Source organism: Dipteris shenzhenensis, chromosome 22, assembly GCF_047967505.1.
Source record: "Dipteris shenzhenensis isolate YYH24624 ecotype China chromosome 22, Dip_SZ_1.0, whole genome shotgun sequence".
In the NCBI taxonomy this organism is placed as follows: domain Eukaryota; kingdom Viridiplantae; phylum Streptophyta; class Polypodiopsida; order Gleicheniales; family Dipteridaceae; genus Dipteris; species Dipteris shenzhenensis.
The window spans coordinates 46,694,679-46,766,767 of record NC_141617.1 but is presented as its reverse complement, the minus strand read 5'-3'; the positions used below and the strand labels follow the sequence as shown (position 1 = coordinate 46,766,767).

General features: G+C 43.0%; 1 protein-coding gene across 2 annotated transcripts; it reads left to right on the top strand.

Moving 5' to 3' along the window:
* The first annotated feature begins 15,489 nt into the window (after positions 1-15,489).
* LOC147888185 (uncharacterized) lies at positions 15,490-62,617 on the top strand. 2 transcript variants are annotated; one of them, XM_087393329.1, is made up of 6 exons: positions 15,490-16,553; positions 16,703-17,694; positions 17,816-17,905; positions 60,726-61,652; positions 61,821-61,899; positions 62,024-62,617. In XM_087393329.1, exons 1-6 carry the CDS (start codon positions 16,463-16,465, stop codon positions 62,038-62,040), a joined length of 2,196 nt encoding a protein of 731 aa, XP_087249455.1. In that variant the 5' UTR covers positions 15,490-16,462; the 3' UTR covers positions 62,041-62,617. The 2 variants fall into 2 exon arrangements, with proteins under 2 accessions (XP_087249455.1, XP_087249454.1); XM_087393328.1 differs by having other exon boundaries at positions 15,492-16,553; positions 61,821-62,617.
* Positions 62,618-72,089: the final 9,472 nt, after the last annotated feature.

Sequence of the window (72,089 nt, the reverse complement as noted above, 5' to 3'; positions counted from 1 at the left end):
GAAGGAGACTTCCACCCCAATCAACTCCACACACTTATGAAGTGGCTAGTAGTATGCCTAATCAACCTTTGCCTCAAGCAGCAATCTGATAACTCCTACCACCAAACCACACATCAACTTCTCTTGCATGAAGCACAGCTGAAAGTACACCTCAGCACCATGGGCGTGCCAAAGGTCCAATCCCTGTGGCCCCATCCACTCGTCCATCATGTGTGAAATCTGATCTCCCATAATAGCATCAAGCACCACTGGGGACCACTTCTCCAACCCTGTGGAGGAGAATTAGAATCTCCAAAGTGGGCATACCAGGGTGGACACTGGCTCAATGCCAATCTTTTGTGCCCACTTCATCCATGAAGGAGACTTCCACCCCAATCAACTCCACACACTTATGAAGTGGCCAGTAGTATGCCTAATCAACCTTTGCCTCAAGCGGCAATCTGATAACTCCTACCACCAAACCACACATCAACTTCTCTCGCATGGAGCACAGCTGAAAGTACACCTTAGCACCATGGGCGTGCCAAAGGTCCAGTCCCTGTGGCCCCATCCACTCGTCCATCATGTGTGAAATCTGATCTCCCATAATAGCATCAAACACCACTGGGGACCACTTCTCCAACCCTGTGGAGGAGAATTAGAATCTCCAAAGTGGGTGTAGCTGGGAGCCCACTACTTTGATTGAACCCCCTTTTCAAAGCTGTAAGATCACAAGCATAACCTCCAGGAGTAAAGGGTAAGAGTGTAGAATCTCTAGATAATTCCAGGGTCCCAATCCCTAGAACTCCCGTGAAAAGAGATGCCTAGGCTAAAAATTGGGAGCTGTTGATCGGGAGGATGAACCCCTACCCTATGGCCCACCCCCGACTGAAGAGAGGGGATAGGATGCTGCATGAGGAAGCAAAAGGGGGCGCTGTCTTACCCTTGCCTGTTGGCAAGGGGGTCGAGGCAGGGGAGGGGGGAAGGCTAAAGAACGTGCTAAGGAGGTGGAGAGGGGGGCGAAGAGGGAAGGATGGGGAGGGGAGGCGGAGGGAGGGGGATGGGTGGTGAGGATGACCATAGTAGGAGGGGGGGGAGGGGGCTAGGGAAACCCAGGAGAAAGGGGGGGGAGTGGAGAGGGAGAGGGAGCTAGGGGGAGAGGGTGGCAAGGGGAGTAGGGGCAACCACAGGCCCCTTTTGCTGATCAAGCTTGTCGAGGCTCTAAATCCGCTCCTCCTCAACTGCTGGTGGACGTCCGCAACTTTTGACATCGCAGCATCAAGAGCTCCTGGGGCTCGCTGTTGCTCATACAAGGGTGAATGTGGATGCTAGACCTCCATCTTGAGAGGATCACATGGCTGAGTAGTGGCCCCTGTTACTAAGGGGGTTGGTCTCCATGTATGGGCTCTTGCTACTGCTGCTCCTCCTCGAGTGCCTCTCAAAAAACTCGGCCTCTCTCTCTCTCTGCATCTAGCCCTCTGCCTGTGGTGCTTTTGAGCCTGTTTGCTTGGTTTTTTTTCCTTTTTAACTTGGGTCTAGTCCCCTTCTAAAGGGGTCACCGAGGTATCCAAGACTTCTACTGCTCCTGTCTAGGGGGGGCTGGGCTCTAGCCTACTGAGTCTGCTTGCTCTGCGGAGGAGGGGGGGGAAGAGCTCGGCCTTGGCTATGGGGGCAATCTTTGGCTAGGTTACCCATCTGTCTACAATGAAGACATTGGCCTGGTAGCCTAGAAATCTCCACTCACTGGCGAAGAGTACCTCCTTCTAGGGTCTCTAGGAGGATCAACTCAGGGAGGGACTATGGGCTCTCAACGACCAATCTGATCCTGGCGACCCTGTCATCTGCTACCACTGATGTGGCCAAATCTAGTAGAGACTCTAGCATAGTGCCAAATGCTCGACCAATGGAGGGTAGGATGGCTTTATACTTCTTTGGGAGCCTTGAAAAGCGGAGCGTAACCAAAAAACGGAGAACATGGTGTGTCGTGACTCATGTCCATGTCCTCCACTGTAAAGCCATGGTACCAAGGGAAGAGGTACACCAAATGTGGGCCAAGGAGGATGGGGCTCTGCTCCACAAGTATCGAGGTAGTATCTTAGGAGCTCAGTTGGATGAGGAAGATGCCTCTTCCATAGATGGTGACCTCCTGAATGTGGTCACCCTCTAGTGCGAAGCTCGCCGGGATCCACTCTTGCACATGTCGCCTTGTGGGTGTGAGGCCCACAATTTTGCCCATGATCGCCTTGTCTTGGAGGGACAATATTGCTTGTTGTACCTATTTCTTGTCAACTGGAGAAAGGATAACCTTAATGGCAGCTATGAGATTCAAGGATGCTACCATAGAGCCCCTCTGCCAAACCAAGGGTCACCACCAGGATCTTCTTTCTCCAAACAAGCACAAAAACTCCCGTTGATAAGAAGGAAAAGGAAAAAAAGGAGGAAGCCACCTGGAAGGTGGCCAAGAGGAGGCAAACAGGGGAGGCAAAGAAATGGATATGAGGTGGGGGGGAGGGCGGGAGAAGGCAGGCTAAAGGAAGGAGGGAGAAGGTAGGAGAGAGGCAGAGATGAGGCAGGGAATGGCAGGGAGGATGAGGTGGAGATGGCAAGGTGGAGGAGGAAAAGGAGGAAGAGAGGGGAGCAGGGAGGAGGTGGAGAAGGCAAAGGGGGGAGGCAAGAGGGGTGGAAGGAGGTGGTGGAGGGGTAACGGGAGGATGCGAGAGGGGCAGCAGGAGGCGGGAGGGGTAGCGAAGAGGGGAGGAGAGGAGGGGAAGTAGAGGAGGCAAAGAGGGGAGGTCGGGGGCATTGGGGGGGAGGCAGGAGGCGAGAGGCAGAGAGGGGAGATGGGAGGGGCAGAGAGGGGAGGCAGGAAGGTGAGGCAGGAGGAGAGGCAGGGAGAGGGGGCAAAGAAGGCAGAGGAGGAGGTGGGGGAAGGAGATGGCAGAGGAGATGAGGGAGAAGGGGAGGTGATGGCAAAGGATGAGATGGGGGGTGGCTACGAGAAGGAGGAGATGGCAGGGAAGTGCAACGAGAGCAGTTGGTCACTCACAGCAGTGTCAACTCGTGATATAACCGTTGGTTTTTTGTGTCAATACTAAGTCATAGAGCCTTAGGCTCTTTTGCACTGATTTTGGCCCTTAGTACCTCTGGTCGACCAAGCTTGAATAAGATCATTAATCGATCCATGTAAAAGCTCTTAGTTGATCTTCAAACACCTCTTGCAAAATACTCTCAACCATTGAGCAAACAAGGCCAAAGGAGCTTCAAGGGAAAGAATCCCGAGAACAAAGATGCATCTTCATCATAATTGCAAAAAGAAAACAAGGATAGTTTTTTGCTAAATGGTAGCTTGAAGGATAAGACCTTAGGAAATGTTGACACATGCCACCCTTTGACTCTTGGACTACCACCTTGGACTCTTGGACTTTTAAGAACTCATGAACTATCACAAGCTCTTGGACTACCACCCTTAAGCACTTAGACTACCATGAGCTCTTGGACATGCACCCTTGGACTCTTAAACTAGCACAGGCTCTTGGACTACCACCCTTGGACTCTTGAACTACCATCAACTCTTGGACTAGAAGACTTGGACTCTTAAATTACTAATAGTGCACATATACATACGAACACACCACACATATACAAATGCATATGCGTACACAAAACACTTATATACACACATGTTTATATGCACACAAAAACACCCAATGTATGCTCATACACGTACATAGGCCTGCCTGGCTCCTCTAGAACCTTGACCATATAAGCATAGTGATGTGCTGTATACCCATCATATCTCAGCCTATCAACTGGATACTTAATACGAGTGGACCTCCGTACAACTGGATCAGTTGCAGGAGTCTTTAAATCATGCCTGCTTTTCCTTGCACCAGGTGTAACCACAGAAGGAATCCCAAGTTCCTCATCAAGGCTCATTTCAGAGCCACTTGACTCTCCATCAACATGAGAGCTACCAGCAGACACATCAAACACTGGAGCATGGTCCACTTTTTCTTTTCCCTTATGTGATACCTGCACAACACTATCAGGACTGCCATGTGACGATTCACTAGATCTCAATCTCCCTGTCCATGCATTAGATCCACTAGTAGAGGACTCTCTGGGTCCACTCAAGGCTTGAGATTGCTGCTGTGCATTTATTGCAGCATTCCCATTTCCTGCATCTGCATCTCCTACCATAACAGTTGGTGCATACCAACTGCTCATTTCATCAAAAACAACATCTCTGCTCACTTGCATTTTGCGGGTGGAAGGGTTATAACAGCGATACCCTTTCTGGTGCAGAGCATATCCAATAAAGATGCATTTTTCTGCCTTTGGATCCAGCTTTGTTCTCTTCTCATCAGGAACATGAACATAAGCTATGCAACCAAATACCTTCAAGTGAGAAATATCTGGTTTTTGGCCTGTATACATTTCTTCAGGCGTCATGCCATGGACAGCTGCAGTGGGGGTTCTGTTCATAATATAAACAGCAGTTGCTACTGCTTCAGCCCAAAAATAATCAGGCATGTTTTTCTCATTTAGGATCGCCCGTCCTACTTCTGCAATATGCCTGTTCTTCCTTTCTGCAACCCCATTCTGTTGAGGGGTAGACCTGCATGAGTACTTCCTTTGAATTCCCTGTTCTTTCAGATATTCACAAAATTCTTCTGAAAAGTACTCTCCTCCTCCATCAGATCTTAGCACTTTAATATGCACACCTTTCTCTTTTTCAACCATGGCCTTAAAAGCCTTGAAATGGCTGAACACTTCACTTTTGTGCTTCATAAAATAAATCCACACCTTCCTAGTGTAGTCATCAATAAACGTCACATAATAATGGCATCCACCAATAGAAGCAGCTTTGGTTGTCCAAACATCTGAATGGATCACTTCCAAAGGTCTTCTGCTCACCTTAGCATTTTTGGGAAATGCATGTCTGGCCTGCTTACCCATTTGGCATGCTTCACATACCTTTTGCATTCCCTCAACTCTGAATTTAGGCAAACCTGCAACAATGTTTTTTGTTTGCATAGATTTCAGCCTTTGTATATTCACGTGCCCAATGCGCTTGTGCCATATCTCAATATCTGTAATGACACCTCTCCCATGCGCAAACATAGCGGCTTTCACCTCAGGCATATCAACATCCAAGGTGAACATTCTGCCATTTTTGTTGCCTTTTGCAACCAAGCGGCACTTATTTTTCAAGTCCTCAACAAAGCATCCATCAGGGTTAAATCTAACCTGCAGACCTTGCTCAACCATCTGGCCAACTGAAACCAGGTTCTTAGTGATTTTTGGAACATGAAGTACATCTGCCAAGTACTTCGTTTTGCCATCCTGCATAGCCAATGGCACTTTACCAACCTGCGTAATTGGGTGCGCAGTATCATCACCTGTTTCAACATAACCTGGCTTATCCAAATTTCTAACATCATGAAACCACTCACCATGACTGGTCATGTGGTTAGAGGCACCTGAATCAACATACCAAACATCATTGCAAGCTGCAGCATCTCCTGACATGGAGTTAACCATATGCTGCATCACAAAAAGGTGCTCATTTCTGTCGTCACCATGCCCACTTGATGATGCATAGTTGCTTTGCTGCAACTTCCCACTTTTGATGTCATTCTGTTTTTTATAGCATGTATTCTCCTTGTGTCCAGGCTTTCCACAATAATAGCATTCTGTGCTGCTATTTACTTGCTGGTTCCTTTGCCATGAACCACGGCCTCTTTGGCTCCCCCTGCCTCTAGAACTACCACGTCCTCCTCCATAGGACTGGTTTTCCTGTTGTTGCTGCTGGTTCTGATTTCCTGCACGGCCACCAAAACGGCCTCTTCCTCTACCCCTGCCTCTACCTGTATTCGAGTAGAAAGCAGTCTCTTGAGAAGTTGAGGTGGCTGAACCACCATTCCTTTGCTCTTCACTCAGCAAGAGAGCAATAAGTTCCTGAAAATCAGGAAATGTTTCACGGACTCCAATGGATGTCCGAAACTGTGCATAATCTTTCCCAAGACCATTCAAGGTCACGGACACTAAGTCCTCATCATCAACAGGTGCTCCAATGGAGGCAAGAGAATCTGCAAGGCCTTTCACCTTCAAGGAATACTCATTTATATTCAGATTTTTCCTTTGCACATTGTGCAACTCCTGCTTTAGCTGCATCTTTCGTGCTTTGGTATTTGTGCTATACAGCTTCACCAATGTATCCCATGCCTCCTTAGGCGTCTCTAGATCCTGTATATGCACAATCATAGAATCTGAAATGCTAACAGATAGCCAATACAAGCATTTTCTGGCTTTTTCATGCCATTCCTTAAAGGCCTTCAATTCAGCAGGAGTGGGAGCAGCACCCAAAACTGGTTCTGCAGTTTCACCACTGATGTACTCCCAAACTCCCTTTCCCATAAGGAAGTTTGTCATCCTGAACTTCCATGCTTGGAAGTTGTTCTTGTCAAGCTTCTCACTGACAATGGTAGACAGATTCTCAGACATTTTACAAATCACGAATTGCAACAGCAACCTGTAAACACAGCAAATGCCTCACAAGGGCAAATAGCAAAACTTCTGCAAAAAGCCTCACAGGGGCAGATCTGCAACACTGACGAAAGTGGTATTTCACCACACAGTCACTTCCTAGTGACGATTTTGCATCAACAGGCAATAGGCATGAAACTGCAACTCCCAATATCTCTGCACATAGGCATACGATGCAATTTCTGTGGCACCTTTCCACCGACTAGCCGCGCAGTGGTCGCACAGCGAAAAACAGGGTCTTTTTCTGAGTGCCTGCGAAGAACTTCCGCCTTCAAAACGGGCCCCGAAACGGCCTCAAATCAAAAAAATAAAGTCACTAAGGGCTTCGCCCTTTCCCGCAGCATATACTATGCTCTTGCCACACCGCGAAGGGCCTCTCAATCTGAAACAATGCACTCCTGCACTTCTGGCTGTGCTACCTGCAGAGATTTGCTCCCAAACTCGAAATAGGAAAGCAACACTGGTCCTCTTACCAGGACACCACAAACTTGGCTTGCTTTCTTGAGCTCCTTACCACGAACAAGGCTCTGATACCATGTAAAGAATAAGGGAGAGAGATAGGAGACTCAAGTTCAGCTTTCTTCACAACACACAAAAGAGAGAGGACACAAGGTTGGAGGGTGAAGCCTTTCTTCACTTTTGCACACAACAACAATACAATAGAATAGGGAAATACCCTATATGTCAAAACCTAGAATACGTGGTTCATATGTGAACCCAAACCAAAAACATACGTGGTAGTCTAACTACACCACGAGTACAACTAACATAGGCGGTGACATAAATGATAGTCATCCAGGAGATATATCGGGGGTAGAGCTTGATATCTCAACAGCTCCATACAACTTGATATGTCTAATGAGTCACACTATGCGTCAATCTAAACTACATCCTCTTCCCTAGGTAGATAAAAGGGCACCTTTGGAACACCAATTGGCATACAAAAACCGGTAGTAAGTTGTAGTTGTCTCTCAAACAAAAGCGTAACACCCGATGGAAGTGGAGCTTGTGTTGTATTATAACATGTCTAGTCGAAATGAATTTGCATCTTTAGAGGCAGATCCTGGTGGAATGCTTGGTACATAGCCGAGGGATCCAAGATTTGATTAATGGTGGAATATTTCCCACAAGATAGATGGGACCAACGCTGCATTCATTAAAACTAAAAGTCATCCTTTTGAAATGTGACAAGTCATCAATGCACATTTCACCATGGGCACGTCATAATGATGCTAGATTCAATTCCAACGTGGCGACCATTTTCATGTGTTTTGCTTTCCCTTGGCATATTTTTGAAAGCAACATTAATATGTAGACCTTGTAATATGCCATTGCTAGCATGTGCACAAATAGAGAGATTGTGCTTGCTTTTTGAAACTATCAAAGAGGAGAGACTATTGACTACTTAGGCAAAAGCCTCTCCAAATTATGAATCTCCACCTAAATAACAAGGGGGGGAAAGAGAGCCTTGACAAAGGGTGCTCAAAGTTAAGAAAGAAGTAACATTCATGTAGGAAATCAATTTTTGAATAGTAAAGAAGCCTCTACTAATAAGGAGAAAATGGAGTCTTAAGAAGACCACTTCCATCGCACAAATGAGGACACATACAAGTCACATACAAGCCACATACAAGTCTTGCTAGAGGACACTATAGTGGGGAGTTAACACAATAAGGAAATTCCTTCAAGCAGGTCTTAATGGAAAACTCTTTTCAAACATGCTTATGATCAATGTGTAGGGTAGAATGTGTGCCAAAGAATGGGAAGACTATTGCCTCAACATCACATGCCTCTACACAAAATATCACCATGGGAGGCATTTCAAAGATGGGGCCTCGACTCCATGGGACCTTTCACATAGAACAACCCAACATACACCATTGTAGCCACTGACTACACAACCAAGCGGGTAGGAGCAAAAGTGTTGCAAGACAATGACTCAAAGCATAGCCAAATTCATCTATGAGAAGGCCATCTATAGAATGATGAAGTTGAGATCTAGAGGTGGTGGTTCTAGACAAACCTGATCCTATGGAGAATATTTGGGAGCATGGAAAAAGGGCAAACCAAAAAAGGAAAATAAGAATTTAATGTATTACTAAAAGGTTTCCATGTTAGAATTAACGTAGATAGTCTTGCTAGATTAAAGTACCCCTTTTTATTCCACTATGTAGGATTTACACCCATGAGAGGGTTAGGCACGTTTGTGTAATTCTTTGAACAAGGATTTTAAGGAAAATCGCTATTGCAAAGATAAAGGAACATTTGTTTTATACATACTTGGTGAAGATAAGGTTACAATAGAAATCTTAGAAAAGTTGGAATCTTTGCCACAAAGTAAAAGGGATGTGAAGGACCAATTTGAGAAATGGGCAAAGATAATCCTAACTAGAGTTGTGTAACCTACTATCGTAGAAGAACCTAAGCGTTTGCTTTGGCACATATGGAACATTTACAAAGGTAGGTCCAACATACTTCTCACTAATGTCCAATGTTTTAATAAGGCCGAGGTGGCACATGCCTACAATGATCAAGATATATCTCTTTCAAAGGTATGTATCCCATGGAAGTGCCCCACATTCACAAAGCATTCTCTCTTCCTTAGCATCATAACGCAATTGAGGGTAGCCCTTGACCATGTGCTCAGCTATAATATGAGTCACACCTTCAAAGCATCCACTAAGTGCCTAGCAGATCCCCTCAGCACAATGAAGCTAGGAAAACTTGAGAAACTTGCCACATAGTGAAACATGAAGCAGGCCTCCTTATCAAAGTATTATTGATGGTTTTCCCTTTATGCTTTATCCAATGTGGGCATGAAAGGCATTTGGTCAAATCTCAAGCTAAGATTGCACTTCATGCCTTGCTACAATTAGTGATGTTTTGCCAAAAACAGAGTTTATAGGGCCTTTGCTAAATATACTTGAGAGCCATTGTGGCTTGCTTTGCAAATAAATATTTAAATTTATTGGATATAAACTAGATATCTTGGACAAGAAGAACATGTGACAATCATCATATATGAAAATAATTCAACGCATTTATAGACTACCTCGTATTTACTAAAGGCACTTGCAATCCATGTGATAGACATCTCAGAACATTGAAGCAATGTGTCATAAGGATTAAAGATTCATGTCTTATAATATTAAAAAAAAACCCTATTAAACTCTCATTGAATTTTGAAGCTTTACTAGTGTTTCAAATTGCCACAAGATTTCTTTGGTGTTGATTGCTAATTTGTTTTAACATAGACAATAAGAATGCTTTCTAGCGTTACATATCTAATGAGTTGAGAATAACTCAATGTTCTATGAAATTTTCACTTTAATCCACATTCAGTCTATGGTCTTAGCATAAAGTTGAACATTGTAGTGAATGTATATCTCCATAAGCTGAAGACAAGGAAACTTTATCTATGCAAGCATAAGTGATTGATTTTTACTTTAATTTTTTGAAATGCACTTGTGCAGGGAATAAGCACATGACTAGGCTATGCCACATCTCCATTACAATACCAATTATTGAAGATGTCTTGACGTGAGTTTTATAGTTGTAACTAATTAAACTAGACTATACCAAATCTTGATTGCATTACCATTTTGTTGAAGAAGTTTTGTCATTGATTAAATTTGTTGATGATAGTTAGATCATTGAGCTCTTTCATTGCATTAACCATGAAACTATTTTGACATTATGTGACCTTTGTGACATTTGCATGAAGGTGATATGACATATAGCTAGATTTTGTATCATGTCCAAACATTTTGATGATTAGCCAACTATTGATGAATTTTGCATGATAGGAGCTAATTCTTTGAACATGTAGCATGACACATCTAAGGCATTGCATGGCTTCCATGGCATGTATATGATTTAGGGGATTAAATAAAGACTCATCACATATGATGAATTTATGTGGATGTGCAAAGGGGGAGATCATATTCAACATTGGAACATGTTCCCTTGTAAAGAAGGATTGTCAAATCTATAAAAACATGTCGATTTTCAAATATTGGGGTTTTTAATATATATGATATATGCACATTTACATAGTGACCCTCCCCCCCCCCCCCAACACACACACACACATGTTGAAGGCTATGGTTCTAGAGTTTATACTTGAATTTTCATGACAGAAAGTATCTTTGATTGATGCAATATTAGTTTAATAGAAAATTTGATGCATTATGGCATAAATAATCAACTATGTTGGATGCAGTATGGGTCAAAATTAATTCAAGAGATCTAGATATCATTTACTTTTATCTTTGAAGTGCCTCAAATTATGTCTATTTTGCACAAGGAATTCAAAAATGGAATCCAACTAAATACAAACATCATCGTACTCCTTTGATTACAAGATGGTTGTCATTGATGTCAATATTAATTAGTGCTACCTTTATCACTATGGATATTAGGATATTTTGTAACAATTCAACTTTGTTTGTGTCTTCTCTTCACATTAAAGCTGGGATGAGTATTTAGATAATCCCATCCACATTGTGGTGTTGTGAAGGTATTTAGATAATCCCATCCACATTGTGGTGTTGTTGTGAAGGTTTCATTTGGAATTTGTATTTAATTGAGGTTATTCATAGATAAATGATCTTTTATGATCATTATGATTGGGTACATATGCCATTAGTATGCAATCGATCATGTCATCAAGTTGAATCTATATCAACAATCTTGAATTGAAGATCAATTTTTCAACTGTACGAGCCCCATGGTGACAAGCAATGTTCGAAAAATCATTATGTTGTTTTCCCTTCTCATCAAAATGTTGCCGTTCAATATATATTGATGCAAGTCTTCCATAGTTGAAGCATTGTATACATATATTGAAAAAATATTCTTGATGTAAGCTTTCTATTGTAGAGGCAATCCTTAAAATTAATTTCTTTCAAAGCCTTCCACAATGAGGTAGTCATCAAATCCTTCCTTAGTGAAACACATCAAAAGAGTCTTTTGACATAAGCCTTCCATTAGCGAATTGCATTGGTGAAGTAGTACTTACATACTGTGAAAATATGCCTTGTAGCAAAGAAGCTACCACTTTGTTATCAAATTTTTAGAAAAGCCTCCATCGCAATGAGCATTTGGATTTCATTTGTACATTTTACTTTTTCTTCATGGGAGTCTCAAGAAGAAGATTATGTAAGCCTTCTACAAAGAGCACCACAAAGCCTCCAATGTGAAGCACTAGAAATAAGAATCATGGTTAGATGATGACATCTTTGGATGTGTCAATGCCTTATGAAGATATTCCAATTATGACTTACGAAGAAATTAAGGAATACAAAGATCAACTGATGCCAGACAAATTCTATAAAGAATTTGACACCACATTGTACAATCTACATTGGAAAATGTAAGCTTCCTTTAATGAATTACAAGAATCAAAACTATCCTCTTGGATAATGCTCTTGCTATTGTAATTTTCCCCATTTATGCCACCACAAGGCCAATATTGGGATGAAGTGTGTGGAAAAACAAAGTGCAACGTCTAAGGGACACATAAAAGTTCAAACCTTACTATTCATAGTATTGGAAAAGCGGTAACTTTAAAATAACATTTTATAGTTCTTACTTGGATGTTGCCTCTCTTTAAAATGGGAAATTTGAAAACTATACATTTATTTTAGTAATGAAACTCATTCCAAAGTTCCGCTAATTGAAAAAATTCAAAATTTTATTCATTAGTGGAAAATCTAGGAGGAGAGGGTGGGAAGACAAAGAATGGGGGGACTAAAAAGGAGTGGATGTCCTCTATTGATGAGGGGAGGCCACCTTCCTTCTTATTTGCGAGGGTAAGAAGTTTAAGCCCTTTTTACTATACTTTTTTCATGATATCTTCAAGCAGCCTAGTGGAAAGACCATAAGGGTGGATAAAGGATGTCTCAAAGTCAAGTCTTCCCTTTGCATGAAGTCTCAAAGAAAAGATGCTATGGGTGGATAAAGGATGTCTCGGGCAGCCTAGTGGAAAGAACCTATGGGTGGATAAAGGATGTCTCGAAGTTAAGTCCTCCCTTTCCCCATGAAATTGAGTTCAAGAACCCCATTTGCATGAAGTTTCGAAGTTCTCTTTCAAGTTAGCTTAATTGAGCTATCTCCACTTTTTTATCTAAGAAATCAATTTTATTTGCCAATTGAAAAATAAAGGCCATTTCAATTATGTTTCTCCTTAGGTCAAGTTATATGTATTGAATATTTTGTTGAGATAAAGGGCCTTTAGAACATTTAGACAAAAAGAATAGATGAGAAGACTAATAGAGAATAGAGATGACAGTATTTTCTATTTCATGGGGCTAGAGACTTCTTCTAGAGTGTTTTCACCCTTTGAGTACCTTGAAAGCTTGTAATTATTGTAACAGAGTAGGCATGACAGGTCCAAGGCTCAGCACCGTAAGAGAGTTGGTTCAAACACAATTTTTTGGGTGGCACAATGCTCAACACCATAAGATAGTTGGTTCAAATGGTGTTTTGGGTAAAGGTTTAGGAATGACATGAACTTAGGCCTAATTTAGCCTGCTTTTGCACTGCTTAGAACATAGTTAGACCCAAACATACTTCTTATAACATAGTTAAACCTAGCCATGCTGGGTGGTGCAAGGTTCAATACCATAAGAGTGTTGGTTCAAAAGTGAGCCTGATGTCCTTTTCACAACACAGAGTTTAGAAATTGTCATTTTAATACCTCAACGTGCACACACACGTGTGCATCTACATGCACGAGGGAACACATAAAAAATGGTATCCACAAAAATAGAATGTGCCCACTTAGCAAGGCCTTCCTACATACATATATATACACACACATGCTATTGTAATAAATTCACGTATTGCATATGTACTTGATGTTGAGCATGTAGAATGATATCAAGCCTGTAGCTAGAATATGACTAGATGTTCTTACTGATTGACAAAGTTGCGTACATCATACTTTTTAATATCACTTTAGCACGAGGCTTGCAAATAAGGTGTATTAAATGTTTCCTTGATTAAAGTAACCATGAGTACAACAATTTTATATTAAAAGGTATTTGCATGCATTAGATACATGATACTGATAAGAAAATTACAAAAAATGTGAGAGAAGAACGAGGTCCACCATATGCAGGTCACAAAGCTTGATAGAGCTTGAAGTTCATGTGAGATAATGAAAAGCTCCACTACCCAATACAACATAAATGCAAAGTTAAGAAGACAACCAGCAAAACTTATTTCCTTGAAAGTTTCCCATGTTGAAATTGTAATTATTGATAGAAGTGAAAGTTGCATCATGTGCTTACCTATGTTTAGTTGACTTAGTGTGAGCACCAAAACAAGCAATCGAGCTTACCCATGACTAATAAAGTCGCCCACTTATTAGGTTAGACAATATTTTGTTGATAATTGATGCTACTTAGAAGGAAGCATGCACTTTGAGGTTTTTCCATTAGCATATCAAAATATGGAGAACTTTGTGCACCCTCAACATGAGACAAAACACTACGCGATCATCTTTTTCAAAGTAAAGTACATAATTGGCCTCATAGACTATTGTTGACACATGAGGGATGTGTGCCATAAATAATTATTCTCCCCTCATGCCATGTATATTCTATAATGAAGCCAAAAAACTTTTTTATAGTTTATAAGCTTGAGAAAAGAGAGGATATAAAGAAAGATTGCTTCACTCTCCACTTGCCCCTATAAGCAATTTAAAAAACATAGAAACGTGGCCTATTAACATGCATACTATGTTGCAACCTAGCATGCTTGGCAAGGGATGGCCTTTATAATTTTGCTACATTTTTTGATACATTACCAAGAATATTTTGTTATGCATTAGCTCTTCACATTGGATAATTTGAAATAGGCTTTACTTATAGGGCCTTATTTGAATTATTATATAAGGCCTCCCTCTATAAAAAATCAAAGTCACTACTGTTCTTGAATATAACATTATGTTCAAGACAAGGCTTGATCCTTCGTCATACTTGTTAAAATGTTATCGTAGTGTGCAATAAGCATGAGACACAATGTGTTGGGAGTGCTATCAAAGTGATTTTTTTTTTAGTGAAAGAGATTATATTATATTAGGCAATAAAGAGGAAAAGTACATAAATGAAGAGGTCCACTACGTAAAACAGGAAGACAAAAACAGAAGATCCAAACAAACCTTCTTTGATAAAGAGAGACCTTAAGTCAGGAGCTTAACCACCACTGTGGAAAAATCTGACTTCTTCGTGCAGAGGCAATACACTCCTACCCTTCTTGAACACCACAGCATTCCAAAACTTCCAAATATGATACATTACCATAGCTCTAGTCAATTGCCAGAGATTGTAGAGAGTATCATTCAACCTTTGCCAGAGATTGTAGAGAGTAACATTCAACCTGCCTTTGTCACCTAGAAGTGCATTTTTCCAAGTTGGCTTAAGTGAAATGGAAGCCGTCTGCAAATTTCGCCTTATCCTCCACTAAATCCCTTTGGTGACCACACTTTCCCAGAAAAGGTGCATCTAAGACTCTTTTTTCTATGTGCATAGGGCACAATGGGGAGACCTTTGGATTCCACTTAGCAATTCTTTCTCAATCCGTCAATTTTCCTATGATCAATCTCCATAGCAAGAAATAAAAATCGAATGAGAAAGTTGCCTTCCACACTCTCTTGAGTCAGTTACTCCATACTGCAATACTATCATAGGAGGTAGATCGTTTCCAGCGGTCAAGAGCTACTATTGTGGCTACTTGCACAACGGCAAAATTCGAAAATGAACAAAGATTCAATGGTTTCTTAGTGTGAATCGAGAATTCCTTGAAGTCTTCAGCACATCTAAAATTGGTGGTGGGTGGCCGATCCTCCTTGATTGTTTCTACAAGGGAGCTCTTCTCAGAGGAGCAATCAAGAGAGGCAAGCTTTCTAGAAGTGCAAAATAAAATACAACCGCCGGGACCGTGCAAACGAACTTCGCGTGGCGGGGATCGGACGGTGAAAAGGGAGAGCTGTTTTGGGATATTTGCGTTAAAATTTGTTTGATATACGCATTTGCCCACCTTGCCTTGAGCCTCCGCCTCCGCCTCCGCCTCCGCCATACCCACTTTCTTCATCTTCCCCTTCCGCTTCTTCATCTTCTTCTTCTCCTCCCCCTCCACCCTAATCCTTCCCTCGCCATTGCTCCTCAGCTCCCCTCCCTCTTTCCCTCCCTCCCTCCCCTGCCTTCCTTCCTTCCTTCCTATCTTCTCGCCTCCCGCCGGCTCAGCTGTATACTCCACCAAAGTGCTCCTACCTCTCCCGGATCTTGTTTCTCTTCTGCTACCGATTAGCTCGATAGGTTTCCCCCCAGAAGTTTCCTCGGCCTTTTTGCACCAACGTTGCCTCGCCCCCAGCACAAGGCTCCCCCCGCCAACCGCTTCTGAACTCTTCCAATCGCTCCTGTGCATGAGGGACATCCTACCCTGGGGTTTTCTGGGAAGGATTGCCAATTCTTTAATCGGCCTACATTGCATTGGCTCGCAGGACGTTTGTTTCCCATCTCGAAGGCAACTGTTCTGCCGAACGTTATCGTGGGGGTTTTAATTCTTGGTACACTCTGGCGGAGCTTTGGATTTTCTCCATCAAGGACATATCGTTCCCACTCGGATGCGACGGGCCGCGTGAATTTCCCTTTTCCCAACGTCGGTTGCTGACAGTTTTTGGTCAGAAACGGCCTTATCAGTCGAAATTAGGGTGTATGCGGGAAGCCTAGGTCGTCTGTGCCTGTGGACGGGATTTATGGGAGTGTGAGATTCCGTCGACATACTGTTCGAGGTAGTGTAAACTCTGCAGCTTTGTGGGGGTTTTAAAACCCCCGTTGCTTACGGGAGGCGAGTCTCTACGCAGGTGGATACAACATCTCGGTCTGGTTCGACTTACGGACATTTACTACGATGGTAAATAGCGGTGATGGAGAGAAGTGAACCCTCTTTGATCCCAGAATGGCTCAAGGGAGGTGGTTTACCGGGACCTCATGTCTCCCAGGCTGGTCTCTATCAAGGTAAGGGCAAATGGATCAAACGCATGCTGTGAATTGTGGCTTTTCGTTCGCATGCTATGCAGTTCTGCTCTGCGTAATGCAGCTTGTCATTAATATTTGTAGGATATATTTGCCTTATTTGGTGTTAAGAATTGTGTTTGTTGTTGTAGATGATGGAGGAAACCCATTTCTTCCCAGGCACAGGACCTCACAGCAGTTGCCTGTAGTCGGAGGAGTTCACGTAGACTATGATTCCCCCGGGAGTTCTGTTTCATCTGCTGGGCCTTTTATCCCATCAACCCGGAGAGGTCCTAGCAGCAGCGGCAGCAGCAGTTCACTTGAGAGAGTGGGTGCTGACAGAGAGGGCTTTACTCAAGGGCGGGCCTACTCTGGCTTCACTCGCAGTGCTTCAATTCGCAGCTATGACACAACAGAACGAGATGGATTTCGGAGTGACTGGGAACGGGAAGTTGATAGAGACTTTCGGCCAAGGGAAAGAGATAGGTCCCTTGGATTTGGGACAGATGAGAGAGAGAGGGACCGCGAGCGGTTAGACAATGGAATGTTGCGGCTTTCTATTGGAGGAACGGCCGGAAAGTATGAGACGGATGTAAAATTGAGACGATCACAGTCTATGGGCCTCTCTAACAGGATTCCAGACAATAATCCTCGCAAAATGATTGAGACTGTCAATATTCCATCTGCAGTACCTTCTGTAAGTGGGGGTTTGGCTACAAGCATGCAGAAGGCTGTTTTTGAACGGAATTTTCCTTCCCTTGGGGCTGATGAGAAACTAGGGTGTCGGCCCATGAGCCCTGGAAATGCTTCTATTGCAAGTCCACGGCCACTTTGGCAGAGTTCTTCCAGGCCAGATTTAGGTCGAGCTACATCACCTGGGTTAACTGGGGGTTATGGTGGTTCCATCTCTACCACAACATCCTCTATCAGTGGAGGAGCTGATTTGTGGAGCTCAGCACTTGCTGAAGTTCCTTCTTCAAATGGCAGTGTACAGAGTAATGGGTTGTCAGTAAACGTTCTCCCCGTTAGCACTGCTGGCCTGATATCTTCCTTTCCAGGGCCTATCTCTGCAGCACCTGTCAATGCCTTGAATATGGCAGAGGCTCTTACTCAAAATCCACTGCGTGTCCGCACACCACCCCAGGTCACCATTGGCTCATATCTCTGAGATTGGTTTAATCCTTGTTCTGCATCAGTTGCTGGTCTTTAAGCTGATCTTTGCAGCCCTTTATTCATTGTCTTGGGACTTCTACTGCTATGTGCAGTTGTCTATTGAAAACCAGAGATTGGAGGAGCTTGCATGGAAACAGTCTCGCCAGCTGATTCCCATGACCCCAACGTTTCCCAAGGCCATGGTATTGTTCTAAGCCTTGGGTGTGAAATTGTTTGTTTGGTTATTCCGGTGCGTTTGTTTGTCTAATCTTTGCATGTTCCGCCCATCCTCCAAGAACTTTCAATGGACTTAAAATTTAGGTTCATGCACAGATTTCAGTCAGGTGGGTGTATTTTGTTTGCAAAGCAGTTGAAACACTCGAGTTATGGCAATTTGGAGTTATGCTTGTTTGCTCCATGGTTTTTGCATCACACATGGCAGATGTGATTTTTTGGGGTTATAGTATATGAGGTTTTATATCTAGTGCAGGAGAGAGAAAGGAAGGAGAAACTTGTTGATTTGTGGACTTGATAATACACTTTCTTCGCTAAAGGTTTCCTGTAGCTTTAATGGCATTGTTCTATTAAAGAATGGAGTGTATTTGCTTGCCCAGAGTGCTCCCTGCATGAAACTGCAGGGATGCAACAGTAAATGGTTCAGGAGCGTAGTTGAAGCCATTTCTAAAGTGTATGCAGTACAGTCGCTTCCTCTTATCATTCTATCTAGTTGGCAGGAGAGCTTCCTAATAATGCGTGTTAGTCATAGGAATATAGCCTTCACTCAAGTTTTGGCATACAAGTATATTTTTTCTCTTTGAAGATTTCCCTGTCCCCCTTTTGGCATTGGTGGTATCGGAACAGAAGGATTGGAAGTATTTTTCTTTGCTTTAGTATCTACCCCTTTAACTAAGAATGAAAATTGAGCAACTAGTTCATTGGTGGTATCGAAACAGAAGGATTGGAAGTTTCTTTTTCTTTGCTTTTGTATCTACACTTTAACTAAGAATGAAAATTGAGCAACTAGTTCATTGAGGGCCACTTTTTGGTTAACGTTCAAATTTAATATATGGAAGCCAATAAGACATCGATAGATCTCTGGAACCTAAATTATCTATTTCACCTGATAGTGGGTACATAATAGGATCACATTGATTCTTGAAGCTTGCTCCCCATCAATCTCTGGAACCCAGATTCTCTATTTCGCCTAATAATGGGTATGTAATAGGATCACATTGATACCTGAAGCTTGTGAATTATTCAACTTGTATAGTTTGCTGCTGTTATTTTTAAAGCATATGGTTGCTTGTTCAAGCTTCAGTTTGGCTTACTTTAATGAATACTTTTTGAGCTAGTGTATATCGGTGATAAAACAATCATGGAATTTTTAATGCGCCTTATTATTCTAGCTTTTAAGAATGAGTATGATTTGTTTTTAAAAAAGTAGTCTCATAAAGTTTTGTAATCTCAAGATTATCCATTCCTGTTAGGAGCTTTTCTTTATTACAAAACAAAGATCCAAGGTGCTTTAGCCTGGACCATGGGCTTGAAGCTTGGATGCTACATAAATGGCGAAGACCAATCCAAGAACATATCAGATACTAGCTAGGGAGGCATTTGGAATGCTCTATCTGCATCCAGTAAAGCCAGACTCCATGGAAGAGCTGTTGTGCTCAAAAGAACAGCCTTTAAGCAACCCTCCTCTCTAAAGGGAAGACATGTATTTCAAGCATGATATCCAGTCTCTTGATAGCTAGAGATAGCCAAAGTCGAGATCAGAACTGGAGCTACAAGTTCAGGGAGTGCAAAATGTATTGAAAGCATGACATCTACTCTAGTTAATGAGATAATCAAAGTCAAGATCAGAACTCCAGCTACGAGCTTGATGACTTTGTACACTTCATACTTTCTTATGTATGCTTAGGTGCAAAGTCATGACAAAGTAAGAAAAGAAGAAGTCGTGAGAAGCATACCTCAAACTACTTGACCTTACTAGAGACTTCCTTTAAGAAGTGATATTTCATAAAGTCTATGTCTTGGTGCTATGGGACATCAAGGTTTACCGTTGGAGTCATCATTAGTTGCATGATGACTCATGAGAATGTTACATCCTTAGTGTATGTAACCTGTGTCTAACCAAGGGTTGGCATATACATACCTAAGGTTGAGACTTGGAGCTTTAGACATCTCTTCATCTCTGTCACCAGCTTCCATCATCTTCTCTCCCAGGCGCATGCTTCTGCTCCCTTTCTGCTATCCTTTCCCCAATTGCATGCTCTTGTTCTGGGAGACTGTCTGGACTGCATCGTGAAGTTTTCAAACTGCCAGTATCTGAATCGTTGCTGTTTGGAGCTATCTGGAGGTACCAGTCTTTAATTCTTTGCTTCAGAGGGCTTCAGTTTGCAGCCGCACCTGTCAGGAGGAGTTTGCCACTATTTCGCATTAGTTTGGGACTGTTTTGCTGAGGATTTCAGCATCCTGTTACTAGCCTAGACCAGCCAGGGGTAGCAGACAGTGTTCTCCTTGATCAGAAGAGCCAACCTTTGCAATTGCAATTTTCAGCCAGGCGATGTTCTTGGTGTCTTTCAGTTATTGCTTTTGTCCAGAGATCTTGCCAGATGCCCAGAGACAGTTAGGGTTTTCTGTCCTTCAGTTCGCAGTTTAACTGTGCAGTTGTGAGTGGTTGTTCTTGATGTCCTACTCTGGATTGCTAGGGTTTTGCACAAGGTTTCTGTTATTCAGTGATTGATCTATCAGATATTGGCTAGGCTTTGGCTCTGTAGTAAAATTGATCTCTCTGATAAATTAAAGAAATACCGCAAGGGGACCCACGTTTTGGGGCCAATACGGGGTCGGGTGTGACCTCGAGGCATCTAGCTCTGGGATTGTTGGTTCAAAGTTTCTTTCTTGCAAATCTGAATTTTCTAAGTGGCTGTAATTTCTCTTAATTGCTCAGTAATTGCATCTACCACCCTTTGGGGATTCCGAATGCCAGTGACACTTCATCCTATGGGGTTGCTTCAAGTGGTATCACAGCACACTTTTAGCAATTATCAGAGCTGCCCTAGATGTCCTTTGAAGTCCCAAAACCAGCTCGTAAGACAGTCATGATAGATCTGTCCAAGAGTGCGATTAGAGAGAGATTGGGTGCGTGGAGGCCAGTAGAAGGGCTGCGTGGAGATCTGGAAGTTGGAACTGTAAGGGAGTTGGAGCGGGGCGCCTGGAACTACATTGGGAGCTGTCCTGGAACAAATGGCAATATGGGAAGGAGAGCCTTTCCTGTTCATTTAAACCTGTTGGGAAAGCATTGCCTTTTTGCCCCTTCTAACCACTTGCCCCTAGGAATTAATTTACAACCTTGGCCCTTGGCCCTAGAAATTAATTCACAATATTGGCCCTTGGCCCTAGGCATTAATACACAAAGTTAGCTTTTTTTACCACTCTAGGGCTTAGGCTATCACACGTAAAACCCTAATAATTAAATTATCAGAATCTCACGCCCCTGTGACATACCTCCCTCTTGGAAACCCAACAAATGGCCCCATTTGCTGTCCAAGTGAAATCTAGTGGTAAAAAGAACAACAGATGTTTGGAATAAACATCAAACATCTGTGGGTCCAAAAGAGAGATGTGTCCGAATAGAAATAATAGATAACAACAGATACATATGATATGGTAGAGGTGCACATAACCAATCATACATAAACAATCATGCCAAAAATCTTAAGGCATTTCTGATAGTAACTAGTACACCAATCATAGGCCCCACAGTAGAAATACTGTCAACAACCAGTACCTCGGGTGAGACATAAAAGTTTCACCAAGCGACCTCATGACATTAGATGAGCTGTCTGAACTAAGGGAGGGGAAGCGCTACCTCCCTCCGGAGCATCGGACAATGCTCCAAGACTTGTGCTCTGCTGAACCTGAGGGAGCCCGAAGAGAGTCGACTCCAACAGGTAGAGCTGCAAAACTGTAGGGTATACTGCCAGTGCACCCTCTTCCATCCACATCGCATGCAACGCTGAATAGTTGCGAAACTTAACAAGGTAGCGGCGGAAAACTCTATTGAAACCGGCTTTCAGTTTCCTAAAGGGCAGTAGACCATAACTTGCATTGCATATTCATTATTCACAGCCTCATTGCATCATTTTTAACCACTTAACTTAAACAACACCACTTAGAAACAATTTGAGAAATAACTGGATGGAGGCTAGAGTGCCCTTGCTCAATGGAACCAAGTACAAGACACCACACTGGCCCCAAACACTTGGCGCCCCTTCCGGTATTTATTTATTTCTTTAGGAACATACAAGGGCTCTCCCTTGTGCTCTGCCCCATGGGCAATTCCACTGTCCAAGCCAAAAACCTTGGCTATAACCTGTGTTCCATCCTAGTGCACACACTAGCACCCAAGTGCCAAGGCAAAGCTAAGGCATTCACCTTTGTCCATGACCAACTGTAAAGGTATCCAAGCATTCCACAAAGACTGTAACCAACTGCTAATGACCAGGCATCCATACACTTCCCAAAATGCTCAACCCGCCTCAAGGTTTCCAAAATGCCCCTCGGGCACTCTCCCAGGCACACCCTCTGTATCTGAGTGTCTGCTTAAGCCTGTAAGGTCTAGAGGAAGCTCCGAACAACAAATGGAGCCACAACAAGCTTCCAAAAATCACCAAATGCAATCACATGAAAGGGATAGTGACAAGAGGACTCAAACCAGCTTCATACAACTTCAATCCAGCTCGAGAACAGCACCGAGGAACTCCAATCCAGTTCAGGAAAACCTCCATGGGCAACAGATCCAATGTGGAGGCTAACAGGAGGAAATGGCAGCTTGGAGAGGGGAGGGAAGAGAGAGATAGTGGGCTGGAATCAGAGAGGGGGAAAGAGCAGGAGGATCACGGGCAGGAGAGGAAAGTGATCAGCCAGCAACCTTGGGAGTTGTACACTCACAGCCAGCCTCGATCTATGTGCAAAGCAGTCATAAAAGCCCCGTACAGCTAATCTTGGGAGGCATGCCTGCAGCAAAAGACAACCGTACAAATGCACAAATGCCCCACCAGCAGCCTGTACAGCAGTACGGCTGCTTCAAGTCACCAACAGCAGGTCCGTACAGCCGTACGATGACCTCGAGGAGCGTGCAGTAGCCGTACAACCTGCAGCGTGCATAGGAGTCCGTACAGCCAGCAGTAAAGACCCCGTACAACAGCGTTGAAAGGACCGTACAGCAGGTACATACTCCTTCAATGCAGTTCCTGCAGTCCGTACAGCCGTACGGACTGCCTCGAGATGGGTTCAGGCCGAGAAATGCAAGGAGTCAAGTCTTCCTTGGAATCCGTACGGCGTGCCCCTTCACCTCGGGATGCATGAAGAATGAATAATCCCATAGAAAACGTACCTTAGCCTTGGAAGGAGAAGAAGAGGGTAGGGAATGCCACGTGGCTCCCTCATTAAAGCTCTAACCCTTGCAAACCAATGAAACATTGGTTTTCTTGGGCCTAACTTCTTTAAGACCCCTCTAAACCTTGCCTTGCTCCTAACAAGTAGGCCTAGTGTGTGCACCTAGCGACTTCTGGGAAGCGTCACTTTCCCTGGGCTAGCCCCCTAAGCCAAAGTTAGTCACGGTTCATAACTTCACGTCCCCGTGGCATACCCTCCTCTTGAAACAACAAAGTATCAAATTTGCTGCTATAAACATAAACCAGTAGCAATGATGATATGGTCTAGGAGAGCGCGCAAGTCCATCCATATATCAATGCATCATTCGTGTGGAGTGACTAGTACACTCATCATAGAAGTCCCGTAGCAGATGTATTGTCAGCAAACAATACTTCGGGTGAGACATACAGTGTCACCAAGCGACTTCTAGATACCGTGAGCCTGTCTGTTGACAAGGGGGTGGAGGAACTACCCCCCTCTTGAGCATCAGGCAATGCTCCAGACCTACGCTCTGCTGAGCCTGAAGGAGCTACAACCGAAGTCAGCTCAAAGCACAACGGGTGGACTACACCACTCTGAGTGAAATCTGCTAGTTCACTCGCCTCCAAAAACTTGAACCACACACACATGGCAATAATGGATCCTAGGAACGTAGATCCCGGTACTCCATATCCTTGTAGACTTGCATCACCGCAAGCTGAATCGGTTCAGTCAATCTATGCTAGACTTGGATCCTTGCCTCATGGTTCAAATAAAAAACCAGCAGGCATGTACTAAATAGATTTATTGCTCAAGCCATGCCGGGCAACAAGAGCATCCAAAACAGGCATGTGATACATGGATGTGCTGCTGTAGCCATGCCGGGCGACAAGAGCAATCCAACAGGCATGTACTAAATAGATTTACTGCTCAAGCCATGCCGGGCAACAAGAGCATCCAAAACAGGCATGTGATACATGGATGTGCTGCTGTAGCCATGCCGGGCAACAAGAGCAATCCAACAGTAGCAAGGAATACTTATTCTGCAATTTACCATTCAGCCTAGAAGAGGAGATTCTCCATCTTCTGACTGATACAAAAATCAACAAAACTAGCAGGGAAGAACAATCCTGCAAATTACCATGCAAAACTAGCCGGGAATAAACATCTTGCTGCTTACCTTTGAATCCTGGAGTCATCCCTTGCATGAGAGCATAGGCTGTAGTAGCATTCTCAATCAGCTGAGAGATGTTGGAGACCTTTTTCTTGGTGCAATAGTCATGAAGCTTCTTTGGCAGCCCACAACAATACTTTTCCACCTGCTCATACAATGATACGGTCCTATACGAGCTGACTGGCAATAAGGCCTCCAGAACTTTTTGTTATACTCTTCAAGATTCTTACAGTTTGCGGCATCCAGCTTATGCCATGCTGTCATTATGTCCACTTCAAAAGTGGTGGTGAGCCAAGCAGATGAGAAAACTGCTTGAACTCAATCCAAGTGTTAGGGGCTTCTACCTCTAATCTTGTTTCCGAATGTGCCACAATCTGCTCTGTTATCAGAATTTCATCCTCTTCTTCAACTTTAGGTTGTTCCTCATGAGGCAAGTCCTCTGGCACATCATCGTGGAACGGCTTCAATAGACTAATATGGATAAAGGCTTTATGGATCTTCCAATGATCCGGTAGCTTCAGCCTGTAAGCTACGTCACTTATCTTCTTCGAAACCTGGAAAGGCCTATAGTAACACATATTCAATTTGACGTGCAACTTTTCCTTATGGTAGGACATCTTCTCCCAGTTCTAGTGATGCCCTATGGGCCCTGGTATGTGCCTTGTAGGCATAGGTATAGGCACTTAGTTTATTTTGTGCCTTTCATGCTACATAGGACACTTAGTCCTATGTGACACCTAGGACACTTAGTCCTAGGGTCTAGGTACAAGTACTATGTACTTTTCTTTACACTATACTAGTTGACGTGACGGCTGCCATCTTCGACTCTTTGTACCTTGCACTCTCTCTTTCGTTTAACGATCCTACAGTGGTATTAGAGCCACGTTTTGACTTGTCTGTTGTCTTGGACTTGCACCAGCTCCCCTTAGCCTACCTGCTCCTCCATTCGTACAAACGCCCGTACACACAGCCGCACAGATCGTATTTGCTTAGTACTACGTTTCGTACCCGCTTCATACATGCGTTGTCGTACAACCACGTACATTGGATTCTGTACTGTGCTCTGTACCATTTCGTACTTGCCCCCTACATGCATCTGTACATCGTACTCGCTACGTATCCATTCCGTACATCGTATGTGCTCCGTACATTGTTTAGTACAGCAGACGTACCTACGGTGTACAGCTTCCATACAGTCGTACACGCTGCTCCGTACTGTGTTTCATACAGTCACGTACATGCTGTGTCCGTACAGCTCGTACCTTACAGGACACACTCAAAATTTGGGGCTTTTGAAGGCCTTTGCTGTCCTTACCTTCCTTTTACTGTTTGAAGTCTTATAAAGTTATTTCAACAGTTTGGAAAGCCTACCTCTTGAGGTCTATACATTGGGACAGTTGCACTTTTGCAGTCACCTTGTGGACAACAAGTCCTAATTTTGCAGTTGCAAGCCTTGAGGCTACCTTTTGGGATTTGGTATGCAATTTCTTTTTGATTGCAGTACATTGAGTCACTTTTGCAGGACATTGAGTCAGATTTTTAGACATTGAGTCTTTTCTGCAGGACATTGAGTCAGATTATCATACATTGGGTCACATTTGCAAAAGTCTTAGCTAAATTTGGGGCTTTTCTGCATTTGCCCTCTTTTTGGCCTATTTGCCCTTATTAAATTTGGGGCTTTTGCCAGATTTGCTGTTTTTTGCAGTGAACATTGCCTGACATAGTCACATTTGGGTCAAATCTGCATTTGCCCTTTGATTTGGGTTGTAAATTTGCAGATATTTGCTGTCATTTTTGGACAGTCAGCTCTTTGCAATGATAGCCTTGAGGCTTTTGGGTTTTCAGGTCTTTTTCAGGGTATCACATTTGCAATGGTTGGGAACAATCATGATCTATTTGGCATTCTTCGTGAAGATGATAAGTTGGATGGCACCAACTATCCGATGTGGTCTTATCTCATGAAACATATTCTTGTTGCACGGCATTTCTAGAATATTGTTTCTGGGGTTGATATGAGGCCAGTCAATGCTACAGTGGTTGCCTCTACTGCTGGTCCCTCTGCAAGGGGTACTCCTCCTGATGCCTTATCTTCTAGCACCTCTACTGCTGCTCGCCCAACTCAGGAACAATCAAGATGGGATGCAAGAGATGCAAATGCACATTCCTGTATTGCTTTATCATGCAAGAGAATCATTATTCCACACATCCGGTCTTGCAGGACAGCAAAGGATGCTTGGGACAAATTGGCTTCTCTTTATCAGATTCGCAATGAGGCACGTGCCGCATTTTTAAGAAGAAAGTTGCAGGAAGTTAGTATGAATGAAGGTGATTCTATGGATGCATATCTGATAAAGGTGAAGGATCTCATGGAACAACTTGCCAATATTGATGAGGTGGTGCCAAATTCTCAGCTTGTCAGTACCACATTGAATGGATTGCCAGATTCATATCAAGGGTTTGCTACAACCCTTCGGTTAGTGGCCATGGGTAAGCCAGACCACTACTCTTTTGATCAGCTAGTTACTTTGCTTTTGTAGGAAGAGCAAAGTCGTGCTAATAGACAAGCCATTATTCCTGATCATGCATTTGCTTCATAGCAGATAGGAAGAGGCAAGGCTTCCAAGCCTATGGGCAAGCCTATATGTGCGCATAGAAGTGGCAATTCCTCCAATGCATCTAAAAATATAGTAGATAAGTCAAAGAAGAAAAGATGCAACTATTGTCGCAAGCCTGGACATGACATTTCAGAATGCAGGAAGCGCATTGCTTTGGAGAAAAAGAGAGTAGGATTGACAGTTAATGCCTCACATGCAATTGAATCCCACGAGCCAACAGATGCTTCACATGCACATGCTCTTCAGGATGATTGGGCATGGGCTGTCCATTGTTCATTTGATCCCTCCAAAGTTGATGCACTCTTTATTGCTAATGATGCTTAGTCTTGGTATTTTGATAGTGGTGCTTCCAAGCACGTCACATCTTGCAGGCAGTTGTTTCATTCTTTAGCCGATGCACCTCGAGGGGGGACTGTCACATGTGCTAATAATGCTTCCTATGCTGTAAAAGGAATTGGAGATGTGCAGCTCACATCCATTTCAAACCATCCTGTCACTTTGACAAATGTTCTTTTTGTGCCTGGAATTGAAGTCAACTTGATTTCAATTTCTGCAATTGCCACTTCAGGATTCAAAGTGATTTTTGATGGATACAGACGCCTAGTATATGATCTTCGTGATGACAATGCCATAGTTCTCATTGGCACTTTGCAAAAGGGACTGTATCACCTTGATCATCACTTAGCTGCACTTTCTATTGAAGCATTTGCTATTTCAGATTCACAGCTTGCTGAAACTCATCTTTGGCATGAGAGAATGGGTCATCTCAATTATAGAGCTCTTGCAAAGCTACATTCACAGCAGATGGCTAATGATGTACCTCAAACTTACACAGTTTCCAAACATGTGTGTGAGGGTTGTCTTTTGGGTAAGATGCATCGGTTTCCTTTTCAAAAGAATTGTCCAAAATTCTCACAAAGGAAATTGCAGCTAGTACATGTGTGGCCCAATGAAGACAACTTCCATTGGAGGGTACAAATATTTCATGACTCTCATTGATGACTTCACAAGATATTGCTGGGTATATGCTTTAAAAGCTAAATCTGAAGTGTTCTCATGCTTTTAGAGGTGGCTAAATCTGAATACCAGGGCCCATAGGGCATCACTAGAATCAGGATGCAAGCTTGTCACCCTCAACACAGATAGGGGGGGAGAGTATATGTCAAAGGAGTTTGATGCATTTTTGTCTTCACAGGGCATTGTTCACTCATGCACTACTCCTTACACTCCTCAGCATAATCCTGTTCCTGAAAGGAAAAACAGGTCTACTATGGAGATGGCCAGATGCATGCTTAAGGCCAAGTCTTTGCCCAATAAATTTTGGCTTGATGCAGTGATGTGTGCCAACTATGTGCTGAATAGATCACCTACAAGGGCATTGAAGACTGTTACACCTTATGAAGCATGGAAAGGCAGGAAGCCTTCACTTTCACATATGAGAGTTTTTGGGTCTCTTGCATATGTTCATGTACCATCTCAGCTGAGACATAAGCTTGGTGACAAGGCAATTAAATGCATATTTATTGGTTACAGCCAGGAGAGCAGAGGTTATACCAACCAAATACTGGGAAGATTATTGTCAGTAGAGATGTCATCTTTGCTGAACATTCGTCTTCTCCTCTTGTGGACTACAAAGCTAAGCCAGAAGTTGACATGTTTGATGCCTTTGAATCTTGGTTACCTCTGCCATCCTCAGAAGAGGACTTTGACCAGCAACATGAGCCTCCTGCAAGCCCTTCAACCAGCAATGATCAGCCAGTACCCCATGCTGATTTGCAGATTTCTCTTCCAGCACAAAATGATCCCACTATTCATGATGCAGTGATTGAAGAAAGAGCTGTCAATAGACAGCAAAGGCAAGTTCCCAAATGGCTTCTTGATACATTGAGGGACAGCAAACAAGATCAGCCTTTTGCTGCCCGGACAAGATGAGGGAATAGACAGATGCATGGTCACTTTCTTGAGTTTGCACTCCTTGCTACAGCTTGCAATGAAGAGCCTTTGTGCCATAAAGATGCTTTTGACAGCAAAGAGTGGATGGATGCAATGAGAGTTGAGTTACAATCCATTGCCAAAAATGACACATGGGAATTAGTAGATCTCCCTCCCGGCAAGCATGCCATTGGCAGGCGGTGGGTCTACAAATTAAAAAGAAAATCTGATGGCAGTATAGATTGACACAAAGCCTGTCTTGTTGCAAAAGGGTATGCCCAACAACAAGGCATTGACTTTGAGGAGACATTTGCTGTCACATTTAGGATTACTACCATTAGATGTGTCATTGCCATTGCAGCCCATCACCATTGGCAAGTGCACCAACTTGACATCAAGACTGCTTTTCTTCATGGGGATCTGCAGGAAGAAGTCTATGTCACACAACCTTCTGGCTTTGAGGTTGTTAATTCTGAAAACAAGGTATGCCGGCTTAGAAAAGCCCTTTATGGTTTGAAGCAGGCACCCAGGGCATGGTATGCCAAAATTCATGCACACTTACTATCCCTTGGTTTTCAGAATAGCCCCACAGAACCCACTCTTTATGTTCGTGGGAGTGGATCTGATTTTTAGTGCTGATTTTATATGTGGATGATATGCTCATCACGGGCCTAGATACTCAGCATATTGCAGCTTTCAAGACTGATTTGCAGCAGATTTTTGAAATGTCAGACATGGGACAGCTCCACTATTATTTGGGCATTCAGTTTGCTCATGTTGAGGGGGGTATCATGATGTCTCAGTCCAAGTATATTGGACAGCTCCTCGATCGTTTTCAGTTCGAGGATTGCAAGCCAATCTCTACTCCAGTGGACCCTGGCTTCAAATTCTTAGCTCATGATGGGAGCCCACCATGTGATATCACTCTTTATCTGTAGGCTGTTGGATGCCTTATTTATTTATGTCACACCAGACCTGACTTACAATATGTAGTATCTCAGCTCAGCAGATTCATGCACATGCCCAGCTCACAGCATTGGCAGGCAGTGAAGAGAGTTTTCAGATATCTCAAAGGCACTCAGAATTTAGCCCTCTTCTATGGTGATTAGGGCTCACTTACCATGCATGCTTACATGGATAGTGACTGGGCAGGATGTTTCGACACCAAAGTGTCACATACTGGCAATTGTTTTTTGCTTGGCAATTCATGTATCTCTTGGCTTAGCAAGAAGCAACCAACAGTTGCCACATCTAGGTGTGAGGCTGAGTACAGGGCAGCTTTCACCGCTACAGTAGAGTGTGTTTGGCTTCGACAATTACTTACAGATCTTGGTATTCGCCAGACATCCTCCACTATGGTCTACACTGACAGTCAGAGTGCTTTGGCCATTGTGCATAACCTAGTGTTTCATGCCCGTACCAAGCATATTGAAGCTCACTATCATTATGTTCGAGAGCGGTTGTCAGCATGAGACATAGAGTTGTCCTATCTTCCTACAGAGGACAACATAGCAGATCTGTTTACAAAGGCACTTCCTCGTCCCAAGTTCGAAGTCTTCCGCCAGGCTTTACACTTGGTTCCCTTTGTTACATGATCTGACATACCTTGTACATTCATAGGTGGCTATATCCTTTTGGATGAACATGTGCCACCATGATCAGAAAGTACCAGGTATTCTGAGACGTTTCCAGAATACTTCAGCCCATACCATGGAGGGGGGTTTGTAGGACATCTTCTCCCAGTTCTAGTGATGCCTTATGGGCCCTGGTATGTGCCTTGTAGGCATAGGTATAGGCACTTAGTTTATTTTGTGCCTTTTATGCCACATAGGACACTTAGTCCTATGTGACACCTAGGACACTTAGTCCTAGGGTCTAGGTACAAGTACTTTTCTTTACACTATACTAGTTGACGTGACGGCTACTATCTTCGACTCTTTGTACCTTGCACTCTCTCTCTTTTGTTTAACGATCCTACACTTATACTTCTTGTTCCGAAGTCTCGCTCTATGGAAGCGCAACGGAACCCAATCACCTTCCTTGAAGACCAACTCTTGCCTATGGTGATCAACTGCTCTCTTTTGCTTCTTTTGAGTCTTGTGAAGAGCTATCTTGACTTTCTTGTAAGCCTCATCCAAACTTTCCACATACCTGTCTGCGTCAAAGATCTTATCTTTAGTATGCAAAATGGGTGGAACTTTTCTAGCACCTTATACAATCTCGAAAGGTGCTTTACCGGTTGCACTATGAAGAGTATTTTTAAAGGCGAACTCCACAAGTGGCAGATAGTGCTCCCATTTTGCCTTATGCTCTGAAACATAGCACTTCAAAAGATCTAGAACTGTATCATTACCTTTCTCTGACTCACCGTCAGTCTGTGGATGAAAGGAGGATGAGAGCTTAAGAGTTGTACCGACATTCTCGAAAAGCCCTCTCTAGAAAAGACTCATCATCCGTGGATCCTTGTCACTAACAGTGGACTGTGGCATACCATGTAACCGAAAGATATTGCCTAGGAACAATTTTGTCATCTCCCCAGTGGAAATTTTCTTCCTCATCGGAATAAAGTGGGCTTGCTTGCTAAACCTGCAAATAATGGTCCAAATCCCATCATGACCAGATGGTGTACGAGGAAGATCAAAGACAAAGTCCATAGCAATACTTTGCCAAGGTCTATCAGGAATGGGCAACGGCTGTAACAATCTTGGTGTCTTCTGCATGCCATACTTAACCTTCTGGCAGACGATGCATGTCCAACAAATGCCTCCACATCTCATCTTAAAGCTGGCTAGTAAAAGAAATGCTTAACAGCCTTCATCGTGGCCTCAATACCTCTGTGGCCTACATACGGTGGAGCATGACTTTTTGTAAGGATCTTCGGCCTCAACTGCTTCGTGACTCAAACACAACCATGCATCAAAAGATAACCTTCGTTGAGAGTAAAATGATCATGCTTCTGTCCATCAATGAGCTGGTCAAATATCCTTGCGAAATCATCATCCTGTACATATTGTTTCGTCATAGCATCCAACTCACTATGATAAGCAATAGTTACTGTTGAGACTTGAGGCTTCTTGGAAACCGCATCAGGCATTGGTTTCCTAGATAAGGCATTAGCTACCACATTCTTCTTGTCTGGTACACGAACAATGTGAAAATGGAACATAGACAAGAAGTTTGCCCACATATGCTTCTGATAACTTCCTCTGAGTAAGGAAGTAGCGGAAGGAAGAATGATCTGTCTGTACATGAAAATCAGCACCAAGTCCCCATCCACCCCCCTACTATGTACTTTTTGATGTGACATCTAATCCTATCGACTCCCACCTCCATCGAATAGCTACAACAAGACCAAAGGAACACCATCGTATATCTGTTGAAGAAGCTAGATGTCATCCTTTCCATTTAACAGCATATGGAATGCCTCGACGTGATGTAGCTTCTAGCAGGCTCTCCCAAATCAACGAAGGTCTTCTGCTGTCAGTCTTCCGTCCGTTGAGCATGTGAGGGTCTTTTGTCTGTTGAGCCTGTTAGGGTCTTTTGTCCGCTGAGCCACGTGAGCCCAATTGCCTTCTGTCTGCTGCCCTTCCCCTTCTGGTTTCCTTCTGTTCGTTGCCGTTCGTGATTCCATATGTGATTGTGAAGCCGTTTGCTCCTGTGGTTGCTGCTCATCCACGCCACGCCACGCCCTCTAGCCCGTCGCGGGTTGCTTGCCCTTGCAACGCTTTTGTCGCCGCCCACCCTCCATGCGTTGCCCGTTGCAACGCCCTCGCCACCATTGTTGTGGCCAAGCCTTGCACAAACCTTAGCCTCTTGCATTAATTAATTGCTAGGTTAGATTGTAACTAGGATTAGTTTAGCTAGTGGGTTAGGTTTGGGGCTAGTTAGTTTGGCTAGGTTAGGTTTAGTTAACTTGGTCAAGTTATTTAGTTGGGTTAGGTTAAGTCAAACTTTCTAGGACTAGGTTGGGCTAGGTCCTAGGTGACTTAGGGAACCCCCCCCCCCCCCTCCCTCCTTTTAAAAAAAAAAGGGATTCAAAAACTTAGAATTTTCAGCCTCTTTTAGGGGCTTTCCACAGCCCTATTTTTGGCTCATTTGGGCCCCGTTTCGAGGCTTCTTCAACGATCTTTCTCCCGAGCCTCTCCATCGATCTTTTCGCGTTTCCACACACACTGTTAGGTGCTCATTATAGTAGTGATTTGCTATTCATTTCTCTTTGCCTACATTCGAGTTCCTCTCTCCAGGGCCAGTCAGCATGCCACCGAAGCGTGCCCCTTGTGATATTTTGCTTGACAGTGATGAGGCCGCTCAGTATGAGCAAGTGCTTGCCACAATGGTTGCATCCACTGGTGGTACAGAGTTTCCTTCCATTCAAGCTCTCTCTCCTGCATCCCTGTTACGCTCAAGTCGAGGTAACATGACCTCGGAAGGGTTAGTCGACATTTTTCTTTAAAGTATCAATGTTTGTATTATATTTGTTTGGGATTCATGTAAATGATAAAAAAGGAATCAAGGTCAAGGTCCTTGGTGAGGGTGACGTGGCACTAGACTAGGTGGATCTAAGGCTAAGGGACCTAAATGCATGAAATGTGCCAAGGGGCAAATGGTTTTAATGATATCCCAAGAGAGGGGTAAATGATGCATTAAGGAGGGAACCTATAATGAAGACATGTGGCATACTAGATCCATCTAGGGAATTTTGGGGCTTGGTGGAATTTTGTAAGCAAGAGCTTTCACGTAACGAATTCTGAAGATACAGAGCTTACTACCACCAAGGTTGGCTGGGAGGACAATCCTTGTGCCTGTGCCCGTGATTTGATGAAAAGCTAGGAGTAAGCAGGTTTTGATGTAATATTTGGTATCATAGCATTTCGTGATTGGATTGGATCGAGGACTCATCAGCGTGACGATTTGAGGGAACGATTGGCAACGCATCGGACTTTTGATCTGATTTTCCGTCAAGCCTTAGCGTGACTCCACCAGGAAGCCAATAGAGGAGCGGGGAATCTTGTCTTATGGAATCTGAGAAAAAAAACAGAGACTGACGCACATGCTAGTTTACGGGTGGTTACTTTCGGGATTCCGTGACATGCAGTACAGTGCAGGGCAGTTTGCTTGTAAAAGGACTGTGCGACGTCTAAATCTGACGATAGACAATATGGAGCACAAGTTGCTCTGGTTTCAGCAATAGCTCGTCAACGTTGGAGCTGCGTGGAACATCAGGGTGGCGCTTGCGTTGGTCACGGCTTATTGACTTCTGGGCTTCTTGGCATCGCGGGGGCTAGTTGTTGTCATTTCAATATTAGATTGAGCAGCGCACGACGAGAGCTACTGAGTGGTCACGAAAGTATCCCGTAAGCGGTTCACATATTCTGTCTGGTGACTCAATCGAGGTGACCTACATAGGTCAATAGCTCTGCAAGGTTTGTGTGTTGCGATGGACAAATGGTTATATTTAGTTGTATCATTTGGACTGTGTTCACGAAGGCCTATATGGTCAGCAATAGCTAAATCGACGTCACATACATGAATTCGTTCAAGGAGCCCCACTGAGAATGATGGAGTGGTTTTCAGGGACAAGTTAATCTCGTCATGCAGCATAAATATGACCAGGGAGCTCTCTATACCTTCTAAAGTTTGTTGGAATATGTACTTGTTTAATTGCCTCCGTGTTTGAGTTATTTCGGATTGCGGGAGTTTCCCTAGTGTAGGGAAAAGTGGGGTTTGGTTACAGTGTGATATATGCCTAGTTAGCTGTAAATTTGGAAGTTGGACTTTTGAATTGTAAATATAGTTTCAAGCGGTGTTTTATTAAAAAAAAAAAAACACCATCAACCTAAATGGAAGTAGAAGAAGAAGCTTCTAGGATGGATCCTGTAGAGTCGGGAGTCCGGCCGACCCCGCAGGTGTGGCGCCCAGCAGGTCATACACTATCTGGCATAAAGATGGAGGGGTTTAAAAAGGAATTTAGAAAACACTTCTTACCTCCCGATGAAGCATCCCGAGCTTGGGATCAGTATCGAAACCTTCGTCAAAGAAATTTATATCATCCCGAGCTTGGGATCAGTATCGAAACCTTCGTCAAAGAAATTTATCAGTGGCGGAATACACTGATAAGTTCAGAGAAAGTGTGGTTGATGAACCTCTATCTCAGTCAATCCAAGTAAAAGATTTTATCTTTGGATTGAATGATCAGATAAAGATGGAAGTTCGGGCTAAGTATGCGAACACGCTAGATGAAGCAATTGCCATAGCCCTGAACTATGAGGATGCAAAAGGGGACAGACCAAGTGGGTTTGTACAGGTTGGGACTTAGTATGGGAACCTGAAGAAAACTGGGTTTAAGAAGAAGTCGATTAGCAAAGGGAGTGCCTCACAGCCTAGTGGTCAAGCCAAGCAGGCGAAACGAGTTGAGACTCCTAAATCAAGTACCACCATTGGAATGAAAAGAAAAGTAACACCAATGGCAGCCCGGGTTTGGTCGAAGTCTTCTTTGAACCCAGAGCAATGGGAAAAAGCGAGGAGGCGAAACGAGTTGAGACTCCTAAATCAAGTACCACCATTGGAATGAAAAGAAAAGTAACACCAATGGCAGCCCGGGCTTGGTCGAAGTCTTCTTTGAACCCAGAGCAATGGGAAAAAGCGAGGAGAGAAGGCTTGTGTTTTGGATGCCTTCAGCCTCATCAGTGAAAAGATTGTCCACGAAACAAAGATCGTCGGATGGTTGAGATGGTGGTCTCAGAATGCGACGTGGAAATGGAGGGAAGTCCCAGAGCAGAATAGATGCAGATTCAACCAGCGGGATCTTCTCAAAGGTCAGTACCTGTTTTGTCATGTGTGTCTGTTGCTAAGTTAGTAACTAGTGCACCTGATAATATCCTGTCAAAGCCCGCAGCAATGGGGTATACAGCCTTTGATGATACGGAGTTAATTAAGATGAAAGGGCAAGTAGCTAATCATGATGTCATTGTGTTGTTTGACTCAGCGTCAACGCACAATGTAATTAACTCCAAGCTTGTAAAGAGGTTGAAACTAAAGACTAGCCCATCTGACTATGCATATACAGTCAAAATGGCAGATGGAAGTTTAACTGAAGTATGGGACCAAAGGGTTACCCAGTTGAAGCTTTGAATTCAGGACTATGCTGAGAAGCTTGATTTTGAAATGACAAAGCTTGCTCATGCAAACATAGCCCTGGGTAAGGCTTGGCATTCTAGGAAGAATCCAGCCATAGATTGGAAAAAGCACATTTATCAATTTAAGATGAATGATGTGCTGTATGTCTTACGAGGTGAAAAAGATATACCTCAAGGACCGTTGGTTTCCGTAATGGAGATTCGAAAGGCTCAAGAAGAGTTTTTGTTCTTTGTACAGCATCGGTAGAGCCAATTGATGATTCTTCGACTAGTACTGATGTTGCCTAAAATGGAGAGATGGCCAAGCTGGCTGATCAAATAGCAGAGGAGTTCTCTGATTGTTTTAGGAATGAGCTATCTTATGGGTTACCTCCAGAGCGGAATGTTGAACATAAGATTGAACTAATCCCGGGGGCAGAACCTGTAGTTGAGTTTTACCGAAGAGGCAGAGGTACGAAGACAACTGGAAGAATACCTCAAGCTGGGGCAGATTCAACCAAGTTTCTTACCTTTTGCTTCGCCAGTGATATTAAAGAAGAAGAAAGATGATACTTTTCACCTCTGTATAGATTACAGAGCATTGAATAATATCACTATTAAGCACAGGTATCCGATGGCTCGGATCGATGATTTGCCAGATGCATTACATGGGGCCGTAATTTTCAGTAAGATAGGTCTTAAATGTGGCTACCATCAGATCCGTATTAGAGCCGAGGATGTGCATAAAACAGCTCTTAGAAGATGGTTTAGACATTATGAGTTTTCGGTAATGCCCTTTGGACTTACCAATGCTCCAGCTACATTCGTCATGCTTATGAACGATTTACTACGTCCGTATATCGGAGAGTTTGTAGTACACTTTATTGATGATGTTCTGGTATTCAGTAAAAGTATTACCGAGCATCATGAACACTTAAGAATAGTGTTCAGTACTTTGAGAAAAGCCAGTCTTTATGTAAATAAAAAGAAAACTATACTGTGTATGGTAAGACTTGAATATTTAGGATTCATAATTACTCTTGAGGGGGTAGAAATGGATCCAAAGAAAGGGGCTGCGATATTGACTTGGCCAATTTCTCAGAGTTTGACCGCTTTGTGATCATTCTTGGGATTTGTGCAATTTTATCAAAGGCATATCAAAGAATATTCCAAAATAGTATCGCCATTGACTGATCTGACCTCAGATAAAGTACCTTTTATATGGGGATAGAATCAACAAGAAAGTTTTAACACCATAAAACAAGCTGTGGTCTCAGGACTCGTGTTAAAAATAGTTGATCACCAGAAACCGTTTTTCCTTAAAACCGATGCAAGTGGCATTGCGGTAGGAGCAGTTCTCCTCCAAGAGGGAAGGCCATTAGTCTTTGAAAGCAAGAAGCTTTCTCCCTCTCAACGAAATTGACCAACTCATGAATTAGAGTCGTATGCTGTGGTCCATGCTCTGAAAACATACTTTGAAACATTTTTGTAAAGAACCTGACATGAGAGGCCGCCAAGCTAGGTGGGCAGAACTCATGCAGGAGTTTAACTTGACGATTTGGTACCGAAGAGGGAAGGATAATAAAGTTGCTGATGCGTTGTCACGCATTATGCATAATACGAGTTTCACGGTATTAGAGAGTGCTCTAATGACCGAGATTAGAGAAACTCAAAAGGTGGATGAGTTTGTCTAGAGCCTTTGGCCTAAGGCTCATGTAATCAAACGCGGGGAAAAGGATGACCTGGCATCCAGAAAAGGCCAAACTTGTGCAAGATATGCCACCATAAGAGATGGTATGTTGAAAAGAAATGACAAGGTAGTAGTACCTAATCAGAATGATCTCAGGTAGAGAGTCATTCAACAATGCCATGATAGCCCATGTGCGGGACATCAAGGAGTCGAGAAGACATATGATCTTGTGAGACGAGATTTCTTTTGGCCAAAGATGAGAAAGCATATTCATGAATATGTGACACATTGTTTTACGTGTCAGGTAAGTAAGGCAGAGCGGGTGAAGCCACCCGGACTTTTACAGCCCTTGGAGATACCACTGGGTAGGTGGGAGAGCATTTCCATGGACTTTATTGTAGGTCTGCCTACGACACAAGGTGGATATGATTCTATCCTTGTGGTGGTTGATCGTCTTACCAAGATGACTCACTTCATTCCAACTAGAGAGTCTGTTAGTACCCCGCAAGTGGCAGATTTGTTTATTAGACATATATTTCGTTTGCATGGATTACTCAAATCCATAGTGTCAGACAGGGATGTCAAATTTACCGGTCATTTTTGGATTGCGGTGTTTGAGACACTAAGGACTGAGTTGGGAATGAGTAGGAGGATCCTCCAGAAACGGATGGTCAGACGAAAAGAATCAACCAAATTTTAGAGGATATGCTTAGAGCATATGTGTCATTGGGGCAACATACATGGGACAAGTGGTTGCCTTTGTTAGAATTTGCCTACAATGATAGAAAACATTCCTCTACAGGATTCAGTCCGTTTGAGTTGAACTATGGTTATAGACCAGCGAATCCAACTATAGTTGGAGTACCTCAGAAAGTGCCTAGTGCTGCGAACTTTGTGGTTCAGATGCGGGAGATGCTAGCACTTGCGAGAGCTAACATCTGCCAAGCTATGGATAGAGCTAAGGCGTATGCGGATGAAAACTGATCCACTAGAGAATTTAAGGAAGGAGAAAAAGTTTTTCTCAAAGTTCCTTCGCACTCTAAGTCTTTGACTGCAGGAGAGTGTGCTAAATTATCACCTTGATATTGTGGGCCATGGTTAATTCTAAAAAGAATAGGCAAGGTAGCCTATAAATTAGAATTACCACTAGGTTGTAAGGTGCACCCAGTGTTTCATGTTTCTCGTTTTAAGAAATTTTTGCATACAGGTGACTCACTAATCGAGGGTGTTGTTTTGTTTCAGCAGATAGAGGATAATGCAAGAAGCAAACCAACAGGAATCCTGGACCGAGGAACAATGCAAGTACGCAATCGGAAGATACCCACGGTGTTGGTTGCATGGCATGGTTTACCTCTATCAGAAGCCACCTGGAAATCCGCAGAGTATGCCTTTCACGCCAGAGAGTCATTTTGCACACAGAAGGGAGGTAGGGTCAACAAGCAGTTCTTCTCTACTCTTGGCCCGAGACAGGGAGAGCGTCTCATAGTTTGTTGACTCAGGCGGAGTTCTTCAGACACATCCAGATGCCATCGTGTAGGTTGCCACCGATTTCTATGCCTCCCTTCTTACATCAAATCCAGACACTCAGGCCACAGATGATGCTTTCACGTAACGAATTTTGAAGATAGAGAGCTTACTACCACCGAGGTTGGTTGGGAGGACAATCCTTGTGCTTGTGTTCGTGATTTGATGAAAAGCTAGGAGTAAGCAGGTTTTGATGTAATAATCCTGGGAAGCGTAGGCAGTGCAGACACAGTTTTTGGATGCCCTTTCCTCTCTGCTCTAGGGTGCATTCCACTAGATAGGATATATTGCAGCCACTTCTTTTCAAATGCGTGCTAGTTTTCTTTGATGATATCCTCATTTACAGCAAGGATAGACAAGAGCACATTAAACATGTGAAGGAAGTGTTGAAAATTTTGAGGATGCATCAACTTTATGCAAAAGCCAGCAAATGCACTTTTATGGCAAGGGAGGTTGAGTACCTGGGGCATTTGTGAGCAGACGTGGCATTCGGGTGGATTCTGCAAAGGTGAAATGCATCAAAGATTGGCCACAGCCACCAAATCCCACCCAGTTGAGAGGATTTTAAGGTCTTGCTTTCTTTTATAGGGGCTTTATTCGCAAATTTGCCAAGAGGGCAGCTCTTCTTACTGACCTCTTGAAGAAGGATGCTTTTGGGTGGTCAAAGGACGCACAACGCAGCTTTGAAGACCTGAAATTTGCTCTCACTCATGCACCTGTCTTGGTATGCTCTGATTTTTCACATCCTTTCATTGTGGAGGCAGATGCCAGTGGCAAAGGATTGGGGGCTGTTCTGAGGTAGGATCACAGGGTAATAGCCTTTGAAAGCAGGAAGTTTGATGCCAAAGAACTCAATTACCATGTTTATGATCAGGAGATGCTGGCTATCTTGCATGCTTTCAAGAAATGGCACCACTATCTGTACGGAAGTAGATTCTGCATCAACCAACCAAATTTGTCATATAAGCAGAAGCGGTGGTTGGCTGCAGTCCAATCCTATGATTTTGACATTGAGTACCGAAAAGGGAAGGGAAAATGTGGTTGTCTAGGATGTGGGCTTGCAATTTGTTTGCTATCTCTACCATATATTAGGAGTGGATTCATGGCATTCAAGAGGAGTATATGCAGAATTCTAAGGCAGCTCCCATATATTCAGATTTGCAGAAGCCTTCTAGTCAGGGTCATCCAGATTTCAAATTGCATAATGGGCTGTTGTGGTGCCAAGACATGATTTATTTAGTACCAGACTCAAAATACCGCTAGTTGATTTTACAAGAAATGCACTCCTCTCCCATGGCTGGACATGCGGGTATCACTAAAACATATGAAAGAATCAAGCAGAGCTTTAAATGGGAAGGCACGTGGAGAGATGTGGTTAAATACGTGGCTGAATGCTTGCCTTGCCAACAGAATAAAGTGGACAGCAAATTACCTGCAGGTCTCTTGCATCCATTACCCATTCCAGAGCAATGGACGCAAATAGCAATGGATTTCATCACAAGATTGCCTTCTACAGAGAGGGGATCGGACAGCATCTTTATTGTGGTGGATAGAATGACAAAACAGGCCCATTTCATACCCACTAAGACCCGGAACTTAGAAGGTTGCTTGGCAATTCATTGAGCATGTCTTTAAGCATCATGGTTTCCCTCAGGAAATTGGTAGTGATAGATGTAAAAAATTTATGGGTCACTTTTGGCAGGAGATATTTACAGCAGTGGATACTCTACTCACACCTAGCATTGCTTACCATCTTGAGACTGATGGATAGTCGAAAAGGGTGAACAAATGGGTGGAGGAATATTTGAGGCACGTTTGTCATGATACTCAGAAATTTTGGGATAAATGGTTGGCACTCGCTGAATTTTGCTACAACAGTACCAAGCATCTCTCCATTGGCATGAGGCCGTTTGAGGTAGAGCCCGGTTTGAGGCAATGTACGGATGCAAGGTCGGGATGCCTTCTTCAATTGTCTCATTGCTGTGAAAAATCAGCAAGTGTGGAATGACTTGGAGAGGATGGATGCCCTTCTACAGTTGGCAAAAAAGAATATACAGGATGCCCAAGCCAAGCAGAAGAAATATGCGGATGAACGCAGGAGATATTTGTCTTTTAAAGAGGGAGAATATGTGCATTTGCGTCTCCATAAGAACCGTTGTGCCTCCCTGAAAGGAGCTTGCTCATAGGTATTACGGTCCTTACAGGATCATCCACAAGGTTGGAGAGGTAGCATATTAGTTGGAGCTACCCAGTTGCTCCAAGATCCGTGATGTTTTCCATGTGTCTTTGCTGAAACCACATGTTGGACAACATGTCCATGTTCTTCTTGAGTTGCCACCTATGGATGAAGAGGGTCACATCCTCTATGTTCTGGAGCGCATCTTGGGTTTCAAAGACCATGTACTCCGAAACAAGGCCTACTTAGAGTATTTTATCAAGTGGTGGGGACTCCTTGAGGATGAAAATTCATGGCAGCCAGAAAGCATTGTCCAGGACCACCCCTATCTCCTACTAGATTGATTATTAGCCTGCTGTTTGCTGCACTTTTTGGTGAAATTTTGAGGGCTAAATTCTATGGGAAGGGATGGCTGTAATGAACGGGAAAAAGGGCCAAGTTAGAGGCCCTTGAGGTGGAAAATATGGAGGGACCCCATCCACCCCCCTACTATGTACTTTTTAATGTGACATCTAATCCTATCGACTCCCACCTCCTTCCTCCTACGTGCTGCCTACACTCTCTCCCAATCTCTCTCCATCTCTCTTCCCCTCACGTTTTCTCTCTCTCTCTCTTCCTCTCCCTCTACTCCTTTCCCTCCTATCTCTCTCTCTCTCTCTCCCCTTCCCTCTCTCCTCTCCTCTTTTTCCCCTTTTCCTGCCATCCTTGGCGCTTCACCAATTCAGCCCCGGTCTCTTTCATTGTACAAACTCCTCTTGACAGGTGCGGCTGCATACTGAAGCCCTTTGATGCAACGAACTGAAGACTGGCACCTCCAGATAGATGCAGTCGATAGAGCGAGCGAGAAAAAGAGAGCGAGCCCAAAAAAGCGAGCGACAATTAGTTGAAGTGATCGGAAAATCAAGCAAGCAAAGAAAGAATCTAAGTTTTTTATAAAATAATTGCTTGAAGTATAAAGTATTCAAAAGAGTGGTTATGTGTCACATTGAGTAGTCTAAAGTTAAGGACTATTGTAACATGACTCCATTTGGGTTTAGCAATTATCGTGGGGGGTTATTCATAAACATGTAACATAGCACTTTAGTGCATTGAGGGGTATTTTTTAGTGGGGGGACTTACATGTTTGTGTGCATGAGGGGATTTATAAAATAGCAACTTAATGTAATTTATATATGTATATTTTTTAAAATGTAAACACATACATGGGTTCAACCATTTACATGAGAAAATGTAAAATTGCAAGAATAGGGGTAATTTTTAATACATGCTTGCTTGCACATGCTTTATGGATTTATGAAGAGTGATCCCAAGAGTGCAATTAAAAGGTAGAGGATGTTAAAATTTGTTTTTTTTTTTGTCAAAATAGACAGTGTCTTCTCGCTCCCCATTATGGGAAATCTTGCTTTAAACTTGGTGCAAAAAATTGGACAGAATTTCACAAAATTCATATTCTGATGTACACAAAATTTTTAGATGGTGCAAAAAAGCATGATATTGATCTAAATCATGCCTTGTCATTTAATTTGATATGTAACATTATGCCATTTATATTTGACAATAAAAAGATGTAGGGATGTTAAAAACTCATCTTTTGGGCCAAAAAAATCATATGTTGACATCTTGCAAAAATACAGGGATTGGCCCAAAAGAGGACATTTTCACATCCTTGTATCTTTTGATTTACAAGTCCAAACAGGGTCATGTTACATATCAAATCAAATGGCAAAGCGTACTTTGGATGATTATCATGTCTTTGTGCACCATCTAGTAAAATTTAATGCACCAAAATATGAATTTGTGGTTAATTTGTTGCATTGGTTAGATTAGTGGGATAATGCACCAAAATATGAATTTGTGGTTAATTTGTTGCATTGGTTAGATTAGTGGGAGGTAAGAATAAATCATTAGGGAAGGCTATTTTTGCAGTAACAAAGAAACATGGGTTTCATTCCAAGAGTGAACAGAGTTAAAAAAGCTAAGCATTTACATATGCATGGAATCTAGACTAATCCATGCAAGGAGTCCTTGGAAATACCCCATCTGTGTGGAAGGTTGCATTGATGATCTCAATTACTCTAGTGGAAAGAGAGAACTTGATTGCATTTATTGTAGGGTTTGTCTTTAATACAAACAATGAATTGGAAATTGAACATACAAACTATCTCATGGATGATGTGAAATTAGTGTTAGTGGCTATAAAGTTATATGCATATTTAACCTTCTAGCATTGATGAAACATATGGACTTTTGAATAAGTTGTTGTTTTTGCTACTGAAATGGGGGATTTATAAATCTTATATTATTTTTTATTGCTCGCTTTTTGTCGCTCGCCTTTTGGTAATCCTCCTCCAGATAGCTCCAAGTAGCAACGATTCAGATATTGGCAATTTGAAAACTTCACGATCCACTCTAGACACTCTCCCAGATCAGAACAGGAGCATGCGATTGAGGAGGGATATCAGAAAGGGAGCAGAAGCATGCGTCTGGGAGAGAAGATGATGGAAGCTGGCGACAGAGATGAAGAGAGCTGTCCAAGTTTGCAATTAGATAGAGATTGGGTGTGTGGAGGCCAGTAGAAGGGTTGCGTGGAGATCTGGAAGTTGGAATTGTAAGGGAGCTGGAGTAGGGCGCTTGAAACTGAAGTGGGAGTTGTCCTGGAACAAATGGCAATATGGGAAGAAGAGCGTTGCTTGTTCTTTTAAACCTGTTGGGAAAGCACTGCTTTCTTGCTTTGCCAAAAATCACTTGCCTAAAAATCACTTGTGCCATGTGGCCCTGAAAAGCTTTGCTTTAATCCAAAGGATTTTTGCCCCTTCTAACCACTTGTCCCTTGGCCCTTGGCAATAGGAATTAATTTACAACCTTGGCCCTTGGCCCTAGGAATTAATTCACAATATTGGCCCTTCGCCTTAGGTAGTAATACACAAGGTTAGCTTTTTTTAAAACCACTCTAGGGCTTAGGCTGTCACACGTAAAACCCTAATAATTAAATTATCAGAATCTCACGCCCTCGTGACAATGAGATCAATTGTTTTGTTTACTTGAGAATTGTAAGCTCTTCTTCTTATGTGTTCCCTTTTGATTGATTATATAGATAGTGCATCAATGTGGCGTCCAACACTTGGTATTTCTTTTTAGCCACTAGAAAATTTCTTGACTTGGTATAATTTTTTTGAATTTGTATAATTGGATACATTCTAATCTTACAAAGGTTTATGTCTTTTTTGCGCTTTGATGGCTCTCCTCACGCGTGCTCTTATCTTGACCTTGATCTTGATCTTGACCTCATTTGCCACTTCTTCTCTATTTATTCAAACAAGGTTGCCTTTAGATCATTTAAACAAGCAAAAATAATGTGGAAAATTGCACTAAAAGACTTTCAAATAGCTACCCTTTTGTTGAAAATAAGATCATGACAGAGTATGAGTGATGCAATTCCTTTTAATTGTGGAATATTTGGTACCACAACATCCTCATGTACCAATAAATCGTAGTCTCTAACACACTAAGTCTAAACCTTTGACGGCATGAATATTTTTTTTTTCAAAGAAAGGAACCTTCTATTAATGCTTGAAAGATTTCATACAAGACAGTAGCTCCGAAGGTGCTGAGTATGGAAAAAATAAAAAAACGCTGAAAGAAACCGGCCCATTTCAGAGAAACCCAGCTCACTGCCTAGGGGATCTCTGGAACTGGGGCTAACAACCAGGTGGGGGGACTATACAGCCAGTGAATCCCTCGCGGAGTGAAACACCTGCAGGCCAAGCCTTGTAGAAATGAGCACGCCTCTCGATAGTCGCCTTGGAGCCTGGAGTCCCGCGCTCCCAGGTGGACCGTAGAGTGTAAACGATATCTTGTCATATGGCAACTAGGGTAGCCGCGGGTGGAACCGGGTGCTCACCCATCACAAGATTGCAGCGAGCCACCCAAATGTTCCAAGTTGTGATGCTGGCTACCTCCTTCCAAACATTGTTCTCCTTAGGAGGAGGAGCTAGATTGTCAGGGGGGACTGCCTCGTGGAGTGCAATCGTTTGGATGCTCTGACCCTGTATCCGGTAGGCTGGGGAGATCTCATCAATCTGAAACGCGTGTCCTCCCTCTGTCAACCAAGCCACCATCCCCCAGGTGAAGTCTCTATGAAGACTCTGCATACGTGTCATGATTCCGAGGGCTCCCATCCAGATCCTCGCTGCACTACGATAGCTCCACAGGCAATGCGGGATAGTCTCGAGGACACTATCGCAGCAACAATGGCACTGCCCCTCCATTCTCATCTGCTCCAACCAGGGTCTGATGGGCAAGCCTCCGTGGGTGGCCAGCTAGAAGAAGAAAGAGATCTTCCTCGGTCGCAAGCTGGACCACAATCGCGTCCAAAACTGGAGCACACATCTCGGGGCACTTTCTGGGTCACCCAATGTCTCTCTCTCATAGGGGTCCACCTTGACGAGTCCATTTGAAGCCTCATGCCAATCCGTGTGGTGTAGGAAAAGAAGGGCACCTCATCCACCTGCTCAGCTAGGCCACCCCTGGAGGGCTAGAACCACTCTCCCGGATCCCACTGGACCTCCCTCAGGGGTCTACCCTCCCACAGCCAAAGGCACCATCTGGAGGCATCCTGGTCTGAGATACTGGGAGGGTGAATGTGCCACTCCTTTCCTAAACGTCCCACCACTCGGATCATCTGCCAGTGTTTCCCATCAAGACTCCCATCCATCTCGGGGTCACTCTTAGTGAGTGGTTGAAGTAGGCCTCCAGGTCCTACACGGAAGAAGCCGGGGTGCGTGCTGCCGTATGGAAAAACTGTAAGGGAATACCAGTATGGGAAAACTGTCCCAACCATTTGCTGTCTCTCTAAATGTGAAGTCCTTTCCACCAGGACTTCGGAATGGCTAAGTCAATCTCGCCCATCTGCTGCACTGTCCCTCACAGATGCACTAGGGCATCAAGCCTCGTCTCTGTCTCCATAGGTAGTTTGCGCCAGTGGCCAAAGGACCCTGCTGGACCACTATCCCACTGTGCCCAACCAATGTGAGTCCGCTGTCCGAGCATACGTCCCTCCCGATCCCGGATCTCTGGGTGCCACAAAAGGGGTTGGCGCTCAAACTCCTCTCTGCATCTGGGCGGAGTACGGATGAGAACCCCTGCTAGTCTCTGCCAAACCCTGTGGAGACTCTCATCAGGAGGGAGCCCTTCCTCGTAAGTGGGGCCTCTGAGAAGATCCATGTATGTGACGGTTGTCGCTGTTCCCCAGTGCGTGGGGTGTTCCTCAGAAGCCCTCGCTGTAAGAGGAGCTTCCAAGGCTCTGCACCTGGGGTGAGGCCACGGACCACCAACTTGCCCAGAAGGGCCCTGCTCTGCATCTCTGTATCAATGACACCCAAGCCTCCCAGTGCCTGCGGCATGATCACCGTCTGCTAAGCTACTCGGGCCCTAGTGTTCCTCGTGCCTTCTGAGCTTGCCCAAAGGAAGTTCCATACTAATCGTTGGAGCTGCCCAATGCATCCTCTGTGAAAGCACCAGTAGGAGGCGATATACCAGGCCGTGGCAAGGACTTGGTTTGTCACTAAGGCGCGACTTGCTAGGGAGAGTTTGGCCCAGCTCCAATAGAGAAGCTTGCGCCGAACACTCTCCAGGACCGGGGCAATCTGCTGCTCTACTGTGATGTCAATACCCAATTGGCAATCGAGGTATCTCGCTGTTTGGCCCTGCGGTATCCATCTGAAGCCAAAGTCACTCCCCCACTCACGGATATCGTGTGTCTCCTCAAAGCCTGTGAAGAAGCCTATGGATTTTGTCCAGTTGATCCGTGCCCCCAAGGCCTCAGAGTATAGCTAGGGCGCCTGTGACTCTCCAGACTCTTTGTGGTGCCCTCAACATACAAGGCCGTGTCATCTGTAAACTCTGAGTAAAGTAGCTCCTCCTCCTGTCTGATTGGGAGCCTCAACCCTGTGAGACCCGCCACCTGTGATCTCAGAAAGTAGCTGAAAGCCTCTGCCACAAGTAAGAAGAGAAAGGGAGCAAGTGGGCAGCCCCGACGGACTGAGCGAGAGAGAGGAAAGGCCTCGCCTGTGTGTCCTCGATGCTCATCTGACTAGAGCTCCTTGCATATAGCGCTGAAACTCCTCTGACCCATCTGTCTGAGAAACCCAATCTCCTCATAGTGCCCTTCAGGAAAGACCACTCCACCCTGTCCTAGGCCTTCTCAAAATCCAAGAGGACGGCCAGCGGCGGTGACTCCTCCCTGTACCAATCCACTGCCTCCCAGAATGTAAAGATGTTGTCCAGGATGCTGTGCTCTTGGACAAACCCAGTCTATGTGTCATGGATGATGTCAGTAAGATGGGGCTGTAATTGCAAACTCAAGACCTTGACCAGGATCTTGTATGCAGTATCAAGCAAGGTGATCGGCCTCCACTGTCGGATATCTGACCTATCTCCCCCTTTCGGGATCAAACAAATCCACCCTCTGCTCAAGGACTGCGGGAGAAGGCCTATGTCAAAAATCTCCTGGCAATCTAAATAGAAAGGGGTGGAGATAATCTCCCAGAAGTTTTGGAAGAAGGTCGGAGTCAAGCCATCCTCACCCGGGTACTTCTGGGTCGGGAGAGCCTTGAGGGCTTCCCAGAGCTCCTCATCTGTGAAAGGCCCCTCAAGTCTGCTGCATAAGTCCTGTGACACTACTGTTGGAACGTGATCCCAAACTAGCTCTCGGGCCACAAGACCAGCTGGAGTCATCCTCTCCGTCTGAAAGAGCTGGCTGTAAAATCCGGTGGTCATGTCCAGAATCTCCTGCGGGTCAGTGTGCATGATGCCTTGTGAATCTCGGAGACGCTGTAGCTGTGTGCCTGTTGATCGGGGACCAGTGGTCTGAAAGAATTGCTTTGCCACCCATCGGGCCTGGGAGGAGTGATAGAAGAACTCAGCCCGTCGCAACTCTGTCCTAAAGCTCGAGACAAGCGCTCTCAAATCTATCACTAAGCCACTGAGAAACTGGGTCCTGCTCCTTGAGCCTCTCAATGGAGGCGAGGCTCTCCTCAAAGCCCACTCACGCTCTCGAAGGGTCCTCCTCTGCCTATGTGCATGAGCCTGCAACTCCTCACTGCTCCTCTGAATCTCATCGGCCACCCACGCAGCCCAGCCCTCACACGGTGCCATCTTTGACTGCTTCCAAATCCCCACCATGACTTGCTGAATCTCCTCGTCCTGCAGGAGGTCCTCTGAAGTGCGGACCCCCTTCTGGTTGACGGGGCTGATCCAAGTGAAGTACCACTGGAGAGTGGCTTGACATCGTGGTACCTGCGAGAATCCCGATAGATCCGCCTCGGCATGAATCTTAGTCTCATGCACCTACTTCTTTTGCAAAGTAATTGTAGAAACTATTCCCACGCTTTGCCTTGTAGGACACTGGCACCATCTCATTTGATGCTCAAGTTGAAAGATTCATCATCTCTCTGTTGGTGTTTTGGCACCATCTCAGCCTAGGAACTTTGAATGAATGTTGATAATAGAAACTTAATCTCCTTGAATTCCATGTCTGTGTGCATCTACTTGGAGGATGTGTCAAGACAAACTCCCCCATTGTCTTTCTCTCACCCTTCATTCTGTCCTATGGATCTATGTATCCGCTTTGATTGCAGATTTGTATTGAAATTCTCAAGATCCCCGTTAAATCCTCAAATTGAAAGAAAATTCAAATTTTATTTTGATCAAATGAAGTCCCCCCTTGTCTCTCTCTCACCACCCTTGTCAAATGAACGCCCACCTTGTCTCTCTCTCACCCCCCCCTTGTCAAATGAACGCCCATGTTGTGTCTCTCACGGTCACCCTTCATTTTGGCCTATGGATCTTCTGAATGTGCTTTGATTGCAGATTTATATTGAAATCTTCAAGATCCCGGGGCTAATTTGAAATTCGGGGCTTTTGTCATATTACACAAATTTTATTTTGATCAAAATTGTGTGTTTATAATCTTTGGTAGTGATCTTGACTTCAATTCTATTGATCCATTCCAAGGCTTTTCAGACTAACTTTTCTTGAAACATGGGTAGACCTCTTTGATGCCATAAATTACAACTGAAATTACTCCTACAGAGTTATTTAAAATCCAGCTTGAGTGTGAGGGGACATCTGCCTCCTTTAAAAAGTCCCTCCAAAGTTCATGGACACTATGGCTTTGAGCAATAGCTTAGCCATTTAGAGAATCCGTCATAGTCTCACAAGCAGCTCTTTTATTGCAAGATCATATAAATATTGCTCTTTTATGTTTCCAAATCCTTATGGTAGGCAATAGTGACATTATTTACTTGGTCTTTTAGACAAGGCATCTGCGATGTCGGATGAATCTCCGATAATTAGAAAAAAGACAACAAAAACTTCGTACTTCATATGATCCATCTGCACACCCTTTTCAGAAATCACAAGCATTCATGAAAATGAGTTTCCTATTCTCCTTTAAACCTATGATTTTACTACGCTTTTCACAAAGATCGAGCTTGAAGATGAATAAAAAAGCTAGTGGCTGAAGTTTTCAACCTGAGATTTGTTAAAGATAGATGCAAAGTGCTAAAACGTGAGAAAACAGCTTTATGTTTTGACTTTTTGTGGCTAAATAATAAAGATCATGACATCAATTCTAAAAAGAAAAGATACACAAAGGTAGTGAGTGTTGAAGATGTTTGCTCTTGGATAGATTTTCTTTTAGATAATCTTTACATCACAGTAGGTGATTCTTTGTTTCAACAAATTATAGGAATCTCCATGGGCACTAATTGTGCTGTCTTTTTAGCAAACTTTTTATCTTTTCCCTTATGAATTTGAGTTTATGCAACGTCTTATTTCTATCAATACCTGCCCTATCATTTTACATAAGCTTAGCCAAGTTGGGCGTTTATAGATGATTTATTTGTACCAGATGTTCGTGACTTTCAAGACTTTATGTACAAAGACACTTGTGTTTTTGGAGAATGAATCTATCCTCGTGAACTTCAAGATTCTTCTGCTTTCTTAGATCTTAGACTTTCTCAATCTTCCGTAGGATTAGAGGTTGACATATATGATAAACGTGAACAACTTGAATATAGTGGTTTACACATTATAAAAATGCCTCACATTGGCTTTCTGATTTGGCAAAATATGGAGTCATTTCTTTCCAATTACATAGATTTTCCCGCCTTTGTACAACTAAGGAGTCTTTCATTACTCAATGTAGTAAATTTGATCACTTTACTAATACACAGGCGATATAATCCAAAGAAAAATAATGAAAAAAGTACGCACAATCTTAGATATGAAGTCTTTTATCTATGGTGTATCGGCCTTGGGCATGTTTAGAATGATTGAACATAAGCTGAAAACAAAAAGCGGGGAGCTGAATAGCCCGTTTTTCTTTTAGTTTCAAAAGAGAGTTTGATTGAGTATGCATGTGCTTTCTAAGTTAGGAATGTAGTTTTGCATCTTTGTAGGAAGCGGTACATAAATGTAAGGGGTCCATTTAGTTTTTTATGTTTTAAATAAGAGAGAGAGAGAGAGAGAGAGAGAGAGAACACTGATGACGACATAAGTGTTGCTTTGCTTGCCAAGTATATCCACAAGACGAGTGTTATTAGCATAGATCTTCAAGCATGATGGAATGATAGTGAGTGACAAACACTCCAGGATGACCAGCCTATCTTCTCACCCTTAGACAGATGGGAAAACTAAAATTGCTAATTCTACAATATTAGACCCTTTGAAATGCTATGTGGCTGGCAGAAATCAGAACGGGAGAAGTGAAATCTTAAAGGCTTTCTGAAATTTGCAATAAACAAGAGCACATCACCTTCAAATCATAAACTCACAAGTTCAAGGGAAGCTAGGACTTTTGTGATGAAGGGAGAAGTCTCCATGAACATGCTGGAAACTCCAAATCGTTAATAGGCAGCCATGTTTGCCTCCAAGGAATCATGTGAATCTGGGAAAAGAACGGGGGGAAGACAGCAATCCAACTATCATCTCCATCGCAATTGAGATAGGCACAGAGAGAGAGAGAGAGAGAGAGAGAGAGAGAGAGAGAGATGCATTAACGTCCGTGGGAGGCCTCGCGGACCTATGAGACAAGGTACTCCAAAAAGAAAACTCATACAAGCCTCAATGGGCTGGAGCAAAGGGCGCGCTATGGCCCTTCTTGAGTACTAAACTATCATGATCTAATGAGCTCAAGAGCTCGAACAAAATCAAAATCAAAATCAAATACAACTGAATAAATAAATAAATAAATAAGTGTGTGTGTGTGTGTATATATATATATATATATATACAGAGAGAGAGAGAGAGAGAGAGAGAGAGAGAGAGAGAGAGCAGCACAAGGGGCTAGAAATAAGGGCTCCCCCTAAAAGAAAAAAAGAAAAAAAAGAAAACTGGTTACAACTTTGGCTTTCAAGGAAGCAAGACATCCATCAAACGCGCATTCATACAAGAGAGCACAGAGGCTCTGAATTTATAGACTTGGTCAGTCAACTAGAAACGAATGCTTTCTAAAAGTTAGCACCTATTTTCTGAAGAGCTAGGACTAAGTGATACTATTCAAGAGAACTCTTTAATTTGATTAGTCACATGGTCATTTTTCCATCTTGGGTAGTCTTAGTGCTTGTCGACGCATCAGCGATTGACGCTATCGATGCTGTACAAAGAAATAAGAAACTCTCGTAGAGTCTTGCTAACCTCTGTTATGGTGACCAACAGCTCTTGAGGTAAATCCTTTTCACCTCGTAGAACGTATTGCACTTTGTTCATCTTGAAATGATAAGTGTGCTTGTTCCAATCAATGGCTGAATTTTCTTTTTAGAATGCTATGCCTTTATCAGGGCCATATGTTAGAGCAAGTGTGGTCAATTAAAAATCCAACTTCTCCGCATAGTCGTGAATCTGAAGCTCTAACTGGGTAACCATTTGATCCCAATAGAACTTTCAATTGCTATTCTGATTGTATATGCATAATCCGATGGGCTGGTTTCTAGTTTCAGCCTTTTCATAAGCTTGGTCAAACAACACAATGACATCGTGATTGGCTACTTGCTCTTTTATTTTAATTAGCTCCGTATCATTATGTATACATGTTGTCATAGCCTTAGATAGGATGTTATTAGGTGCACTGTTCAATGACTTTTTTTTCCCAATAATTGCATTATTCACTAACCCCCCCCCCCTCCCGAGTCTCGAGTGGCTGCATTATTCACTATCCTAGTAATAGATGCACACAATAACACATGTATTGAGAATTGAGAAGATCCCGCTAGCTGAATCAACATCTAGTTGGCTCTAAGATTTCCCTCCATTTCCACGTTGCATTTTGAGACTACCATTTCAGCCATCTGAGGCTTGTTGTTATGTGGACAATTCCTCCACTTGTGAGGCTAAAGGCATCTAAAGCATAAGTCTTATCTCTTTGCTTTTTCTTTCTATTTTGGAGTCAAAGAGGATTCCTATCAAATCGGGGCTGGTATTGAAGTTACCTTCCTCTTCTCTCTAACAGTGGAACTTGGTTTGTAAGAGCCCGAGGTCGGCTTCGCCTGCTTGGCTTGGCCACTAGGCTATGGGACACTAGACTTTTGACCCACTTCTTTTGAGACCCACTCTTCCTTAGGTATACGTTAGTCACAATCATCTAGGGAATTAAAGTAAAGAATGTTGGAAAACACCTCTAGATGATGACTTGTGAGATACTATCAGTAGGCTTCCATACATAGAGTAATAGAAGCGTTCAGCGACTAGTTGAGCATAGCGCATGTGGTCTCTGACTTTAGCAAATGATTGGAAAATTGTCGTATGGATTGCTAAAAGATCGTGGCCAACTCATTCGTCTTCCATGATGAACCAATCTTAAGGTTCTTTGTCCCCCTATTTCCTCTGGCCCAGACAACATAAAATTGTTCCCTCCTCGCTCACTCAAATTGAACGCACACGTTCCCGTTCAACCCACCAAGTAGCTCATAAGCTTGTCGACAGGATAACCCGTTGCAAGAACGAACAATATAGTATTGGCCATGACAAACGACGGCCCTTTATCTGAACCTGCTTGATGCTCTGATACCAAAATGAAAGAACAAATTTTTCTATTACCAAAGAATGCTATGGTTGATTTGAGTTGATTTTCCTCATAGATGACGTATGTAGAACCACACTCACAATAAATACAATACCTTGATTTCTGATCACATAGTTTCTTTCTATAAACCCCCATTTCCCTAGGTGAGTCCAGAATGCCACATGCCACATGCCACATGTAACATTCTTAAGCCTGACTTAGATGTCCGTTAGATATTTAGGTCCATTTGCCCCTAGTTACAATTCACAAATATCGAGCACCCAAGCCTTTGGCCTTTAGACTCCTCTAGTCCATGCAAATTGCCCTCACCAGTGACCTTGACATTAAAACCCTTTGACCATATACATTGTTGGGGTAAAGGCACATTGCCACCCTTTAAATGTTATGACTGCTATGACTGTCCTAAGACAGTCATAGGGTGAATACCTAATCCTAATAAAACCTTTGAGTTTGTGGTGTGGCTCAAGGCATTCTCACACACCCACACTCCTTGTGTCTCTGTCTCCTAACGTTCCACTCCCCTCTTTCCCTCACAAGTGGTATCAGAGCCACTCTCTCCCTCTCTCTCCGGTCTACCCCTCCCTCTCCCCTCGGGCCTCGTGCCCTCAGCAGCTAGCAGGGCAGCAGCGCGTGCGAGCAGGGCGAGGCAGCAGCGAGCGGGGCAGCGCGTGCGAGCAGGGCGAGGCAGCCAGCGCACAGGAGCAGCTGCTCGAGCAGCTATAGCTGCAACAGCAGCTAGCTGCTACCCGCTACCAGGCGGGCGCAGCTAGCGCGCGCACCGCACAGCACCGGCCGCGCGCAGCACCGGCCGCGCAACCAGGCTGCACAGGCAGCCGTACCGGGCGACCAGCCACGACAGGTACCGCCAGTCGTACCGGCTGTACGGAAGCCGTACAGGCTGTACGGAAGCCGTACAGGCAGCCGTACCGTACCAGCTGTACAGACGCCGCGACAAGCAGGTACATGTCGAATTTTTTTTGTTGGGGATCCGTGCCCTCGCAGGTACAGGGTACAGCAGGTACCCTGCGCAGGTACAGAAGGTACAGCGGGCACAGATTTTTTTTTGGGGGAAGAAGGAAAAGAGAGCACTTTGCTCTGCATTCCCGGAATTTTTCAGTTCTAAAACTGTGTGTTTGAGGTACAGCAAGTACACTCGTGTCCCTCGTGCTTGAGGTGACTAGTGCCACAGTGTGTGGTGGTTGCACAGTTATTTTGTTTCGGGAAGGTCAGATGCCTTAATTTGCAGAGGGCTTTTATGCTTTTGCTGAGTGCAGCTCTCAGTTTTGGGGTGACAATTTCAAAGGGCTTTTGCTTGGAAGTGTATGCAGTGTATGCCTTGAGGCAGTGTGGAGCCAGGGTGCCCACATTGGTCTTGTTTCCGCAGTGTACTCAGTGACATTTCTTGCAGGTCACATTTTGTGTACGGCACTTAGAAAATCTCAGTTGAGCCACGCTTGGCCAGGGCGCATCGAGTTTACTCGGTCCCTAACTGTCCATCGTTGACAGTGTTCAAAAGACTTTCTTTTTCGGTGTTTGTACGTTGGGATCTATGTTGCTACTGTGCACACAGGCAGTTTATGCATTACATTGTCAGGTGATTGTGCCAGAGAACTGTATTTTGTATGCTACCTCAGTGTTGAGGTGTTTTTCACTTGGTACAGGTGTCAAATCAAGGGGCTTTTGCCCAGATTTTGCTTGTGAGCACTTGAGTTACTGTTTGAGAACTTCAGATGCCTTTTATCCCCTTGGCAGAAGGGTGATTGCTTGGGATTTGTCCCATACTTTGTTGCAGGTTTGTGACAGGCTGAGGTGTTTGCAGCCTTTTTCAGTGGACATAACAGTGTATGCCAAGTGGTTTATGCATATAAAATCAGTGCAATACCTCATCTGAGGTGGGAGAAGTGTTCAGGACAGCAGTGTTTTGTGCTTCGTCAGATGATGATGCACTGATAAAACACTTGTGGAACAGCTGCAGCATTCTGTAGTTACTGTTTTATGCCTATTTGAGCACGGTACAGTGTGTCAGAAGGTACAGTGACTGGAGGGAAAATTTTCTGTTTTGCTGCAGGTTTTTTTTGACAGTAAAAAACAGCACTATTGTGAGTGCTCCTGGCTCTTGATAGAGCAGGTTTTCTGAGAAATCAGAATTTTATTTAGTCTTTTTTGACTTACAGGGAGTCAGTCACTTTCCTTGTGTGATATGGCATCAGGGGGAAGTGAATCCTCAATACTGAACATAAAGAAATTGGAAGGGGCACACAATTATGCATTATGGGCAGAACAGTGTTTGAATGTACTTCTGCTAAAGAAGATTTCTAAGCCCATAAGGGTGAAGGGTGTCAAGCCATCTGGGATGGCAGATGATGAGTGGGAGGAGCTTGATTTGTCCGCAAGGGCGGCTATCATGCTTACTCTCACTGATTCTCTTGTGTTCAATGTTCAGGCAGAAAAGACCTCTTATGGCCTATGGCAGAGGCTAAAAGAGTTGTATGCCCAAAAGAGTTCAGCCAGTAAGGTTTATTGGTTGAAGAAGCTTGTCGACCTTCGCATGAAGGAAGGTACAGCTATGACCTCACACTTGAGTGAGTTCAATGCCATCTTTACACAGCTTATCGCACAGGGATTGAACCTTGATGAGGAGTTCAAGGCTACTTTCTTGTTGTGTACACTCCCTGAGAGTTGGGACACTTTCAAGACCACCCTGTCAAATTCAAATGTCATTCTTATGTATGCTGATGTGGAGAGCTCTCTCCTTATGGAGGAGATGAGCAGGAAGAATAATATGGGCAGCAAGTCTTCCAATGCTTTTCAGGTACAGGAAAGAGGTAGGACTCAGTAGAAGGGGAGATCTGCTGGCAAGTCCAAATCCCGCAGTTAGTCCCGTGGCAAAAAGGATATTGAATGCTTTTACTGTGGCAAGAAGGGACACGTGAAGTCTAAGTGCTTCAAGTTTATACGGGATCAGAAAGCCAAGAAGGCTGAGACAAAGGATGCAGGCAGTGGAAGCAAAGGCAAAGGCAAAGGCAAGGCCAAGGCAGATGACTTGGATGCAGTGAATGTTGCAGCAGAGGACAGTGACAGTGACAGACATGATGTATTATGTTCTTTTGCTGTAATTGCACATACATTGGTTGTTGACGGCCATGACATGCACACCTGGCTCTTGGATTCAGGTGCTTCTTTTCATGTTACGCCTCATAGGGAGTGGTTTACTTCCTACACAGGTACTCATGGAGTTGTTCACCTTGGGAACAACTATGCATGTCAGATTGCAGGGATTGGCAGTATACAGATAGTATTCCCTGATGGACGCATATTTATGCTTGATGGTGTTCGCCATGTGCCGCAAATCAAGAAAAATCTGATTAGCACTGGCTTGTTGGATGACAGTGGTTACCACACCACATTTGGGGATTCCAAATGGGTGATTACTGATGGCCAGGTTGTAGTGGCTGAGGGTTATAAGAGTGATACCTTGTACCCTCTTTATGTTTCCAGTGTAGGTAACCATGTTGTTGCCATAACCGAGCTGCCGAAGGTTTCATTGTGGCATAGCCGGTTGGGACACGTCCGTTAAAGGAATGCAAGAACTGTCACGTTTGGGTTATCTGCAGTCTCTTTCATTTTCAGATTTGCCTACTTGTGATCATTGCATTTTTGGAAAGCATTCTATGACTCCTCATAAGAGAACTCCCCAGAATAGAGCACCGCTTGATCTAGTGCACACTGATTTGTGTGAGATGCCACAGCTATCACTAGGGGGTGCAAAGTATTTCATTACTTTTATTGATGATGCCACACGCAAAGTGTGGGTCTATTTCTTGAAGCATAAGAGCGATGCCTTAGATGCTTTCAAGAAGTTTGTTGCTCAGGTTGAGAATCGGACAGGATGCAGGCTGAAATGCCTCAGATCCGATAATGGGGGTGAGTATGTGTCACATGCTTTTGTACAATTATGCGAAGCTAAGGGCATTAAACAGAAACTCACAACCCCTCATAATGCATCTCAAAATGGTGTGAATGAGCGGATGAATCGAACTATTCAAGAGAAAGTTCGATGTATGTTGTCTTATGCTGCATTGCCCCATGGCTTTTGGGCAGAAGCCGTGCAAACAACAGTTCACCTAATTAACAGGTCGCCGAACAAGGCTTTGGAGCTGAAAGTGCCAGAGGAGGTGTGGTCTGGCAAGCCACCTTCATACAAGCACTTACGTGTGTTTGGCTGCGAGTGCTTTGCTCATGTACGCAAAGAACTGCGCACCAAACTGGAGCCAAAGTCTCTCAGATGCATCTTCATGGGTTACGGTGACGAAGGTGAAATGGGGTACAGGTTATGGGATCCCGTCAAACAGAAGATTACACGCAGCAATGATGTCATCTTTAAAGAGGATAGTGTACACAAAGAACCCATGCAACCTGTGGAATACAGGAGGGTTGTTTATGATGATGTCGGACAGCAAAGAATGCCCATTAATATGCAGCAGCAGGCTGCTGTAAATAACCCTGTTCAAGAGGGTATACAGGCTGAAAATCAGCCAGACAATTTTGCCAATGATGCACCACTGGATATGCCAGCAAATGGCGCTGTAGAACAGCCAAATATGGTGGTACAGCCACCCGTCATGCATGACGAACAGGCTAGACAGCAGCCTAATACGGAACTTTTTGTTAGGAGGAGCACCTGTGTACAACGGCCTCCTGACAGGTTTGTTCCAGGAGCCAATAATGTGGCTGATTTTATCATGCTGACAGATTGTGGTGAGCCTTCCAGCTTCAGGGAAGCTATGGAAACAACAGAGAAAAGGAAGTGGGAGAAAGCCATGCAGTCAGAAATGGACTCCCTACTTCAAAATGATACATGGGACTTGGTGCAGCTACCTGCAGGCAGAAAGGTTTTGCCATGCAAGTGGGTTTACAAAGTCAAAGTGGATTCAAATGCTTTACCGAGGTATAAGGCCAGATTGGTTGCCAAGGGATTTAAGCAGGAGAAGGGCATTGACTTTGATGAGATTTTTTCCCCTGTAGTCAAGATGACTACTTTGAGAGCAGTGTTAGCTCTTGTTGCTCATGAGGACATGGATTTATGTCAGATGGATGTGAAGACTGCTTTTCTTCAGGGAGATCTCCATGATGAGATCTACATGAGTCAGCCAGAGGGATATGCTGTTAAAGGGAAAGAGCAGCTTGTGTGTAAGCTCAAGAGGAGCTTGTATGGACTCAAGCAGGCGCCAAGAGAATGGTACAAGAAGTTTGATGCCTTCATGCAGTCCCAAGGGTATCATAGGTGTGAGACCGATCACTGCTTGTACACCAAACGGGCAAAGGATGGTAGTTTGATGCTACTCATTCTATATGTGGATGACATGCTGATTGCCAGCAAATCTCAGCAGGAGATTATTTCTTTGAAGAAGCAACTACATAAGTCTTTTGACATGAAAGACGTGGGTGATGCAAATCACATACTAGGTATGAGGATTACTCGTGACAAGTCTAAAAGACTTTTGTTTCTGTCACAGGAAGAGTACATTGGCAAGGTACTGCAGAGGTTTAAAATGGAGGGGGGAAAGTCTATTAGTACCCCGCTGCCTCCACATTTAAAACTCAGCAGTAAGGACAGCCCCAGATCAGATGATGATAAGGCTGAGATGGCCAAGGTTCCGTATGCATCTGCAGTTGGTTCTTTGATGTATGCCATGGTTGCCACTCATCCGGATATTGCTTTTGCGGTGGGAGTCATCAGCAGGTATATGGTAAATCCAGGCAAGCGGCACTGGGAAGCAGTGAAAGGCGTCTTGAGGTATCTCAAGGGTACCAAGGACGGCTTGCAAGGAAGCAATATGGCTTACTCGGCTGGTGGGAGATTTGGGCATTACAGGAGATATGCCAGTTTTGCATTGTGATAGTCAGAGTGCTATCATGTTGGCAAAGAATCCGGTCTTTCATCAGAAGACCAAGCACATAGATGTGAAATATCATTTTATCAGGGAGGTACTGGAGGACAAGCAGCTTGAGCTTGTGAAGGTGCACACTGATGATAATCCTGCAGATTTGCTCACTAAGAGCTTGCCTACAGAGCGGTTTGCACATTGTCGCCACATCATGGGATTAGGATGAGACCATTCTTATTTTATAGTCTTGTATACAGCAACTGTATATTGCTGTAATTTTTATTCTTTTCTCCCCTTTAGGCACATTGGCCTTTAGGTGGGAGGTTGTTGGGGTAAAGGCACATTGCCACCCTTTAAATGTTATGACTGCTATGACTGTCCTAAGACAGTCATAGGGTGAATACCTAATCCTAATAAAACCTTTGAGTTTGTGGTGTGGCTCAAGGCATTCTCACACACCCACACTCCTTGTGTCTCTGTCTCCTAACGTTCCACTCCCCTCTTTCCCTCACATACATAAAGCGCAATACAAATGCTTTACAATTGTTGGTCCTCTCAAGGGAAATGCCAATTGACCCTTCCGAGGCCATACTATCCCAACTTGAGCATAGCAAGCAAGCATACACACTACCGGCAGTTCTGTTAGACAGATCTGGGACAGGCGTTTCAGACAGAAGGGCACATGGTGAAATGCTAATGTGCCAGCCATTTTATGAATGGACGTCTTGCTGACTCCAAGCTGGCTAGAAGCCATCTCATAATCAGCCTACAATGGGGCAACATGGGGACCACATGGCAGGTCGGACCCATGTTGAACATGCGGCATGCAGGTCAATTCACCACCTAGTGAATGTGCTCAGGCTCCTCTAATCACGTCTCCTAGGAGTTTGGGATTGCTAGAGAATGTTACTGTCCAAGGGGCAGTTTCCTTGGCCCTCTTAAGGTTCTGTTGGGGCGTAAATGTGACGAATATCCTTTTAGATTTGTGTGTCCAAAGATAGTATTTATGTTTATTTGGGTTGGCGACTGTCCTTTTAGGTAGATTTTCTCTTCCAATTTCTCTATCTTGGTCAAGACATGCTAGTAGAGGCAGCAACCTTGAAAGATACGGTCTGTTTAGACTGGTTGCACAGGGCTCCCTAAATTAAATTGGGTAATTTATTTTGGTATGCTCGTTTCTGTCGGTGAGGAGATTGGTTAGCTATTGTGGCCCCCTCCTGCTTAGTTCCTCCCCCTAAAAAAGTTGCTTTTTTTGCTGTTTATATGTGCATAAATCATTTCTCACTTAAATTAAAGTGAAGTCCACATGGACACTGTGAAAAGTCATCAATGATACAGTATTCAGTATCTATTTTATAAAAGCGTTACCCCCATTTATAAGGCACCTTTTCTCTTTCTTTTTTCAGAGTTTGGCAGAAAAGGGCAAATCCAAGCAACTACGCACAATTGATGGATTGGTGACAAGTTCTTCCAAGGGGAATCAGCTATCAAGTTCCTTACAGTTAAATTCTCCACACCGGTCATTGACCCCTGCAAAGCCTGATACCCCAAAGGTCTCCCAAGGGAAACTACTTGTTCTTAAGTCTGGCAAAGATGGGATAACAACAGTTTCTAGTACTCTGAAGCCTGAGGGAGGTAATGCTCCTCAAGTAGCTTCTCATGGGAATATTGGCCTAACTGCATCAGCAATGAGTGTATCAAGTGCTTCTGTTGCTGCCATCGGAGTCATTGGCCAGCGCAAGTCGTTCCTTGATCGCAGAGCTGCTGTACTACCAGGGGCTGCTGGTCCAGATGCTTTAGCTGGGTTGCGTGCGAAGGATCTCTCTCATATGGGGGAAGATAGACGGCTTTCTGTTCAAGCTCAAAACAGAAGTGACTTTTTCAATGCGCTCAGGAAAAAGGCAGCTGGCAATGGGGTTGTGTCTTATAATCCTAATAAGTCCGGCTCATCGCTTCAGCCAAAGACTGATGCGATGAGTATAAGAGAAGCTTTGATGCCTGAGGAGACTGAAGTAACAGTTGCGAATTTGGGCCACGGCTCTGTAGCAAAAGAGGACAGTGTAGGTCAAGGTTCTGATTCCATACAGTTTTTATCTGAGATCCATAGTAATGGAGATGTGAAACATACTCCAGGAGACAACTTGATTTTGGATGAGATAGGTAGCTTGGTGAAGGAGTCTTCAGGTGCTAATAGTTTAGAGGGAGCCAATGGAGGAGTTTCCTTGCCTGGGGACTCGGAGGAAGAGGAAGCAGCTTTCATGCGGTCCCTTGGTTGGGAAGAGAATGAAGAGGGAAGTGAACTGACACAAGAGGAAATAAACGCCTTCTATCAGGTCAGATATAATACGCAATTGATGCAAGTTCTTAAAAAAAAAACATTTCGCATTGTCTATATTTGTCTCCTCCAAATTTTGGTACCCGTACCCTATGGCAGTTTTGAACATCAGATACAACCCCCCCCCCAAAAAAAAAAAGATTCTTAAATGTTTCTTTCTTCACAGATGCGCGAGAGAAATAAGTTGCTCAACAGCAGAGGCTGCCACCGGCTCAGAAATGAGCATAGCGTCCGCAGTTTAGGAAGCGCATCTTCTGGCCTCTCCTCATCAGATTCTGAGTCAGATGATGAAGTTCATGTGTGAAAAGGCTGTTGCCCACCATAAAGCAATTGTAAGGACATGATTATGAAATCCAAATTTGTCTGCAGGAAGTGTTGGCAGCTGATCCTCTTGTGACACATGGGCAGGAGTAATGCTTTGTTTCCCAAAGTATTTGACAATTCATCCTTTTTTTCTTGGAAGGTAAGGTTGCTGGATGAGATGTCTTGGCAACTCTTAAAGTTTGTCGTGGTTATGGATAATTTTATGCTCACTTTTTCATTGTACACAAGCACATGAGCAAAGCCGGGGAACAGATGCAGCCCACTACCCTCAAATGGTGAGCATCATCATTTTGGGCACTTGCAGCAGGTATCTGAGATGACGTTTTTGTGGAAACAAGAGCCTGAAAGATTTGAGTATTCTTAACTGCTGCTGTGCTCGCAGCACACATGACTTCAGAATTCCAATGAACAGTTAAATACCGTTTTTTTTTTTTGGGGGAAGTGCATTCATGAAGGTTGGCATCTGATATAATGCATTCTATTTTACTCGAGCAACTTCCTTGTTAATTCTTTAGGACTTCAGTAGCTATTTAGGTTTTTATTGGGTGTAAAATATTGAAATAGGAGAACTTACACTACCTGTGTGTGCTCATAATGACCAGGACTGTTACAGCAGTGTTCATGGTTTCCCCTCTTTAACCTCCTGTTCTATTAGGTCCTTGGTGTAGTTTTCCATTCTGAATCTTCTTTTTCTTGTTATCTTGCTTACTACGTTTTTGTGTAGGGATGTGCATTCAGTTGGATGATTTATTTATGCTCGCAGAGTACACGTTGTCATTGACAGTGTGTTTATTTTGAGGATAGATGGTTATTGCTTGCTCTTTCTTTTACTGTGGGAAATTGTTACTCGTCATCATGTAGTCAAACTTGCAGAACTTGAAATTATTGTTGATTCCAGATCATCTTTGTGTTTGGTGTGGAAAACTGGAAGGGTTTCATGTTTTCCTTCAGGCTATATGTCCTTGTTTGATCTGAATTAGGCTGTTTTTGGCTCTTTTGCATGAACTACTCAGAACATTCCATTGGGGCGTTGTCTGCGTGACTACGTGAATCTTTTGTATGGTCACATCAATGGCTCCAATTCTTCCTTCGAAGATTTAATAGTTGTAGTGGGCTTTTTAAGCTGGTCTTTAGAAACCAGTATAGTTGCTTATGCTTGGGCACTGATGACGACATAAGTGTTGCTTTGCTTGCTAAGTATGTCTTCCTTTTGTTTTTTGGCCTGCCCTCTCGATAGCCTTAGCAACGCTTCAAATTTGGCAAAGCAGAAATTAGGCATTTTTATAATTTTTGGAAGTGCAATTTTCCTATTGGACAATATGTTGACTCTCCTTCATTGGACTTGAATGCAACTTTAAAGTGCTCGACTCTCTCTCTCTCTCCCCCCGTCTTTATCTCCTCCAAGTCTTCTTACACACCATCTCCACCTTTTCTTCCCCCCACGCCCCCCCCCCCCCCCCCTCTCTCTCTCTCTCTCTCTCTCTCTCTCTCTCTCTATCTCCTGGAGACACCATTTCTTTTTTGTTTGCTTTTTTAATCTTGGGCAGGCCTTATGAATGATTAAATATCATTCACCTTGTCATAAAAGTATTTGTTTACATCTTTTTTCTTCTCTTTCATTTTTACTTTTATTTTTTGTGTAGATTTTTGGTCTTTAGAACAATAAAAAATCTAAATTTGTATGATTGGTGATTGGACATATTCTAGTCTTACAAAGGTATGTATTTTAAAGTTGGTCGGTGGCTTGAGCGGTAAGTTGAGACTCGCTTATAGCAGCCGTTTTGGGAGACTCTTTAGAATTAGCTAGACTAACCTAATTATTGAGAGGCTGAAGCAATTCTCAACACTCTTACGTAGACAAATTTACATGAGGATGAAAGTTATGTAGAACTTTGAATCCAAAAGTGACACCACTAAGGACACTACAGAAACATCTCGGGGGTATCACCAAATGTTCTTGTGAACCTCAATTTATACGATATGTTTAGATATGCCATAATTCCTTTGCATGTAGAATATAGATGACCAAAACTTTTTAATAAGCTCTTGATGGGACAAGCTTGATGCAAAACACTACCAGATGGCTTTCAGTCTTGTGTGTTTTTCTGTTTATGTTAGATAATGGTGCATGATAGCAGATTTTAAAATGCTTTTTGGCGGATTGGTGCGAGAGTCTAGCTAGGGTTCGGGTAAACATCCCTTATAGCATTGCTAAATGCTATGTAAGTTATGTGTGTGTGTGCGCGCGTCTTGATTTTAAATATTCCTAGTTTTCTTGTCAATTTAGTGCTTGATTGTGTGTGGTGTCATAATATTTTTCCTGACATGTAGCACAAGATACTGGCTACTCATGCTAAGTTATGTGTGTGTGCGCACGTCTTGATTTTAAATACTCCCATTTTTCTTGTCAATTTAGTGTTTGATTGTGTGTGGTGCCATAATATTTTCCCTGACATGTAGCACAAGATACTTGTTTCTCACACACACATCAAGTGGAATTCTCTTATTGTGCATGTTGACCATCTCTCAAGAGTGAGAAAAGGTAGTAAGGAATGGCACACTGTTACCCCCCCCCCCCCCCCAATATTGACAGCTCTCCACTCAAGCTTACAAGTATTCATATGGTCGTGTCTCCTTTTCCTTTGCGCCTGCCTCCTTTAACTTTGTTTTTCAGCTTGTCCCTAAGAATGGTAGTAACTTAGCTATTCCAATGGGGTCATATAGCATGAAGGTGTTGTATCTTGGTTGCATAAGATGTCGACCACTACGAAGATGAAACATAGTGGTGTGGAGTGTAGTTGTAGATGGGTTGATTGTTGTGTCTCTTAGAAATCTCATATTTGATTAGGCTTCAAACATGTACCCTTCTTCGAAGGAAGGAGTATTGGCTAATTTCCTTGACTCCTATAAAACTTGATGGTTGTATGGATTGTAAAATGCTATAATTGATTGTTTTGCTGTCTTTTATGTCTTTGAATGCATTTGAGAACTTCAAAGGATGGGAATAAGCTTGGGAGTTTAAATGTTCGTAGAATCTTAAGATTTTCCCAAGTGCTAAATGCCACGGGGAGAAAATGAAGCTAGGGTGTTTTTACTGTGATGGAACATGTCATGGATGATTTACTAGAACACAAATTTGGGATTCGTTCTATTGTCCGTTTTGTTTGGAGCTTCTTAGATACCGAGCTTGTTTGTGAATAAGGCACATAAACATGATTGAAAGGATAATGATATGGAATAACATAACAATTGGATGCCACCTGTTACCTAGGTCCCAAGTATGCAACATATTTAATGTGAATAATAGCACCTACCAAAGTGAATTAACATCGAAGATTAGCAAGCATTGATTGGATGCCACATTAGCTTGTCGTGCATTGGATATTTTCTCTTTGGAAGGCCTAATATTACCTAGTTCCCAAGCATTTAGTGAATTGTATTGAATAGTATGGATGTTATGGGTATAAATATTGTTTGAATTCGAGCCATATTAAACCCTTGTTGCTAACTTTTTCTCCTTTTGAGTGTGTGTGTGTGTGTGTGAGAGAGAGAGAGAGAGAGAGAGAGAGAGAGAGAGAGTTCCCAAGCATTTAGTGAATTGTATCCAATAGTATGGATGTTATGGGTATAAATATTGTTTGAATTCCAGCCATATTAAATCGTTGTTGCTAACTTTTTCTCCTTTTTAGCGTGTGTGAGAGAGAGAGAGAGAGAGAGAGAGAGAGAGAGATCATGTGCATGTCTACACATTTACAAATAAGTTCGTATAGGCAATCTAGCTATCTATACTAAGATCTGCTTGTGATGCCTTAGCTTGTCAGGTTTCAAGTATCACATATATCCAACGTATTGTGTGAGAGTCCAATGCATGCTTTTGTAGTAAATACCACTCCTTTCTAAGTAGGCCTGTTCAACTACATCCTCTCTAAACTAGTGAGCTAGGTTTTGCTTTGACGTTACTTTCGTAGTATTTTGTTAGCACTTTCAAGATTCGTGATTCTTAGGCTCATGAGAGGCATGTGAGCTTGCTAGTGTCTCTTCGGCGATGTTATTTTTGAAGCCTTTTATAATAGGCTCTTGATTGATACTTGGATTATTGAAGAAGCTTTGCTATCTTGGAAAATTTTATTATTTATGGGAAAGCTATGCAAAAGTTTCATTTGCATAACAGTTCTAGGCTCTTGAGCTTTTGTCGTCACAACCTTGACTTTGTTCTGTAGGGTTTGTATTAGAAGACATGCCTAAAAGTTTTTTCTCACACGCACGCATGCACGCACGCTCGCGTGCTCACTCACTCACTTGAGACGAAATTTTCCATTTTTAAACATTCTATGCAATTCATGTTGATGAATTACAACTTGTCACACTAGGATTTGTTGGATCTTATCTACATTAGATGTTGTATGCATTACATTGTGTCACATTAGGATTTGTTGCATCTTATCTACATTGTATGCAATTCATGTTGATGCATTACAACTTGTCACACAAGAATTTTATCTACATGTGTTAGACTCTTGTGAGTGCTCATGGATTGATTAATATCTCCCATCAATCTTTCCACTTCAGCCTCAGTTTCAAGGTTCTAAAATTGATTGATATAGTTTTGAAAGTGACACAAACATTTTTTTTTGTGTTGAAACCATTAGAATGGTTTAGGTCGCATAAATCCTCGCATGGAATGGTTAAATTTATTAGTTCTCATTTGCCTCGCCGCCTCCCCCCGCCTTGATTGTTTTGAGCTTCAGAATGTACTTAAGAAAATCATGATTATAGGCACTATTATAAGGGGGCCTTTGCTCAAAGGCAAGTGATCTCTTGCTTGCTAATGTAAATTTTTATTTGAGAAACTTAGTGTATTGTTTGACTTATATGTAATATGCTTTCCTATAAAAGGTGGCAACGGAACAATTTTGGATTGGCTTGTAACGCTATCCCCATACATTTACTAATGGAATAATAGAATTAATGGTCATGCAAAGTCTCATAGTCATCTAGTTTCACTATTCATTTACTAGTATATTTTGTGGGAGTAGTTCATGATTATTATTATTATTATTATTTTGGTGTGGATATCCTTAGATCATTTTTTCTAATGGAGTAGTGGGCATTGAAAGTTACAAATGACCATTGGATATAGTAAGCTTTGGAATGACTAAGGACTTTTGGGAAGAATTACAAAGGTGAATAATTGATGATAACATGCACTTTTTAGCAATTTTTACTAAAAAAGTTACTAAGACTGTGCCATTACCTAGTGCGCCTTGGTGATTTTATACTTTCTACTCTCCTTTGTTGCTTGTGTTCTTGACATGAGTGAGCATGAGACGTTCTCATGAGACATTTATTTTAGATTCTTTTTCAATGAATGAAGATTTGTCACATGCTAACAATGTTATATTGCATGCCATCAGTGTTGGACCTGGGTTACAAACACGCATCTATAATTGCTTTAGCACTTTTTAGGTGTAATTTTGCTATGAAAGAAAAATTCTATAATCCGCATTTCCTTACAAATAGTATACTTGTCCCATGTCTTTTATGTTTTTCAAATGATTTGACCGTTAGAACTAGGTTTGATTAAATTATCTACATAGGAACCTATAAGAACAATTTTATTGTGGTTTTCTGATGTAGTTATGGTATTTGAACTAGTTCAAGAGGTCTAGTTCCTTTCTAATGTAAAGTGATGGGTTTGATTGGTTGAAAACTAGTGCTTACAAAATCATTGATGTATCGTAGCATACCATGCTTTGGGTGCATGTTTCAAACCATATAGTTGTTTTTCAATTTTTACACTCTCTTTTCTTTAAAGATCATGTAATCTTGTGGTTGTGTCTTCATATAGATATTCAAGCAAGCATGTTACCATCCATTTCATTTAATAACCAGTCATAATGCACGTTAGATTATATAAATATTCTTACAATCATCAAAATTTACAGGAAAGTATTTTAAATAAAAGATTGATCTATATTCACATTTCTTCATATCTTTAATTTCCCACCTCTCATTACTATTGAATAGTAAAATGCTAGGTTTTGATTATGCTAATCTAGATCAAGTAACACGGATAACAACTGTGTGCCGGCATTGAAGCTTGCAGTCCCACAATTCATAGTGTACATGTTCTAACGTGCTATGTTTGTGGATGGATGAGGGTGAGTCGGCATACCTCTCCATCAGGTTTGCATTAGAAAATCTAAGGCATGAAGACACATTGTTGGTAACTTCGAGGAGCACTCTACAATGGATTTTCTCCAAGTACTGCTAAATAAGATTGAACTCTCTATTGGAGACTAATCATCAATATCGTTGTACCTTTTAAAATGTACTGGTATAAATGTGAGTATAATATTAGACTCTCACTTTGACACCTTGTTAAGAGGAATGGTATGAAATAATTTATTCTCACTTATGCGGTATTGAGAAGTTGTTTATTAATGGACTACGCTCACAAGGTGTTTGAAAAGGGCAATAGTAGATGTTTGCAGTTTGTTTACTATGACATTGAAAGCTGGTCTAGTAGTATAGTAGGATAGATGTTTGATAGGAAAAACACACATGTGTCATGTACTGTGAATACATGGAGGAAGCAATGAGGCAAGAGCAAGTGAGCGATTGAGAGTAATAGCAAGCATGATTTCATTCATGAGTAGAGTTACATATAGTGGAATGCCCCTGAGTAGGTGGCTCCAGATCCATGATTATCTCCGTGATTGTCTCCATCAGTAACACCTCCATCAAACTAGCCACCAAGTCCCTGACTTATCTCAATCACACCTAGATGGGTGACACCTAACTGATGAGTCACCTGACACACCTACCATGGTGCTCACTAGCACTCACACCATGTCCTACACAAGCACTAGCTCACTGGTACACACACACCACATGACCATGTCCATAAGTGTGTGTTCCCTAAACATCAATTTATCCAACATACCCCCCCTTAAATTGATGACCTTCTACCCTGGCAGTAGACAATGGGATACTACATGGTTTTCATGCCCCCGACCTTGTTCTCACTCCAGTTGCATCGGCAGTAGACTCATGTGGACACCCTAGCTCCACCATGATCTCACTCCAAATCAGGTTACCTCGGTTTACAATAAGAGAGTCCACCTAGAATATGTGTCTTTGGGTATCACCATAGGACATATGACTCAAAGCAGACAAACATGACTAACTAAAATGGAAATAACATATCATTTTAGGATGGACTATCCATGGCAGAGCACCTTATTGACTCAAACACAACATAAAACTAGGGGATAGGGTCAATGCCCCCTGGATGAAATCTCCCTTATTGGTGGCAATCATATCATCATAGTAACTTCATACTTCTTGTTGCTTGGATCCTTTTCCCGTAAGGCCTTGTCCTTCATGACATCTTCTTGCTCTTCTTTAGGGCAGAATAAATCTCCTCCTCCATATGTGTGTAGATTGCTTGCCATAAATTCAGAGAAGCCTAATTGCTTAGCATAATAATAACTAGTGGGTTTCTCCCATAGCCTCTTTGGTGGTGTCTTCTTGATGATCTTGTACTTGGGCTTTTCTTCCTTCACCTTTGAGGGATCCATAATGAGTAGGTCTTACTTTCAGTAGAAAGCAGTGTCTAAACTCTTACAAGATTTGATTATCTTTTTGAGGAGTTTGGAGAATCAAACCAAAAACAATGATAACATTAAATACGAGGTTGATACTCAATGCATTTCTGGAAATCAGAGTTCAGGGAACTAAAACACATATATGAGCAAACTTTTGGATGGTCAACTGTAGGAAATAGTCAAACTTTAACCATTACCCCCCAAATTTTCCCAAACTGAGAAATCAGAGGCTAGAGGCCAAAATTGGAGAGCTATCATGCATTATTCAGAGGGATTTTGAGTGGAAAAGATTGCCCTTGTAGTCGCCCATTAGCAGCAGAAAGCATTCGCTCAGAATCGTGCCATGTCACTTGGTGACCCGAATACTTCACCAACAGAGATGAAATTCCATCAAGAGGTAGCCCTTGGGGTTGCCCAGCCTCCTATTAGAGGAATTTGAGAATGGTTTAGGTATACAGTCAGCATTGTAGAAATCCTGCCATGAAGAAGAGGAAGCGACACACGAAATCGACGACGATTTGGGGAGATCCCTTCAGTCAGAAAGGTCGCCCAGTCATGAGCAATCTCCAGCTTGAAGGATTTCTCAATCCATCAGTCGGATGCTGAGTATTTGCTCTTGCAAAATCGTGGGCAAAGGAGAAGACACCATGGAAGCAAGAATGGAGCTTAGTAGGGATGACCACGTGGCAGCAAAGTCAAGCCTCAGTCAACCAGGCTCTGATACCACGTGTGAATACATGGAGGAAGCAATGAGGAAAGAACAAGTGAGCAAGTGAGCAATTGAGAGCAATAGCAAGTATGATTTCATTTATGAGTAGAGTTACATATAGTGGAATGCCCCTGAGTAGGTGGCTCCAGATCCATGATTATCTCCCTGATTGTCTCCATCAATAACACCCCCAAGTCCTCCATCAAACTGGCCACCAAGTCCCTTACTTATCTCAATCACACCTAGATGGGTGACACCTAACAAATGAGTCACCTGACACACCTACCATGGTGCTCACTAGCACTCACACCATGTCCTACACAAGCACTAGCTCACTGGCACACACACACCACATGACCATGTCCATAAGTGTGTCCCCTAAACATCAATTTATCCAACATGTACACATGTACATCCATACATACATATGTGTGTGTGTAAGTTTTGTCCTTGAGGTAATGAAGGACAATAGGTATTCAAGAATAGTCTGTGTTAACACCTACTTCATTTTAGGTACATATCCACATATTTGGGTATGTTAATATGCTAAATTTAAGGGGTCTTTTGCCAGCCCCAATCGTGTGCCATAGGAAAATACATGTCAATGAAGAACAATGAGTTCCATGAAACTAGTCAATGTTATTATGTGCTAAACTTCTAGTATCATTTCATATTTTTTAGAGTGCCATTGGACATCCCATAGTGCAAATACCATGCATTCATAAGGGCATCCAAATGCAACATGAAATAAATTCTATGCCATTAATTTTTGTAGTAAATGTGAGACTACAAGTAAGGAGACCTAAGTTACACCAAGATCTTGTTAATGTTTCTTAATCTCTTTTCCCGACGATTTCTTAAAAAATATCTGCAACATTATCTTTGTTTGCACATTGTTGGAGTGTGATGTTTGACTACTCTTTCATGGATGAAGTTTTATCTAACGTCAATATGCTATGTCTTTACGTGAAATACTAGATTCTTTTCTAGGGTTTGAGCTATCCAATGTTTGCACATTGTTGGAGTGTGATGTTTGAGTACTCTTTCATGGATGAAATGTTCTCTAAGGTGCTGTGTCTTTAAATGAAATACTAGATTCATTGCTAGGGTTTGAGCTATCCAATGATAAATGTAGTATTTGACTTTGTTTCATCAAAGTAATGTATCTCTCACTAGATTCTTCTAAGTCAAATCGGCTCACATGCACTTGTTCTAAATGCTCTGTATTTTGCTTCTCTTGAGAATAGAGAGATTGTTGTATGTTTATTTAAGAAATAACACCATGCGCTAATAAAAATTTGATTACCGAGAAATAACACCATGCGCTAATAAAAATGCCATATCCTTGTGTTGATCTTCTTGTTTTATGAATCACCAACATATTCACTATCACAATATCCATGCAAACTGGTATGAGTTCCTCTATATTCCAAGATATTTTGTGGCCTTAATGTAGGTCAAAACTCTTTTTGTTGCATTCAAATGTGTTTGTTTTGGATTTAACATAAATTGAGCTAGATTGCTAACCACATAACAATATATGGCCTTGTGATTATAAAATGGATCAATGAATAGTGAGTTGTCTGTAGTTTTTGTCATTGATTGTAGGATTTTCTTCTTCTTTTGTTAATATTTTTCCATAGGTATAGCTACAAATTTGCATTCTTGCATATGGAATTTTTTCAATAGAGTATATGCATGTTTGTATTAACCCATGTTCTTTATGAATCTATCCAAAAATATGTGCCTAGTCAATCATGCATGAGTTTAAAATTCTATGCCTAGGCAATAA

What these genes read in the sequence shown, in the direction of transcription:
- LOC147888185 (XM_087393328.1), top strand. Translation starts at nt 16,463, where the DNA reads ATGGAGAGAAGTGAACCCTCTTTGATCCCAGAATGGCTCAAGGGAGGT. An exon ending in CCAGGCTGGTCTCTATCAAG is followed by an intron (nt 16,554 to 16,702) that starts GTAAGGGCAAAT and finishes TTGTTGTTGTAG; the next exon opens with ATGATGGAGGAAACCCATTT. An exon ending in CAACGTTTCCCAAGGCCATG is followed by an intron (nt 17,906 to 60,725) that starts GTATTGTTCTAA and finishes TTCTTTTTTCAG; the next exon opens with AGTTTGGCAGAAAAGGGCAA.